A 72,089-nucleotide genomic window follows, 5' to 3' on the forward strand; every position below is an offset into this window, starting at 1 on the left:
TCGGGAATCCCGGTAATGCGCACGTTATTGCGGTGAGAACGCCCTTCCTGGTCATCCAGCCGGGCCGCCATACGTTTGTTCTCTGACTCTAACTGCGACACCCTCTGCAAGAGGCCTCTTGAGTCTTTCGCCAGAGTCTCCGTTACCTGCTCCACCTCCGCAACCCTGGCGAACATATTCTGGAAGTCCGCGCAGAGCAGGGACACGTCCGTAGAAATCGACCCCACCGTAGATTGTACCTGTGTTAAGGCCGCCATAATGTCCTCCAGTGTCACCTTCGGTGCGTCGTTGGTCTCCGCCATCTTCTCGGCGCGGCCGCCGCGGTCTGACACTGCGGAGTCTTTGGTGTAGGCGAATTTATCCAGCTTGCCTTGGTGGTGCCCCTTGGTTCCTTTCCCGCTCATGGCGCAGATGGGTGATGCCTCCCAAATGTCACTCCTGCAGATCCACGGGGAGTCGGTGCAGCAGGGCTCCCCAGTCAGGCCACGAACCCCTCAGGCAGCCCGGGGAATGTTCCCAGGTCGTCCCCCTGGGGGTGGCACGGATCAGCAGGGGCGGCCGCACGCCTCGGCGGGGCCCGGCGCAGGGCAGGGTCACAGTCTCCGGTTCACCCCACCGGTCCCCGCTAGTAGTGAAGGCCCGGGGAAGCCCCACCGGCGTCAGGCAGCAGCTCCCAGAAGCGCGGGTCAGGCCTCCCGGATAGTCAGCGGAGTTCGCGCCTCAGCCCTGGCGCCCCATGCAGGTTCCTCGTTGCGGGCCGATCGGGGTCGTCAGGTACGATTGTGCAGCCCTCTCCAGAGCACTCGCCTCATTTCTGCCCCGGCTTCCTCCGGTCGCGCTGTCGTCAGTTTTGCCAGCAGGCGCCCAACCTCCGCCTCCGCCTCAGGGCCGGGCCGGTCCGGTCGCGCCTCACCCGGGGTCCCTCTGCCACTCGAGGCCCCGGTTGCACGCGCCGAGGTAGGCCGCAAAGTTCCGGGTCACGCCGATTCCGTCCCAGGCGTCCGAGGGACCCGGGAGCTGGACCCGGCTGCGTCGCTTTGTGTCCGCTGTACGTTTCGGGACCTTTGGGATCGGATCACCGCTCGGATGAATTACGGATGTAAGGGGAGTCGATCTCGTCCCGGAGCCCAACTAGGCTGCGGCCATCTTGCTTGGCTGCAAGCCACGCCCCCCGTGAGAGTGTATTTTGCACTAAGAGTATAGCACTAAATGCTGGATAATGCTTCTTGCATAATCATGCACAATTATAAGTAATGTTGCTGAAATTATAAGTACGCTTGAGTGAATTACACTAGTTACGCCCACTCCTAGTCACCATGGCATCCTCTCCTCTCGATGATGACAAAACCAGGCAACGTTTCTCGGTCCTCACGGTGGTACCCTCTGATATATGGAGACCTGACCTTACTCCGCAGACAGGGGTGGCCCAATAGTCAGGACAGCAGCTTCCTTATCACTGTGGTGCTCCCAGCATACAGAGTCACTGACTTCACTCTTCACATGGGCTATGACCCGATTGGCATGGGAAACATGCAATCTTCATTGTATCCCCATCTGGCATATGGGGGTCGCTGACTTTTCTCAGCACGCGGGCGATGGCTCGATCGGAGCAACCAAGGTGAAATTCACTGCAGCCCCTTCTGGCATACGGAGCAGCAGACCTGAATCTTCACATGGGCTACAACCTGATTGGCGTAGCAGCTGTCTCCTCATACCTCATTACGGGAATCTCCTCCCCAGGATCCCCTACTGGACCTTACTCCATCCGAGCACTCTCTTCTGCCTCACAGGGTACATTGGTCTTGGTAAGCAGGCAGGCACTGATGCTCCAGGGGCAGGTGGTCTTGGATTTTCCTGGGTGATGTCCCTTCAACCAGCTGGGAGACTGGCTCGACTTAGCCCACAGTCCTTGTCACAGGCAGAAGAGTTGCAGCACTTCTTCACCCCAACGTATAGTCTGACTTGCTGCTTGACATATGACTGTTTTGGGACCTTGAGCGCGCCTTCTTATAGTCCATTGCCAGACACCAAATGTGATTTAGGGTCCGAGTCTTTAAAATGTGTGCTGGGGGTGTGCTTCTTTTTGAAGTGCCCACTCCTCTGATTTGACCTTCCTCCAGAATGCAGTCTTTCACATTTGGAGAGACTCCAAATCCAATAGCCCAATAAAATAGGCCATGGGTGTGAATGTCAGCCACAGTGATATGTGCATCAAAAGGTTACCTCAGGGCCCCATCCCTGCGCTCTATGATTATCTTATCAGCCCCATCTCTTTCCAAAGAGATGCCCAGGCCACTTTCCAGTTACCTCTCTATGAATCAAAGAGCATCCTTTGAAGTGTACTGAAGAACCTGGATCTCCTTCCTCCGCTGTGTGTCCCACCCATCTCTCAGGAATACAGAAATCCACAAGACTGTCTGTGGGAGATTCCTCTACCTCCTCATGCTCCTGCAGTCAGCCTGAATCCACTGTCTTCCATGCATTGTACCATTCACAGGCGCTCATACACACAGCTCACACATGACACCACATGTGTGCTGCACAGTGCTACATACTAACTTGATGTAGGCCAAGGGAGAGTGATCACACAGCAATGGAACTCTACATGAGTGAGCCTGTAGACCTCACTCCAGTTACACAGGTAAATGGCCTCTCCACTGATCACTACACAGTATGCTGTCACCACCACTGTTGTGCTGCTTGACTCTCAACAAAGGCAGTTGCCTTTCGCCACTATGAGGTTAGCTCTATGTGTGACAATTCTAGTCCAACTAGACCGTAATATATGAGAATGGCCTATGTCATGGCCCGCACACATGATCCGTGTTCTGTTATGACAATAAAAATCAGTACCAGGGATCCAGACATCGTTGCATCTGAGGTACTTAAGGCAGAGGTACACGTCTGTCAACCAGCGAGAAACCTTTCCAACCCAACACCCATGTTCATGATTCCATCCATGAGAAAGGCGGGAGTGATGTATTTTCTGAGAATGCATCCCCATCCTTAATGCAGAAATCCCCAACACCAAATGACGCATCGTTAGGAACCGCAGGCTTATAATGGAAAATTGAGACCACAAATAGTAGGCTATAAAAGCGTAGGAAGATAAAACTATCTCAGATTCCCACTTTAATAATTAGTTATCTTTCCACTTAGCTCTTTATTATTATTTTTTCATGAAGACAATAGAGAACAAAGGTAAACAATACCATGAAGTCTAATTATGACCTTTTATGTACACCCAGTCTTGCCTGTACTCCATATTTTTTTCTATTTGTCTGCAATCAGCTAAACTGGCAAGTCCAGAAGTAATAAAACAAAGAGTTTGACCTGCAAGGTCAAACACCATCAGCCTCAGAAGCAACATAGAAGCATGCAAGAACAAGGTATCAATCAAATACTAGCAAGGAAACCAACCTATCATGCACTTGCTGCACTGCCAGAGGCCCTGCTGCCACAGTGCAGAATGCTCTCCATGCCTCACAGCTGATGGCATCATACTCACAGCTTCTGCACCGCACAATCAACTGCACGGAGAGTTTAACATGCTACTATTAACTAAATTCATGTCTCTGCTACCACATAAAGCCTAAATGTGCCTCCCCCCACAGGTAATGGGAATTTCTTTCAAATACTTGGGTTTCTCCTTCAAAAAAACAAAAGAGTAAATAGATGTATTCTGGGAGAGCCCTCTACGCAGTGACTCGCTGAAAAAAAAGATTAGAAGGAAAAGTAGCTCCATAAGTAAAACAGGCACAGTAAAGAAACAAGCATTGGCAATGCCAATAGGTTTTGCGACATCCGCCAGCCTTTTGGCAATTGTTGTTTTGTATCATCATGGCCTTCACAAATCTTTGTTTGGGACACTGCCCAGCATTTTTCAATCTAAAAATCTAAAAAAACATTGACTAAATGCAAAAATGTTTTTGGGTCTAAAAAAAAGCACATATTACCATAGTACTTTCTGGCACTGAAGGGAACAACTTTGTGTGTGGATGTGCTCCTTGTGAAAGAGCAGCATGCCGTAACTCATAGTGACGTCAGCCAATGGTCCCTTGATGAATGCTCCAGTAGGTTGGAGACAAATGTGAATGACAACCACAGACAAATAAGGTAATGAGGTAACAAACAATCTTACTGATCTGCCCATCTCCCATTCACATTCTCACTAATGACTGCACACCGCTCCCAATCCCAGATACTCCTCAGTCATTCATTCTCACCTAGGCGCCTCCACACATTGAATATTGCTCACCATTATTTCCTAGCACCCTCTCATTGGTGCCTATGAAGACGTCCAGACTAAAAACAATACCCAGCCCTGGTAAAAAAAAAAAAAAAAAAGTCAAACTAGCCTCACGCTGTAGGAAGCTGCAACAAGAATGATGGTGCCACGAGGCATTGTAGGGTCATGGCCGTCCATCCTGCTCTAAAAGTAGCCCCCTTGCCTGGTGGTGTAACGCAAAAGGATATTCCCCCCACCGAGTTTCCAATATATCACAAATATTCATATGCTTTGGGCTGGATGGGGGCCCGCTGCAGGTTTGGGGCCCTTCAAAAGATTGCCACCCCCGTGCCGCAGGGGATGCAGGGGCCTGTGTTACACCCCTGCCCTTGCCTTCAGCCCACTGGGAAAATGCCAGAGTGCCACAATTGCCAAAATTACAAGTCCGCCATCTTCGCCAATCATTTGTGGTCCCTCTAAATTTGACGCAGTCTTTTCTCTCCTCTTCCCTATCGCCTTCCCTGGCTGGCGTTGATGCCTGTCAACATCTTTCCTGTAATGCAGCCACCATTCATGCTCTTCACTCTCCAGATAATTTAGTCCGGCTTATATTGTCACCAGCCCACAACATGCCTGCCTGTGCAGATTCAACAGCAGACCTCATCTTTGTTTCTATCACCTGTATTGAGATACGGTCCAAAGCAGCACAAATCACACAGGAACTGTGATGTTGAAACCGCACATCTAGTACAACACACGAGGTTTCATAAAGAAGCGATTCCGAAAGTGGGCTGAACCTAAGCCCCTATCGATGTACTTTTAGGTCTGGCGTTAGCCAAGAGCTTTTGACTTTACTCAACCATATAGATATAGTAAACTCAATCATAGGGGCTTTCAGCCAGCCCTCATCATCTATTGTTTTGTATCAGACAGTGGGCCAGCTCACTGCAGCTGGTGGCTAACTTCACTCTGAGAGCATTCTGCTCTTTCCCTAGAAGCACATTTACCCTCAGTAGTTTCCTTCAGAGTGAGGGACTACAATCACAAGGTGTGCTTTTAGACACTCAAAAAATATTTGCACTTTTATTCAGGTTTTTTTTATATATATTGGCCAGGCCCTGCCTGGCAGCTTCCCCACCAATAAATATTTGCTAAACCATGAGAAAATAAAACAAGCGCTGACAATTGCAAACGGCCAGGGGACAATACCAGGCCTATTTGCTTTGCCTGTACTTGGTTTCATTCATGAAACTAGCTCTCATAGGTTCCAAAAGCTTTCTTTAGCCAGACCTAAAAAACTCAGACCTTGAATCACCTTGAGCAGTCAGTTGTGAATGTAGTATGAACATACAAGTGAAGATTGTAGGAAATGTACTTGAACGATGCTCGAGGGTTAACAAAGTAATTGTGAAGAACTTGCAAAAGATCATCCCAGAAAGACACGTGCATGTGGCAAGAGAAAGCATTTAATGACAGTATACAAAAGGCAGTCGTCAATTGCTGTGATATTAAGTCATGTGACATGCCTTCCTGGAAAAATCAGGATATGGGGTCATATGATGTAATTTCCTGTGATGTCAATGATGTCAAAGGGTATATGATGCCGCTTCCGTTACGCCTAAAATTTTGTTGAATTGATACCCATGAGTAGGCCCTCTGAAAGTTACAGAACTTAATTCTGCCAGCCAGCGTTTCAGAATATAGACGTTAATTTGTTTGGCGGCTTTCTTCCCAGACATTGTATTTGCCTCAACAGTGGCAGTTGTGCGGAAACTCATTTGTAATGCTGGCTGTTACTGAAGTACAGGTCTGAAAGAGAGAAATAAAAAATACCCCAGCAGGCAGCGCCATCCCTCTGAAGCATGCTGGGATTCTCAGATACAGGGCAACCTGCTATTATTGCTGATCAAATCCATTCCCGCCACAGTAAGCTTTAATTAACCAGTATATTCAAGGCACTGGAGTGAAAACGCCATTTTAATTAAAGGGCACGTGGCCCAGCCTGGGCTGTTGCATGTGAACTTGTACGAAGCCAGGGACGGAGCGAAGAGAAGAGAACACAAGGTCAGAAATGCAATTGCAATATTTTCTGACAGCACCACTTGCCTGCTGGGAAATGCGTTTTTTATATAATGTTTTATCAATCATTCAGAACGAATCTTTAATAAAGTTTAAAATCATGGCGCGGGAGATATGGGAGCAGAAAGCAAAGCGGAGAATGCTGCCCAATCCTTCACGGGGCATTCGATCTCGCTCACATATTGTTGAGAAGCTGTTGTCCTTTGAAGTGGAAAGCTGGCACATATTGATTGCCCTGTTGTCTCGTGCATGACCTGCAGGCAGTGTCTGGGAGAGAAGGGAAGCGGAGTGGGCCTGGCTGGGCTGGTGCCAGTGCCCTCAGCCCCGAGCCCCTCTTCCCTCTGACGTCCACCCCACCAGGGCAATGGGTGCAGCCATAGACATCCTGTGTCTGCTTCCAGACCACCGGGTCCATGCAGGTACCTGCTTTTTCCATGAACATTTAGTAAGTCTGATATCACCCAACCTACATGGGCTACCAGTGGTGTACAGGGGCACATTCAAAGAGTTTCCATGTGGACATCCAGATTACATAGTCCACACAGACACCTCCGCCCTCATCGTTCAAAGCTTTCTTCCCATAAATGCTGAGATAGGTTGGTATTGCTCAGTCCGGAGAACTGTTGGAATGTTGGGCGCCTTCCTGTTCTTTTTCCACTAATCTCGTGAAAGATCTGCTCTTTGTTTAAGAGTAGGTTGCCCTCACTGTTTTAGCTTATTTCACACTCACAGCAATCAATTGTCAGGCAAAATCCTACCCAACTCCTATGAAGACCTCACATTACCCTCAAGCCGAATCCCATATTTTACATGAAAGTTTGGAGCTGGAAAGTCACATATGAATTTAAAATTTTACAAAACTATGTGCAGATTTCCACCTTGGCTGTGGTCCTTTTGACAACATCTTACACTGAATCAACAGCAGGCCACCAGTAACCTGTATGATGTGTACCTGTGGGTTTCCGGTTTTGTAATTACCGGAGCACTCGACTTCGGTTTAAATCTCTCGGTGGCACCTTCAGCACTTCAATACTGATCCTGGTTTGGGGTGTGAGTGATGGGCATAGGCCAGCCACTAGGCACCTCCATTTTCATCTGCCTTTGCAGACACACCCAGCCGTCCAGAGCTGCTTGACTGAGCTGGTGGTGGAGTGACAAACGGTGAGCCGCTGTTGCACACATTGGCGTAACGAAAATTGGACTAAATCAGCAGCTCTCCAGCCAGAGTGCAGTGCTGAGGGGGGCCCCTGGAGCTTGGGCCCCCCACGCACCGCGGGGGCTGCAGGGGCCTGTGTTAAGCCCCTGGTTGCACAGCCTGTAACCATTGACCGTGTAAATGCTTGTGGTAAGTATCATTTGTAATGCACCCAAGAAATACATAGGGCCTCATTTATGAGACTACTTGCGCCTCCGGAGTGTCACTTTTTGTGACGTTCCGTGGCGCAGAAGCCTGCGTGATATTTATCAGGCAGCACTAAGCCACTTTTTTTGGCTTAATTCTGCCTGATAAATATCAGTCCCTTTAAAGCAGTTTTCTGCGTTAAAGGGGCATGCAATGGGTGTTGCTGGGGGCATTTCCAGCAACATTCATGGCCTTTTGACACTGCCCCAGAATTAAGAGAAATCGTTAATCTGAGGCAGTGCCAAAAGCTTACGCCTCCCCAGGGGAGCCGTAAGGGAGGCACAACGAGGAGAAATATCTTTATTTCTCCTCGTTTTTCCTTTTTTCTAAATGTGCTGCATTCTGCAACACACATAGAAAGTGGAAAAAGCCTCATGTGATTATTTTTGTACAGAAAGTTTTCCCTTCCTGTAAAAAAATAATCATCCCCGCAACGCAGGCACCCTTGCACCATGGTGCAAAGGTGCCTGCATTGGAGCACGGCAGCCCATTGTGCGCGGGCGCAGGGGAAAAGGACAGGAATGCGCCATATCTTATAGATACAGCGCATTCCTGCCCTTTTCTTTTGCCACAGGTCAGTGCAGGAGGAAGGCCTGCTGCGCTGCCCTACGGCAAAACCTCATAAATGAGGCCCATAGGTTCTACTTCCACATCTGGCTACGGGACTAGCTGCACCAGTTCTTCCTTCTGCCTTGACTGATGCACCTTCAGTAAAGATGAGTGCCTTGCCATCTCTTGCCAGGGAGACAGATCCAGTGCACCTCAGCTCAGAAAGGGATCAAGCATAGCCTAGTGCATAGTCTGCAAAACAATCAATGCAGGAGACCAAAGCCGGAACCGCCAGATGCCAGGGCTGGTGAATACGAACAATGTCTAGTCTTTATTCCACCTCTTACTGCTTTATTCCACCACCCTACACTCCTTCTGTTAATCCCACTCTTCCATCTCTGCTCTCCTTTATCATTAATGTTTATTTTTATTGTTCGAACATCTTCTTGCTCCCTTTATGCCTTTTATTCTCTTGGGTCAAAGCTTGATGCTGAACAATAGGTAGGTCCTGGTCTCCAAACATGAATGTTGGTGCTGACCACCTGCAACCACTTAAGCAATCAGCACAATATTTTTCAAGGTAACTCATCAAAAAATATCATTTTTCATGTGTCAAAAGTGATCTTTGATAAATTAAAAACCTATCACTTAGCTCATAGGATTTGAAGGCATAGCTGGGGAGAGGATGTAGCCTTACGGCTAGGGCGGTCGACATCGAAGTTGGGGAACCAGGTTCGTGTCTCGGCAATGACGCTCAACATCCTGTCATTCTGGGCACATCACTTAATCTCCCTGTGCCTGCCTCTAATCGGAAAGGTGATGTTGCTATACTATTTCATAAATCGATCCACGTACAAATTCTATCTACGCAATGTGATAGTGATGGACGCTAGGGAATGGCTAAGGTTGTTATACAAAAGAAAGAACTTGTTTTATTGCATATTTACTGCCCTGTTAAACCAGACCTGGACTTTTGGAATAGTATTAAGATCTTACTCTCCTCTATTGATGGCCCAAATATTATTGTTGCTGGAGACTTTAACCAATGGTTAGGCCCATTTTCGGATAGACAATCCAAATGTCAATTTAATCCTGATAAAACTCATAAATCATTTCAATCTGCCATTGCCCCTCGTTCATTATACGATGTTTGGAAGACCTGCAATCCTGATATTCTTGAGTTTACTTTTTTTTCTAATGTTCATCATACTCGTTCTAGAATTGATTACATTTTGGTTAGTTAACCCTTACTCCCATTTATTCAATCCTCTGAGATTGGATCTATTTTTATTTCTGATCATGCCCCCGTTTTTTGTGCTCTTGATCTTTCCCTGAGTGCTCCAAAATTTGGGCGTTGGAAACTTAATAATTTTTTGTTGTCAGATAATGCTTTTGTAACTGAAGGTACTACTTTTATTAACACATTTTTTACTATTAACAACCCTTTGGACACCTCCATTGCTAATAATTGGGATGCCTTTAAGGCTTTCTTCCATGCTTTTGCTATTTCATACTCAGCAAAAAAGAAGAAAACCGCTAAAGCCAAGTATACAACCTTACTACAACAACTTAAACTGCTGGAACATATTTACTTTACTTCTAGATCTTCCTCTGTTCTCCATGAATTGATTAAGGCCAAATCTGCTCTTAACAAGCTTCCCACAATTGATGCATGTAATGTTCTTCTTAAACTTAAGTCTAAGTATCATGGGGGTCAAAATAAAGCTGGCAAGATGTTGGCTAATTACTTAAAAATTAAATCTGAACGTAAAAATATTGGTCCTATTCTAAATGAATCTACTAATATTTTAGCGTCTTCTGATGAAGATATTGCAACTGTATTCCATGATTATTATCTATCATTATATTCTGATGATACGAATCCCTCTAATTAAAATTTACACACCTTTTTTTCGGGCCTCTCTAATCCCCCTCCGCTTCCTGATAAATTTGAATTACTAGAAGGAGAGGTTACTATTCAAGAGATAACGGAAGCTATTAAATCCTTAAGAAAATCGAAAGCACCAAGTCCTGATGGTCTTTCTGTTGAATATTTTTCCACTTTTTCCTCTATTTTTCCTCCCAAACGTCTGGCCCTTTTTAACTCATTCATTGTTGATTCCAAAGCTTCTGGCTCCTTTATGGAGGCTTTGATTGTCCTTATTCCCAAACCTGATAAGGATCATTCTCTCTGTAAAAACTATCACCCCATTTCATTAATCAATTATGACTGTAAAATATTTGCCAAAATCCTCGCCTCTAGCCTTGAGAATATTATCCCACTATTAGGTCAGACAGATCAAACTGGTTTTGCTAAGGGCAGATTGGCTTCGGGCAATGCTTGCATATTTGCTAATGTTATCTCCTTCGGGAGGAAGTACAAATCCCCATTTGCAGCATTGTCATTAGATGCCGAAAAGGCTTTTGATCGCATAAACTGGCAATTCATGTTCAATACACTCCAGTGGTTTGGTTTTGGTCCAAATTTTATTCTTATGATAAATTGTTATATCCTTTTCCTCGCGCTAGTATTTTTGTTAATAACCATTTCTCTAAATCTTTTCCGTTATATAGAGGCACACGCCAAGGTTGTCCCCTTTCGCCCTTGGTATTTGTTTTATGTGTTGAACCTTTACTTGATCTTATTCAAGTTAATTCATGTATTTCTGGCTTTTCACATAATTCTATAGAAACCAAATTATCAGCATACGCTGATGATATTCTGGTATATAAGTCTGACCCTAATACCGCCCTCCTTCCCTTTTTGGATGAAGTTCGGTTATATTCCATTATCTCTGGATATAAGTTGAACTTTTCTAAGACAGAAGTCTTGCCCTCGAACTCTCTTTGCTATCAGTATATGTTTAATAATTCTAATTTTACCTGGTGTCCCACAAAAATTAAATACCTTGGTATTTGGTTTTCCTCTACCTTATCTACCACCATTAGTTATACGTTTAATATTCTAATTACCAAATTACAATCACTCCTCCTTTCATGGTCCCCTCTTCATTTGTCATGGTCGGGTAGATTAGATACTATTAAAATGATGATTGTGCTCCATGTCCTTTATACATTATCCGTGCTACCTTTTCGGATTCCTGCTTTGTATTTTTCACAGATCAATTCTATTCGTACAAAGTTTTTATGGAATAACAAGCACCCCCGCATTACTCTTATGAAACTCAAACGTGCCACAACAGAAGGTGGTGTGCGTTTTCCTGATTTTAAATCCTATCATTCTGCATTTTTAATTCGTCAATTTTTTGCTTTAATTTATGACTTTTCTGATATCCCTATCCCTCGTTGGATTGTTTTTGAGCGTTCCCTATTAAAAGATTTTTCTTTTCGAAATATAATATATATGTCTAATTGTACCTTCATAGCAGATAATCCTATTTTAAAATACTCCCGACAATTATTATATAACATTTTTTCCAATAGTCTAGATTCATTTCAATGTTTTTTGTCTTCTACTATTTGATATAATAAATTTATCAAATATAAACGTAAATCATTTTATTACACACAGTGGAAGGAGAAGGGAATTATTTTTATTCATCAATTAATCCAGCATAATTCTGTTATTCCCTTCAATGAATTACAAATACAGTATAATTTACCTGATTCATTTTTAATGAGTATCTTTTAATATCAACAGCTTTGCAGTCTTATTTATCTTCCAATAATTTCCCTTTAGCTTCTCCCTTACTCACATCACACTCACCGTTATATAGTGTTTCTCAGGAACATAGACCTAAAGCTGATTTTATTTATAAAATGTTGTTATCACCTGTTACTGAACGACCTAAATCCCATGTCGAGTTACTCTGGGAAGCAGACTTATCTTTGTCACTCCCTATCTCTTCTTGGGATAAATTATGGCTCAAGTTATTTAAAACTTCTATTGCCACACGTATTACTCAATCCCTTTACTTTACTTATAGTAGAGCTGTTATTACCCTTGTTTCTATATCCAAGTTTTCCCCTACTTCCTCAACCCTATGTTGGTCTTGTTCTGAATCCACTGGGACTTTAAATAATCAACTTTATGATTGTTCTAATGTGTTGAAGTTCTGGCAATGTATTTGGTCTAAATGTATGACAATATTTCAATGTAATATTTAATTAACAATACAAAATGTTTTTCTAGGTTCCTCTGCACCTGATTTTGATGTTTCTAATCATATTACTTTTCTGTTTGATTTATTTATTGCTCTAGCATTTAAAGTGATTTTGTCCTGTTGGAAAGATAACTCTAAATTATCATTATTAACTTGGGGGAACTATAATTGTGACGAACACAGAATTGCTACTGTTTCTTCTCTCACTCTTTCTCAGAAAATTAAATCTGACCTACTTTAGCTACCCTTTACTTCTTATCTTACTACACATGCACCTGCATCTTAATTTCTTATTTTCTCTTAATCTCTATCTCTCTTTTATTCCTTTTTTCTTTCTTTCATTCTTTTCTTCTTCTCCTCTATATCTCTTTCTTTCCTCTTGTTTTCTCCTATCTTTTTTTCACCTCTTTTTATCTTCTTCTCTTTTGAATTATTTGATTGTTTTCTTTTATATATTAATTGTTCTGTTTTAATCTTAATGTGTTCATTTGCTTAATCTTTTTCTGAAAACTTAATATAAAATTATTAAACCAAAAAAAACAGTCTCCCTGTGCCTAACAAAAATGAATGTGTCCTTCTGTAACAAAACTGGTGCTCATGTAAAGCGCTCTGATACCCAATTCGGGTCTAGTTCGCGCTATATAAAACTCTATAAAAAAAATATTTTAAAAAGCTACTGGTCGAAAGCATATAAGACCTGTGTTTGCTTTGCAAAACACCATGATCTTATGCAGTATCATGCCACAGGTCACAGTATCTACCATCTACCAAGAGAATGACATGAAATCCCTATAGTCACGAACGGGCCTAGTTACAGATCATGTTCTTGTTTTTGTTTTAAAGAAAATACAAGAACTTGTCACAAAACGGCAGAATCTTCCCGGTCTCTTTTATGTCCGCAGACCTTGAATCGTCCTCATGCCACCATGTTTTAAACTTCTGTATAAGGAAATGGACCACCTCAGGGTAAGAAAGAGCATCATTAAACATTGTATCTCTGCTGTGACCTCTTATTTCAAGAAACAGTGACATTATTTTGGCACAAGGGGATACAGTAACCAGAGCCTATTGGAAGCTCCAATTAAAACAATGTCATTCATTGATTGACTTGTGAGGCGAATGTTACAGATATACATCAGTGTTTACAAGGCAGTCACAGTGGGCTCTGGTGGGGAGATGGTCAAATAACTTGTGGTCAGTATAGATGCACCCCAAAATATCTAAAAATGTAAGGAAGGAGGGGGTGGCAGGGAGAGTTTAGGTATTTTCTACACAGTGATTCAGTCATTTTCCATACCTTCGAGGCAGGCCCATGGAAGACCTCTGATGGATTTATTATTAATTCTCCACTGGCGTGGGCTGGTGTCATATCGTGTTACACAAAGTTTATTTGAAATTTGAACAAAGTAGTATAGCATTTCCCATTGCATAAGAAAATAAGAATATGGAAAACAACATTAAGGAGGAAAATATGAATTTTTATGGATCAGTGTCATAAAGGCCTCTTCCTGCTACTTCCTTATTTTGATCCTTGTTTCCTTTTTATCAAGATTTTCGTTTTAGCAGGGATAAGGCCATGATAAAGGATTGTTTATTTTTCATGTTGATTATTTAAAATGTTCAGCACCATTTATATCGATAATCCACTTGCTGGCAGACACATCAAGCATACCATGGTGGATGGTTGACATTTTCATTACCAGAAAAGTAATACAGGCTGGCTCATCTAGAAGAGTATAGGGAGGCAGCATCTGGCAAACGAGAAAGATCTAACATGGATTTTGGATAAGGAAGACAATCTTTCTAACCTGGTATGGATGGGTTACATGGTACATACATGAGGTTGTCACAGGATGGGGATATTTTCAAGGATTTTTAATATCCTATTGGTGCAAATACAGACAGGGCGTGTGGTACTGGAATTCAGAAAAGCAAGATGATTTTGGTTTATCAGAGTTTAATTCTTGATGAAAACCTGAGATGCTTGAATGAAACCATGCTTTACTCAGAACATATGTTTTAGGCACTTTATGGGGCATATCAACAAGGGCTTTATCTCTGCTTTTTTGGCTTTAAAAGCCAAAAAAGGAGAGATAAAACTAGCGCCCTATCAACAACAGGGTGCTAACATGCAAATTCGCATGTTAGCACCCTTTTACTCTACGCTTCCCCTTGCATCTCTAATGAGATGCAAAGGGGGTGTTCCAGAGTAAATTAATAGGAGAAATGTCGCTAAGCGACATTTCTTCTATTATCAAGAATGTCGCTAACCCTGTTAGAGACAAAAAAAGCAGCGCTAACCGCGGTTAACGCTGCTTTTTTACGTCTGGTATTTTTCTGACTTAGCCATGATATCCTATGGAAGGAGGATATCATGGCTAAGTTTGCCTGTCCCTATCAACAAGGTAACGTGAGATTATCGCTGGGTTTCCAGCGATAATCTCATGTTAGCCACTTAGCGTGAGGATTTTTATCGCTATTGAGATAAGCGTTGCTAATAGCACGCTATCTCAGCGATAAAAATTCACGCTAGCCGGCGATAATTATCCTAGCGCTAAGTGCGCTTAGAGATAATTATCGCCGGTTGTTGTTGATATGCCCCTATGTTCTTTTTTGTCTTACAGTCACACAGATGACTCCAATAATCCCCTAACGTACTTACTAGAATATTTGTTTACAAAGTTACGAAAAGAAAAAGTAAATCTACCTCATTAAGTATACCATGGTTTGAACATAGCTAATCTCTTCCTTGTAATTTTGTGACATCATAGAAAAAATCTATGAAATTGTCACGCAGTGGACCTACTCTGTAAGGACATCAATGTGATGGAAGAGGAGAATGAAATGAGGTACAGCAAGACAAGGGCGAGAATAACAGTAATGATTTTGCAAGTCGTAGCACATTCACTGGAAAACAATTGGGACCCTCCTCTACATCCTAGCTCTCCAAGCGTTATCTGGTCACATTAGGCCCAGGCAAATACACCACCATTTTACATGTTCACATTTTAAAGCTGACACATTTCTTGAATGTTGACATTTGATGCACATCTGCTTGTGTGCCTGTGTGAATAATATTATCTGAAATGACTATAATTACATTTCTTAATAAGCATATAATCAGAGCTTTGAATATTCTGTACAAAAGTTAATGTTCACTTCGCAAAAATGTGATGTTTGCTATTGTCCGCAAGGCAACAGATTTGTCAGGATAGAATCAATAATGATGGCCTGACTAGGACTTTGGCATTGCAACATGGCTGAAGTTTATTGTATAAACTTCATCACTCCTTTTTTTAATTAGAGGAGCATTTTGCTGACACTATTGAGGTTGCCCCATGCTAGATTTCTAGCCCAGCCAAATCCTGTTTACCTCCTGAAAAGGATGATACCCAGCTCTACACCAAAACGGGCACCCAGATGAAACATACCCACAGTAACTGGGGAGTCAGACTACCCTACAGGGATTCTGGCAGATTCTCTCACCCTAGGCACACTAGGCTAGGGAGCGCTAGGTAGGAGCACAAATCCAATTGTACTTATATGCAAGCATATATTCTATGTAACAGCAAGATAGTGAAACTGTTCATTTTCTTTACCATTCTTGTGATGCTGATTACTCTGTTTTGTTTTCTTCTATTGATAATTGCAGTGCACATGTTTTACACTACAATCTTATTGCTTCAAATTAAATTTTAAATGTCAATTCGCCCTTTGGGCATGCAAGAGATACCAAACAAAAGGGTTTTTAGATCTGTTTCCACTATTTACTTGGGGAGTCAGGGTTGTCATGTTCTGAGTTTGCAAATACCACCTGTTACTTTGCTAGGCTAGGGGTACATATGGTGCACTACGAGATAGCCAGGACTAAGCCCAACGTATCCTGATGGTGTGCCTGCACAATTTTGAAGTTTATGTTGTCCAAAGAAACGCAGTTTCACTGAGAAAGTATGAACCGTTCACAGAACGTAATGCCTAAACAAACAGAAGCGAGGGTCAAATGGCTCAGGGTACTATTGTTTGTGGAATTCGGTTCTTCATAGATGGTAGAAGATTCTGACTGTTGTAGTCTGAGGAAAAACATGATCCCTTTCCACAGAAATGAGCTGCAGCATTTCACAACTGCTGTCTCCATAGCCTTTGATCAGCTGCACATCTTCCCTTTTTAACTTGAGGCCCCAGCTCAAAACAGGGAAGATACGTATCCTCTTATTCTGCAGTGTTCTCGTTTGTTGTATTCTCATGTGACAGCGTCCCTGATAAGCTGATCTCAAGTCACCGTTGAATGCTCCAGTCCTCAGTACCATCCTATGTATCTGCAACACTTTTGATAGGTTCTTGCACAACTGATCTCAAATTATCTCTCTTCGTCAAAGAGCATGGGGCTGTGGGTCCGCCATTATCAGCCATTAGCTCACTTCAGTTGGAGTGACTGAAAATTGTTGATGCACCTGTATCCATCCACTAAAAACATAGTTCACTTTACTCCCAGGGCTGGTGGGGTATTCTTTCCTAGAGTTTGGACAGCTTCTCTCCGAAAGGCAGGGTCTTCCCCAATTCTAAACACATTCAGTGGCAGCAACATGTTTGCGCTTCAGCATCAGCTCATGATGGGTATAGTGCTTAATTTGCAATGGAAATTTGTGAAGAGTGCATCTATTCATATCCCGCACCTCCCCCCGCCCCCAAGTGCCAGGCATCATTAGAGAACGTGCTGAGCAATTATCCAATTCTTTTCATGCACTTTAGCCATAAATTATTACTTGTGTTTCTTTTTTAGTCATTACAAGAAATGAAAGTAACTAATGCATCCGTTTTACACTCTAAGGCATCAGTTGTTCGAAATACTGCAGATAAAAGTGGAACACTGGTCTTTATTTCACAGTGGGCTGGTGTTAGGGCTACGGTCCAATTGTCTTTCTAATTCAGTATTGGTGCATTGAACTGACTCCTTGCATCAGAGAGTTAGATATCTGACCCCTGCGGTTCTGGGGACCCCATAGATTTCGTATCTATCATGATTAAATATTTGTATTTACCACTGAGTTAATTTTTTCAAAAGCCGTATCATGCAACATGATATTTTTACCAGTCTTCCACTTTGTGAGCATCATCTTGCTTTATTTTTCTTGAGAGCTCATAGGTTTTGATTTAGAATGAAAACTTAAGAGTGCACCTAATCACTGCTATCCACAGTGCGAGGAAGCTTCACGCGGTGCTCATTAAATTACTGATCCATTCTATGAATGTAGGGCATGCGTTATCACTTTTTTATTTGTGTCTCACTTTGTCACTATAAGAAATTAAAAAAGTAATTAAACCACTTTTGCAGAAAAAAACAATGAGGGAAGGTTAGTACAATCCTAAGGTGTCTGTCTTTTGTATTACTACAGACCGTTGTTTGATATTGCCCTCCTGTGATTGCATTTCATATCCTGTTTTGTCTGTCTTTATTTGATTCATTTCAAATTTTAAAGTATCTGTCTTAACTTAATTAAATGTACTATACCAAATCTGCGTCTTAACCTTGGTAGGCCTACATTATTTTTTAGGTTGAGCCTGGGCAGGGCATGTACTGCTCTACGAGGCATGCTGTATTGAGGTAGGGATATAAAGCTCTGCCCACTCTCGGTCCACATTTTTCATTGGCTTGTGTTATTGTCTACTGTAAACTGTGGCTGTTCATTGGTCAAAAGGCTTAGTGCTCTCTCCTTAGTACCGCTTTGTCTAATTTTGTAACCTCCCCTGGCAACATCCCCTGTTACGTGTGTTGTTGCTCGGTAGGCTTTAATTACAGCCTCCGAGCACTATTTTCTCAAATAGCTTTGTAGGACAAACTATCTTCTAACTCTATGTTTTATTTCTATAGCACGCATTTGCAATGCAATAGGTCTCGCATTTGTGAGAGTTTAAGCCATTGGCATTGTAAATGACAATGCCTTTTATTTATCTGTTTTGAAAACAACACATAAATAAAAGGCATTGTCATGTACAATGCCAATAGCTCAAACTCTCATAAATGCTAGACCTATTGCATTGCAAACGCTTGTATTTTATTTGTAGCCATCCACTTTCACTCCCAGCCCATGGCATCTGTTTTGTGAGAGCTTTGAGATATATATATATATATATATATATATATATATATATATATATATATATATATATATATATATATATATATATATATATATATATATATAGATATTCACTGAAAAAAACATAGGTTTCACACATGTTATAGTTAGCTGGACATTTTACTGATAAAAAACCAATGAAATTCCCCCGTTATAGTTACTGTAGGCAACTATAACGCACGCGACCGTAATCCTCTGCTGATGACATATGTGTCTTTATGAAAAAAAAATATTTGTAATATATGTATAGCTAAAATTTAATGGAAGAAGACATGGGCAAATAAGTGTCTAAATACAGTATTAGCATCAGCAGAGGATTACGGTCGCGTGAGTTATAGTTGCCTACAGTAACTATAACGGGGGAATTTCATTGGTTTTTTATCAGTAAAATGTCCAGATAACTATAACATGTGTGAAACCTATGGTTTTTTCAGTGAATTTGTACGGTTTTTTAAATGCTAAGTTACTTTACGCCATTTGTGGCGTGCGCGCCCACTTAACGCAGTTCGTTCCGTGCGCACAGATAGTTATAGTTAGGACCGTGTTTCCATAGGAAATCCGCAACATTCTATTTTGAATAACTTTGGCGCCGAATGACGAATCCTCGCGAAATTTTCAAAATAGGTGGGGCGCTCCGCTCCGCTCCTTCACTGAAAGTCTCGGGGGGATTCGTCAAGCGGGGGCTGAGAAAAAGGGGGGTCCCAAAACGCGTTTTCCCCATGCATTTTTCCATAGGACCTTTAGTCCAAGCTGCAGCCCGAACGGCTGAACAGAATTACTTGAAATTTGGCAGAGAGGTAGTCCTCAGGTCAGGGATGTGCCTTTTGCAGGTCTGGTGTAAATCTGTTCTGTATTTCCAGAGAAAATTTCATTTAAATCAATATATATATCTATAGGCGCGCTCCGAGCGTGCACCATCAGCTTACCGTACGCGCACGCTGCCGTGCGCGAGCGCGATTCTGATTGGTTGTTAGATCTTAGTAAACATTCGAATCGGTCGAAACCAGGAAGTGGCGGCCGCCATTTTATCTCTCGCAGTCTGAGGTGGTGAAAAACAAAGGTGGATAACGTGAAAAGAGGGCAGGCTGGACAGTTCCTGACCCCCTAGCCTTGGTCAGGGGGTCCCAGAAGGACCCCCAAGGGCAAAAATGTATTTTAATTTTTTTACAAAAAATCGCGGAGTGCGCGTAGCGTACGCGCACGGTAGAAACGGAAAAATTCCGCGAACTACGTAACATGTGTGCGCGGTGCACGAAGCGCACCGTGCGCCCACAGCGCATGTGCACGGTGCGCGAAGCGCACCGTGCGCGCACGGTACGCGCACGGTGAAAAAACTTTAAAAAAATGAATAAATAAATACATACATAAATTAGCATTTAAAAAACCGTTCAAATTCACTGAAAAAACCATAGGTTTCACACACGTTATAGTTAGGAATTAGCATTTAAAAAACCTTGCAAATTCACTTAAAAAACCATTGGTTTCACACATGTTATAGTTAGCTGGGCATTTCACTTGTGAAAAACCAATGAAATTCCCCCGTTATAGTTAGGTCAGATAACTATAACTCGCGCGACCACTGCTCTATCACAAGGATGATGTCATCGGTGATGTCATGAGTAATGCCACTGACCATGTCATGAGTGATGTAATATGTGACGTCATGAGCACTGGATTGCGGGCGCGCGAGTTATAGTTATCTGACCTAACTATAACGGGGGAATTTCATTGGTTTTTCACGAGTGAAATGCCCAGCTAACTATAACATGTGTGAAACCTATGGGGGCATATCAACAACAACCGGCGATAATTATCGCTCAGCGCTCTTAGCGTGAGGATAATTATCGCCGGCTAGCGTAAATTTTTATCGCTGAGATAGCGTGCTATTAGCAACGCTTATCTCAATAGCGATAAAAATCTACACACTAACAGGCTAACGTGAGATTATCGCTGGAAACCCAGCGATAATCACACGTTACCTTGTTGATAGGGACAGGCAAACTTAGCCATGATATCCTCCTTCCATAGGCTATCATGGCTAAGTCTGAAAATTAGCAGACGTAAAAAAGCAGCGTTAACCGCGGTTAGCGCTGCTTTTTTTGTCTCTAACAGGGTTAGCAACATTCTTGATAATAGGAGAAATGTCGCTTAGCGACATTTCTCCTATAATTTTACTCAGGAACGCCCCCTTTGCATCTCATTAGAGATGCAAGGGAAAGTGTAGAGTAAAAGGGTGCTAACATGCAAATTTGCGTGTTAGCACCCTGTTGTTGATAGGGCGCTAGTTTTATCTCTGCTTTTTTGGCTTTTAAAGCCAAAAAAGCAGAGATAAAGCCCTTGTTGATATGCCCCATGGGTTTTTAAGTGAATATATATATATATATTCACTTAAAAAACCATAGGTTTCACACATGTTATAGTTAGCTGGACATTTCACTCATAAAAAACCAATGAAATTCCCCCTTTATAGTTACTGCAGGCAACTATAACTCACGCGACCGCAATCCTCTGCTAATGCTAATACTGTATTTAGACACTTATTTGCCCATGTCTTCTTCCATTAAATTTTAGCTATACATATATTACAAATATTTTTTTTTCATAAAGACACATATGTCATCAGCAGAAGATTGCGGTCGCGTGAGTTATAGTTGCCTGCAGTAACTATAACGGGGGAATTTCATTGGTTTTTTATGAGTGAAATGTCCAGCTAACTATAACATGTATGAAACCTATGGTTTTTTAAGTGAATTTGCAAGGTTTTTTAAATGCTAATTCCTAACTATAACGTGTGTGAAACCTATGGTTTTTTCAGTGAATTTGTACGGTTTTTTAAATGCTAATTTATTTATGTATTATTTTTTTTATATATTTATTTTACAATAAACTACGTATTAAAAATATTTTTTTTTTTGGGGGGGGGGGTTTCACCCTGCGAATTATTATTTTTTTTTTGTAAAAAAAAATTTTTTTTTATGTTTTTCAGGGTGCGCGCACTGTGCGCGCACCCCCGCGATTTTTAAGAAAAAATAAAACAATTTTTTGCCTTCGGGGTCCTTCAGGGACCCCCTGACAAAGGCTAGGGGGTCAGGAACTCTCTACCCTGCCCCCTTTTCACGTTCGCCACCTTCCTTTTTCACTCTCGCACTGAAAACAAACAAAATGGCGGCCGACACTTCCTGATTTCGACCGATTCGAACGTTGACTAACATGTAACCACCAATCAGAATTACGCTCGCGCACGTTAGGGTGCTCGCACGGTGCGCGCACGGTGCGCGCACCCTGCGCGCATATAGATATATATATGCATTTAAATGCTATTTTCTCCGGAAATACTGAACAGATTTACACCAGACCTGCAAAAGGCACTTCCTTGACCTTATGCTACCTCTCTGCCAAATTTCAAGTCATTCTGTTCAGCCGTTCGGGCTGTAGCTGTGTTTAAAGGTCCTATGGAAAAATGCATGGGAAAAACGCGTTTTGGGACCCCCCTTTTATCTTAGCCCCCGCTTGACGAATCCCCCCGAGACTTTCAGGGTAGGAGCGGAGCGTAGCGCCCCACCGATTTTGAAAAATTCGCGAAGATTCGTCGACCGGCGCCAAAGTTATTCAAAATAGAATGTTGCGGATTTCCTATGGAAACGTGGTCCTAACTATAACTACCTACTGGCGACCGCCAGTAGGTAATATATATATATATATATAAATATATATAAATATATATATATATATATATATATATATATATATATATATATATATATATATATATATATATATATATATATATTATATATATATATATATGTATGTATATATGAATATTATTTTTATAGAGTTTTATATAGCGCAAACTAGACCCGAAAGTATTAGAGTGCTTTACATGAGCACCAGTTAAATTACAGAGGGACACATTCATTTCTGTTAGGCATGAGGAGATTACGTGATTTGTCCAGAATCACAGAATGTTGAGCATCCCTGCCGAGACTCGAACCCTGTTCCCCAGCTACGAAGTAGACCACCCTCGCCTTTAGGCCTCATTCTCTCCACGAGAGAATGTGGAGAATTTAAACTTGTTTACTTTTCCTTATACTTTAATATAGGTAGGGAGACTTATTTAATTATTAATATGTTTATAATTATTAATACGTTTATAATAATACTTATACTTATATCATTATAAACTTTGTAATAATTTAGTAAAAATATTTGTATGGTAAATAGTATTGCAAATTACTTTTATATATTTATTTCAAATATAGAACAAAACGAAATGCAGAGCACTATTAACTTGTTTTTGAATTCAATCTTTAATTAATTTAGATAGATTAAATTAAAATTATTTTTCTGAAATTTAAATTGAAAACAAAACCCTACCAAAAGAACAAAAGGTATTTCTTATAATGCATTAATAATGAATAAAAGTTATGTATAGAAATATTTGAATAAAACATAATGTTACACTAATTAATACATTCAAAAAAGGTTTTCAATTTTTTTTATATTTAGATATGAAGTATGATTTATTTTTATATTGTTCTGACCTTAGCTTAAATTATATGTATTTATAATTTAGGCTATTTTAAATAATATAATTTCATTTGACATTGTCCTGTGGGGTTTTATTTAAAGTTCATGTCTCCATTATTTTCAATTGGGAGGGATTTGCAGTATTATTCGTTGGACATGTATGGTGTTGGACGTACTACTGTTTCTTTTTGGCAGTAGTAGCTTACATTCATAAATTATGCTCCACCCCACTGTTTCCAAAATACCCTGCATTTTCAATATGTGAGACTTGCAATGAGAATCAATGCTCATTTTCTTGGATACAAAAAAACGGACACAAAGGTGCCGATCACGATCCGGCAAAAAATATCCCTGTGCGACTCGTATCGGGTCTTTTTACCGTACGAATCGTACAAGTGCCGTACGAACTGGCAATCACGATTCGCATGGTAAAAAGTCCATACGAACCGCACTGGGAATCATTCCCCACACGTCCTCGGGTCGGAAAATGTGTCCGACACGTCCTCGGACGATTAACCTTACAAACGTGAAAAGCCAAGTCCGACCGAGGAATCACGATCCATCCCGTGCGTCCGAGCGTACAACCGTATGGAAAAAAACACCGTCCGCACCGAACATCCATAGCAACCATGGAGACATGTGCCCGCATACGCGCCCAACACTCCCCCCAGCCCCCGTACGTCCGACACGTACCCCCCGTGTATGTATACCCCCACCCGTCTAGGTACACCCCAGTACGTTCCAGTCGTACCCCCACCCCAGTACGTGTCATACCCCCGTGTACCTACACCCCAGTACGTTCCAGTCGTACCCCCACCCCAGTACGTGTCGTACCACCGTCAATGTACACCCCCCCACCCCTGTACGTGTCGTACCACCGTGTACCTACACCCCAGTACGTTCCAGTCGTACCCCCACCCCAGTACGTGTCGTACCCCCCGTGTACCCCCACCCCAGTACGTTCCAGTCGTACCCCCACCCCAGTACGTGTCACAGCCCCGTCTACCTACACCCCAGTACATTCCAGTCGTACCCCCACCCCAGTACGTGTCATAGCCCCGTCTACCTACACCCCAGTACATTCCAGTCGTACCCCCACCCCAGTACGTGTCGTACCACCGTCAATGTACACCCCCCCACCCCTGTACGTGTCGTACCACCGTCAATGTACACCCCCCCACCCCTGTACGTGTCGTACCACCGTCAATGTACACCCCCCCACCCCAGTACATGTCGTACCACCGTCAATGTACACCCCCCCACCCCTGTACGTGTCGTACCACCGTCAATGTACACCCCCCCACCCCAGTACGTGTCGTACCACCGTCAATGTACACCCCCCCACCCCTGTACGTGTCGTACCACCGTCAATGTACACCCCCCCACCCCAGTACGTGTCGTACCACCGTCAATGTACACCCCCCCGCCCCTGTACGTGTCGTACCACCGTCAATGTACACCCCCCCACCCCAGTACGTGTCGTACCACCGTCAATGTACACCCCCCCACCCCTGTACGTGTCGTACCACCGTCAATGTACACCCCCCCACCCCAGTACGTGTCGTACCACCGTCAATGTACACCCCCCACCCCTGTACGTGTCGTACCACCGTCAATGTACACCCCCCACCCCAGTACGTGTCGTACCACCGTCAATGTACACCCCCCCACCCCTGTACGTGTCGTACCACCGTCAATGTACACCCCCCACCCCAGTACGTGTCGTACCACCGTCAATGTACACCCCCCCACCCCTGTACGTGTCGTACCACCGTGTACCTACACCCCAGTACGTTCCAGTCGTACCCCCACCCCAGCACGTGTCGTACCACCGTGAACCTACACCCCAGTACGTTCGAGCCCCACCCCCACCCCAGTACGTGTCGTACCACCGTGTACCTACACCCCAGTACGTTCCAGTCGTACCCCCACCCCAGTACGTGTCGTACCCCCCGTGTACCTACACCCCAGTAGTTCCTGGCGCACCCCCAACACAACCTCCTAAGTACGGAGCGCACCCCATGCCCCAACATCACAACCGCATGTACGAGTCGTACAAAGCCACACACAAGGACATCATCGTACAACCAAATGGCCCATGTACACACCGTACACACGCTCAAAACGCACGTACACAACCAGGACAAAACAAAACAACACAAGAATACACCATTCGAAAGGCACAAAGCCACTAAACATGGCCAACAACCACTAAAATAACACAATCACTGACCTGCAACTGCCAAAAACAAACAGAGGCCCAATACACCACCACTCCTTATAACACACCCACCCAAACTTCAAACACTGCCACACCCACCCATGGACCAATAAAAAGGGCCCACACACACAAACCATGAGCCTTTGCAACAGACTCACTGCTGCCAGACACCACAGAACCAGACTACAAGCTACACCACACCTTACACTTGCACACCTTTACACGACCACCCTCACAAACACCCTCTCATCACATTCACACACACACACAACCATCCACACACACCCCCAACATCCACACCCCCCCCACACCATCCCCACCCACACCCCTCACCATGCCCACTACCAAGAATCCAAAGTTCAGTCACCGAGAGTTGGAGGTCCTTGTTGATCAAATCCTCAGAGTCGAGCCACAGATCTTTGGAACATTGGTCAGAAGCACCAGCCTGGCAGCCAAAACAGCCATGTGGCAGACCATCGTCGATGCTGTGAATGCCGTTGCGGACACCAGGAGGACCAAGCAGGATTGCCAGAACAGGTGGTACGATCTGCGGAGGAGGGTCAGAGCCAAGAGGCAGGAGGAACACGACCAGGCCAACGCCACCGGAGGAGGGCCCTCCCGCAGACCCGTACAGTACCATCCCTGGGAGGAGAGGGTGATGGCCATACTGCCGGTGGAGGCAGTTGAAGGATTAGAAGGACTCCGAGACCCGGGTGAGTACACAAACAACGCACCTCACATGGGGGGAACTGCAACCACAACCAAAATTACTAACAGGCACGCAACCACCACAAGCCATCGCATGACTCAACCACACTCCATGAGCAGGCACATGCCACTGCTGCCACCATGCCCCATGCACCCAGCTGGACAATGTCAAGTCACAGGCCACAGAAGACAACAACACATGACACGGTAACCCGGATGGCGGGAGGCTGGGCACCAAAAATCACATAGTGCGACTCCAAAGCAGACAACAATGCCCTCTGCCCATATGGCCTAGGTCACAGCCAGACAAACAGTGTGTCCCAACACAGGAATGACTTGCCAGCAAATGGCGGACGCCTTGCATCAACACATGGGGGTGAAGGCACTGGTTTGCACATGACGGCAGCTAATGAACAGCCAACATTGTGAAAGAGTGGCAGCACACACCACCACAGCAGCAGCGCACAGACACACATCACACCAAATGGGTGCCTGGAGATCAGAAACAAACTCACATCAACAAGCCAAGGGCCACTCAAAGATCTGCTAACAGTCTGTGCCCAGGAAGCTGGGCCGAGGTGACAGAGGGGGACACACAGAGGGAGGGAAAGGGGGACAGAGAAGGAGGGAGAGGGGGACAGAGAGGGAGGGAGACGGACAGAGGGAGGAGGCTGACACACAGAGGGAGGGAGAGGGGGACAGAGAGGGAGGGAGAGGGGGACAGAGAGGGAGGGAGACACAGGAAGACGGACAGAGGGAGGAGGCTGACACACAGAGGGAGGGAGAGGGGGACAGAGAGGGAGGGAGAGGGGGACAGAGAGGGAGGGAGACACAGGAAGACGGACAGAGGGAGGAGGCTGACACACAGAGGGAGGGAGAGCGGGACAGAGAGGGAGGGAGAGGGGGACAGAGAGGGAGGGAGACACAGGAAGACGGACAGAGGGAGGAGGCTGACACACAGAGGGAGGGAGAGGGGGACACAGAGGGAGGGAGAGGGGGACAGAGAGGGAGGGAGACACAGGAAGACGGACAGAGGGAGGAGGCTGACACACAGAGGGAGGGAGAGGGGGACAGAGAGGGAGGGAGAGGGGGACAGAGAAGGAGGGAGACACAGGGAGAGCAAATCAGTCCTTTGGTGTGTGGGAATGTCTGCTCGTCAGCAGGTGGACCGCGTGCATGTAGACAAGGGTGGCCAGTGCCAGAACCCCCCCTCTTCATCATGGCAAAACGCAGGGCCATGTCACAACCTGTACACGAGCACAAGGACAGCTACCTGCATCATATAAGTGTGTGGATCCACTCCATGTGCACATGTACAGTGCTACAAGGAAGGCGCAAATGCATGGCTCGCCACACCTGCCCACTCCACTGCTGACTGCAGTCACACTTGACGCAGCAAGTAAGACTGTGCCACACATAGTTAAAGGGGCCAAAGTGGTGCCCAAGGGACACACCCATGCACAAGTGCACTGTGAGTGGAATGCAAGACAGATCCTAATTCCAAGAGGAAATGTGCCAACTTTGAAACGGATGAAACATGGATGTTGCATGGACCAAATTTAACATTGTCTCTCTCACACACAGGTCAACGTCGTGCTGCACCCCCCAACACTGGGGGGGAACACTCACAGGACCCGGATCTGCAGGAGACCGATCCCACCGGCAGCGACCACTCTCACCACTCTGCGGACGACCCCGACCGACCTGGCCCCTCTGGTGTCCAACCACCTGCAGCACCTGCGTCAGGTACAACCGTGCCAACCACCACCACCACCCCCACTCCTGCCACATCCCAGGAGACACCCAGGATCCCTGCCCCAACACCACAATGCAGCCAGGCTCGCCAGGAGGGACACGGTGTCCCGGGCACCCAGGAGGAGGCAGGCGACAACGCCAATGCCACCCCTCAGGGGTCCCGGAGACCCGATGTGCCCACAAGTGCAGGCCAGGCGCAAGTGGGCAGGGGTGGTGGGAGTGGAGGACGGCGGAGGCGCGAGCCTGACCAGTTGGCTGGGGATCCGGTATTTTCACATGTCCGTAACATCCTGGACTCATACCGGCAGGACACCACGGGCATGGCCCAGGTTGTGTCCGTCCTCGAGGGGATCAAGACCCAGCAGGCCCAGCAACATGCGGACCTAATAGCCTGTCTACTGGTACACCAACGGAGGATGGAGGACAGACAGGCTGAGCAAGTGACGTCGTTCCAGGGGATTCACGCTACACTCCGTCGGATGGCCGACACCATGGCCGACCCTCCCTGTGCCAGAAGGCGGAGAACATCACCACCCACAGGGAGGGATCAGGAGGAGGAGGAGGAAACATCCGACGGAGCATCCCAGACGTCGTCACGGCCTACTGGTGATGTTCCCCGCAGGAGGCCGGGTCGTCCACGGAAAGGACCGTGAGGGTGGCTGCTACATCACCATCTCCCAGGACACCTGGCCTGGCACCTGGCCCACTGGAGCAACAGCATCACAGCATCAAGAGACATTCTCTGCCACATGGCCCTGCTGGTCACTGGCTGACCAATGTTGACAAAGACTGTGGCATGGACTCTGAGGATTTCCAATGGCAAGGACACCAACTCCCCTACTGAACTTTGGATTCCCTAATCCCGGAAAGCACCTCACTTTGTCCCCCCCCCCCCCAATAATAAATCACACTATTAAGAGTAGATGCCTGCTGGTAGCATTATTACCTAACAGGTGTCTTGTAAAGTCTAAACATGCCTGAGTCATCTGTTCTCTTCAACCATCCACACCCTGGGGCCTGAGTCTGGCACAGGACACATGGGTCACAGTTTATTAGGCAAGACAGACATGGAGCACCATACACACCCGTGATGGGCACAACCAGCTGAGGGGGTGGCCGAACAACCGTGCTGACAGACACATTTAGTACAGCAACAGTCATGCGCAGAGGTCAGGGATCCTGGCCAGTGTCCTGGGGGGCACCCAGGTATGTGTAGACAGGTGGCAGAACCATGTCCTGCAAGCTTGAGTCCGGTGGATGCAGAGAATGGGGTCATGGACAACGTTGGATGCATGGGGATGGCACATGTCACAATACCCACACAGTCATGGACATCATGCCCAATACACAGTCTCAGCACACACACACAGCTTGCATCTTGCCACTCGACACATTGACACATAGCCACAATCAGGGAATACCATGCCAGACAAGCAGGATGCACCGTGGCATCACACCAGCATTGACTGAGAAGAGGCACCTTGGAGGCATAGGGACACCTTTATTAGTCATGTTTTTGGTATTGCAGAGGCAACTTGAAGTACACATGAACACTTCATGTGGAGTAACATGTGGGTCCAACACTGGCACCCCCCTTCTGCAGCACAAATGCGTGATAGCCATGGTACTGGCACACAAGCGTCGGCTAACAGCTAAATACCCACAGCTGCACACGGAGAGCCTGCCATACACCATAGATCCGCTGATGTGGAAGTCCCACGCCATGTCAAGCCAATGTTAACCGTATGTGTCCGAGGGCAGTGTCACACACATTGATGCCATCATCACAATCCACTATCCCATCACTGATGACTGACAACCAGGCAGCCCATCTATTCTGGTGTACCCAGCTGCATGTCGTGTCCCATGGGGATGCCACATGTCTGCAGAGGAACCAAACCCCGACCGGGGCAGTGTGCACACATCGTGAACAACTGCCACACCCAATACACCCCAGATGCATCCCTTACCCCATGGAGACTTCCAAACGTGTCCGTGCCTGTAACGCTGAGTCAGCCCACGATGCCATGTCCATGAGGAATAGCAGTGCCACAACAATGCAACCAGCAGATGGCATGCGCAGGTACCTGGGGAAGAGAGACACACAAGAAGTCAGCCACAAAAAGCACAGCCACTTGCATGTGCATTGACTCGACACATGTATGGATGACAACATGCTAGGTCACAATTATGAGTGGGGAAATACTACCATCACTGCCACCATCACTCCAGTGACACACCCACACACACCTCTGACTCACGTGCCATACATGCAGGTGGACACACACATCACAACACATGCCACACGGGGACCAAGGCGTGCACACTCAGACACTGGTACTCACCACTAAGCAAAGAAGTCGCGTATGAGCCGAGTCCGGATGTCCTCTTGCGGCTCCACATCCTCCACATCACTAGCCCCATTGCCAAGCCCTTCGTCCTCCACGGGTGGATGGTCCTCGTCATGTTGATTCAGGATGAGTGGCACAGCTCTTTCAACTGCCATGTTGTGCAGCATGCAGCAGACCATGAAGATCTTGCAAACCTTCGCCGGGGCATATGGGAGTGCGCCGCCGGTCTTGTGGAGGCACCGGAATCGGCTCTTCAGCATGCCAAATGTCCTCTCTATCACACGCCTTGTCCGGCCATGGGCGGTGTTGTAGCGGAGCTGGGCCGGCGTGATGGGGTTGCAGAGAGGTGTCAGCAGCCAAGGCATGTTGGGATAGCCAGCGTCCCCTACATGGAAAGCACATGGATATCGTTAGAACTGGCGAAGCGGTCGTGCTGCTCGGCTATACAGAATACAGGACAGACAGACTGTACCCACCAACAACACATGCCCGTTCGTTGCGCAGCTGCATCATCATATCAGGCATCCCGCTACGCCTCATGATGTAGGCATCGTGTGCTGATCCTGGAAAACGAGCACAGACATGTGAAATCACCATGTTGGACAGACACACCACAAGGGCATTGATGGAGTGGTAGTGCTTCCGATTTCGGTACGCCACCTCCCGTGCGTGTGGTGGTACCAAAGCTACATGTGTCCCATCTATGGACCCAATGACATGGGGCATCCCTCCCAGGGCATAGAATCCATGCTTGACCTCTGTCATCTGTTCAGGGGTTGGGAACTTGATGAAGTCATCCAGGTGAATCAACATGGCCTCTAAGATATCATGCAGCACACCGCTGAACATGCTCTGGGACATGCCACCAACATGAGCTATGGTATATTGAAAGGTACCCGTGGCAAGGAAATGTAGGGCAGCCATTACCTTCAGCTGGGGTGTCAGTGCCGTGGGATACCTGTGCAGCGGTTGCAGGTGTGGTGCCAGTCTCGCCGTCAACTCCAGAATCAACGGTTGGGTGAAGCGGTAGAGCCGGATGCTGTCATTCTCCTGCATGGCAGCCAAGTCTGGCATTATCCGGGCAAGAGGCGGTGCTCTGCAGTAATGAGGAAGTGACAAGGAAGAGTGAGTGCACTACGACAACAATTCATATGTATTGAGCACATGTTAATCTGTCAATACACATATGCAACATATGGAGTCAGGTCTGTGCTACATGCCCAGGACACGTATGGATGCAAGGTGACACTCCTTCCAAGACCCAGCTACACACGGTGATTGAGAACCTCCCCATGCCACGCCATGGGAATAGCTGTGTCCCAGTGCAAGTGAACAGCCCGACGCAAGACAGGAGTGACATACACCCACACATCAGCAGAAGTGGGATGCCGATTGCAGAGACTGGTAGCGGAACACTGGAGCCACAGGTCACATGACATTACACTAGTCCAGCCCACACACCTTGCCATGAAGGTGCACATGTCATGACTCACCACACATTCCTTGTGAGGATGCTGACATGGCCTTGTCACGCTACTCCGTGTCCCATGCATACATGTGCACCTCACATCCGATACCACATGTGGCATGGTGTGCGGAACAGTGTGCAATGACAATCTACACACAGACACATGTTGGTTGCTGCAACGGCTGCAGCTTTTGAGGGTGCTACAACATCAACCTGATGTAAATCCTGGACACATAAATGACATAGTCACATTGTGCACTGTGGGTAGTGACAAGTCATGTGTCATGACCCCTGTACCGGGCATCATGGGACACTTCCGTGTGTTGGTGTCCGTGCCATGCCAGTGACGCTCACCCCAAGTGCGCAGTACGACATGCACACATGTCAAAGGAGTCAAGGGCATGCCTGGCACACATTGCACCCTCACACAGTACACCTGTACACATCTCATCATACATCTGGTGCCTTCTCCACTCAGGAGGCATGTTCCACATCACAGCCTGTGACACCTGTGCCCCACACATGTAGTAATGCACAGACGATGCCTTGATGTCCATTCCTGGACAAGTATGTCCATCCATGGACAAGTATGTCCGCCCTATTCCTACCTGTGTGTCGCCTATCACCACAGTGATGTGTACAAACCGCCGTACTGCTGCTAAGAGGGCCTGTGTATGTTCCCAAATCACTGTGGGAGTGCTGCCGTATGTGTACCCATCGTGATGGCGAGCGTACAGGCATTTGTACGGTCCGTACCACTACGAGTACGCATACGCGTGCAGACCCATAGTGAGAGGGCCGTACACTCGCATGTACGCTCACTATCACTATGGGTCTGCACGCGTATGCGTACACGTAGTGGTACGGACCGTACACACGCATGTACGCTCACTATCACTATGGGTCTGCACGCGTATGCGTACACGTAGTGGTACGGACCGTACACTCGCATGTACGCTCACTATCACTACGTGTACGCATACGCGTGCAGACCCATAGTGATAGTGAGCGTACATGCGTGTGTACGGTCCGTACCACTACGTGTACGCATACGCGTGCAGACCCATAGTGATAGTGAGCGTACATGCGTGTGTACGGTCCGTACCACTACGTGTACGCATACGCGTGCAGACCCATAGTGATAGTGAGCGTACATGCGTGTGTACGGTCCGTACCACTACGTGTATGCATACGCGTGCAGACCCATAGTGATAGCGAGCGTACATGCGTGTGTACGGTCCGTACCACTACGTGTACGCATACGCGTGCAGACCCATAGTGATAGTGAACGTAGGCATGCATGTACTGGCCGTTGCCATGCATTTGGGGTGCCCTAGGGCCCCGAAACGCACCGTACCTGTGTGTGATTCTCCAAATTACATAGGGGACAAGTATTAAGGCCTACATGCATGCTGGTTGTCATGGAGACCAAGTTCAAATTTCGAAATTGTTCTGGAAGGTGCACAGCAGAAGTCAGTTGGAATTCTTCTACTTTGTTGCAATGTGTTTGTGGGGCTGACATCATGCAGGAGAATGAAACCGATAGAGAACCCACAGACTGCTAGGTTTGAAGGGATTGGTGGAAACATAGGATGCAAATGTGAGTGACCAATCACTCTGTACTCCTGTGCATGAGACTGGGCAGAAGGGCACATATAAGGCAGCCAGGTCCCATGAGGGAGTACTTGCCTGCACATCTTTGCATTTGTCGACCAAGCTGCTGCTACTGATTCCCTGGAACCATGTCAAGGGCTGTGGAGAGGTCACAGCCATTCACCCTGGAGGAGAACATGGCTCTGCTGGATGTGATCCTCCCACAGTACCCCATGCTGTATGGGCGACCAGGGTATCAGGTGAGTGCATAGGCCACTGCCACAGACTGTCCCTATGTTGTGACTGTGACTTCCGGCATTGTGTCCTGGTGTGACACACATGCCATGTACTGTCGGGGGGGTACCAGGGGGGGGGGTGCCTGATGTCTCCCAGCAGTGCCCTGAGACAGGAGGGGTGGGTGTGGAGTCCTCCCAGCAGTGCCCTGAGACAGGAGGGGTGTGTGCAGATTCCTCCCAGCAGTGCCCTGAGACAGGAGGGGTGGGTGTGGAGTCCTCCCAGCAGTGCCCTGAGACAGGAGGGGTGGGTGCAGATTCCTCCCAGCAGTGCCCTGAGACAGGAGGGGTGGGTGCAGATTCCTCCCAGCAGTGCCCTGAGACAGGAGGGGTGGGTGCAGATTCCTCCCAGCAGTGCCCTGAGACAGGAGGGGTGTGTGCAGATTCCTCCCAGCAGTGCCCTGAGACAGGAGGGGTGGGTGTGGAGTCCTCCCAGCAGTGCCCTGAGACAGGAGGGGTGTGTGCAGATTCCTCCCAGCAGTGCCCTGAGACAGGAGGGGTGGGTGTGATGCACAGTGTGAGCCTTGATCATTGATTGTGACATTGCCATCATTCCACCTGTGTACCCACTATGGCACGTACTGCCTTTTCCCTCACCAGAGGATGATGTCCCTATGACAGAGGTGCAATGCGTTGGCTGCATGACATGCCTTGTTGTAACCAGCTAATTTGTTCTCATATGTCTCTCTGTGACATGTGGCTGGTGTATTGATGTGGTGTCACTTGTTCTTCCTCACAGGTAGGCGCCACTGCCAAGGAGCAGATCTGGCTGACCGCCGTCAGTGCCGTGAGGCGTGTGGATGGTCGGAGGCGGAGCCTGTCCCAGGTGAGGAAACGCTGGCAGGATATCCGGTGCTGGACGCGGAGGATTGCACGGCTCCTGCTGGGGGACTCACCTGACAGCCACAAGAACCGCGGCCGCCGCCGTCTGAGCCACCTCCACAGGCGGGTGCTGCCGGTGGTCTTTCCAGACCTGGAGAGGCGCTTACAGGCGATGCAGCAGCCGGAAGGGGGTAGGTACATGTGTGTTTGTTGTGTGTCACCGGCATTTGTAAGGGCACAGTGGCATGAATTCACTGGCAGGGTTTAAAGGTGCTGTGCAGATCCAGTTTGCCCCAGTATAGCGCTGCGCCCCTGCCACCCTTCCCCTCCTTGCAATGTGTTCCCTGGTCTGTGTGTAGTCACTCCTTCACAAAGTAATGTAGGCTGGCGCTTTGTCCACGAGAACAATGACAGTAGCATCATGTGTGGTGGTGGTGTGTAACAGGTTGTGGGACCTTGCCTGTGAACTGTCAAGTTCACTGCATGTGGGTTCCATGTCAGTTGGCACTGATGCTGACTCCAGACATGGGAGTTGGTCTCTCATGTGTCATGCCTCATAGCGCATGTCCTATGTAGTGGCCTGTGACATGATGTGCATGAGTGTGCGATACGCATAGTGCAGGGATGGTGACGTGTGTAGCAGTCATTACCATTCAGTAGCATGTAGTTGCGTGCCCACTACTGTCCCCTGGGGCACCTTATCCTCAGTATTGTATGTGTCATCATCAACGTGGACACTCTCACTGTCTACAGCGTAGGTTGTGCTCTGTGCCATTGTCCCCTGTCACCATGTATATAGACGTGCTATTATGTACAGGTGTCCACTGTGCAGCCTGACCTGATTGTCCTTCTTCATACTCACAGTTGCCAGTGCCTGTGTGTCTTGTTATACTCATCTGAGGATGGGCACTGGTACCTCATTATTTGTACAGGCGCACCTTGGCTGTTTGGCGTCCAATCTTGCTTTTTGCCTGCCCCTGTGTTTATCACCCAGACTATGAGATGTTGGTGCCACTTGTGTCTCAACAATTTGCATCGTGTGGGGGTTTTTTGGGGCGGGCAATGCCTATGTGTCAAATCCTGATTTCTACTTGCTGGGTCTGGCCAGTGTGTGATGTTACTGGACACATACGCAAGGTGCAGTGACCGAGTCATGTTGGGCATGTTTGCAGCATTACCTATGCAGCATGTGTCTCTAGTTCATGGATATGGTCCCTGGTCATCGGTATTTTCGCCAACGCTGTGTGGTGCAGATGCAGTGCTGGATTGTCCCCAGGGCCTGGGTGCTATGTCAGACTCCGTTTCCTGTCTTTAGCTATTGTCTCATGCTCTCCATGGTATTTCAGTGGCATGGTGGCTCAACCAACTGTGTGTTTCATGCCCTACATCGGTACCTTGTTTTGAAGATGTTAGGGATCTTCCTTTTCAGGCTATGCAATGTTACCTATGTCGATTGGACTCATGTGACTGATGTGTACAGCTGTCTGATTAATTTATGTCTCTCCACCCTGCCCACAGCATCGTCGGGGGACACAGAGGGAGACATGGACACAGGCAAGGCGGAGGGACCGAGCACCAGTGCCAGCCGTGACATCGGGGCTGGTACATCGAGTGGGACAGAGGTGGAGGATAGTGCTGCCGAGGACCTGTCGACTGGCACGTCAGAATACGAAGCTGACAGGTCCGAGGAGGAGTTCTCCGAGTGGGCGGTGGCTGCACCAGCAGCTGACAGCGGAACAACACCTTGCACCGCCCCCTCAGTTCCCATCAGCCGCCTCCCACTTGCTCGTGTCCCTTCCCAGCGTGCCCGGTCACCGCATGTCTCCTTCCTGCCAGGCACCGCACCCCCTGCCCCTGTCTCCACTGCTGCCGCCAATGCTGAGTCTAGGGACATCCAGCGGCAAATGCAGGTTGGTCAGGCTGCGATCCTTAATGTCCTCCATGCCCACGGGAAAACCCTCAGCAACATCGAGGCATTCTTGGAGGGCATTCATTCTTCGCAGGCTGACCAACGCAACTTGCTGAGGTCCATAGACTCCACACTGACTGCAGCAGTGGGTCTCCTGCAGCGCGACCTCCCCCCACCTACCCCTGCCCCATCCACACTTCCCACTTCCATGCCTGTCCCACGTACACCCAGACGTCGGCATGCACCCACCACAACAGACACAGGCACCACACCAGCAGGGAAGGTCCACCGCACTCCTCCTGACACGCACACACAGGGTGAGATAGGCACACCCACTGGGTCGGGGGGCAAACGTGTGACACGCAGCCAGAGTGGGAGTCCGCATTCCACACAATCCACTCCCTCCAAATCCCCTCCCCTCAGCTCTCCTGGCCACATCTCCCCCAAGGACTCCTTCATGGCCGCTCTGTCCCTGAGCCCCACAGTTCCACCACCACGCAAGCGGTCAAGGAAGTCCTCGGTCAGGGTGGTTGAGTCTCCCCCCCTGTCTCCACCCTCCCCCGGTGGCGCTGCAACCCATCCCTCTGACCCCCCCCCCTCCTTGGGGCCTGAGGTCACTTCGGGTGCAGGGGACTCCCTGGAGGACCTTGCTAAGGTGTGTAGTGCCATCCTGGCCTCCGCCTTTGGCCATGACACACCCCCTGTGGTTGAGTCCTCCATCCCTGCACCCACAACGCCGCCCCTTTGCCCTGATGTCCCTGCGGTGCCTGTTGCTTCCCCCCCCCCTGATGCCCTCACCAGTATGGAAGACGATGCCATTTGACAGCGCAGGCAAGGTAGGGGACACACATCCCACTGTGTCCCCCATCCAGCTGAGAATCATTGACTGCCCTATGGCCGTTGTTAAAATTGAACTGCCTGCGAACCACGGACATTGTGCTCATGCTGAATAAAGCTTAATTTTGTTTTCCTTATCACACTCCTGCTATGGTGGTATTGGTGTTGGTGGGGCTGCTACATTGTTTTGGGTGGTGTTTAAGGCTTTGGGTGTGTGGGATTTGTAGTACTGTTCTGCTCATTGGGGCGACCCTGGGATCTGTGTGCCATCACAAGGTGTTGGCTAACTTCCTTAGGTCATGTCAGCAGTTACTGCATGGTTCAATTGTCCCAGGGTATATTCCTTCCTCTGTGTACCCAGATTTCTTCCCTGCAGGGTGTTCACAATGTTTAGCGCAGAGCTGTGTCTACATGAGCTGTGTGTGTGACGGAGCCCTTCTACTTTGGCCATGCATGCATGGCCATGTCTCCACCTGCAACAATCGTGGCATCCTTGGTGATCACTGTACTTGTGTGTGGAGTCTGTTGACATGAGTTCATGGGGACATGTTCCCTTGTAGGCAGTATGGATGTGGGTAATTCCGGCCTCACACACATGTGTTACACCCCTCCTGTCTCTGGGCATTGCTGGGAGGACTCCACACCCACCCCTCCTGTCTCAGGGCACTGCTGGGAGGAATCTGCACACACCCCTCCTGTCTCAGGGCACTGCTGGGAGGACTCCACACCCACCCCTCCTGTCTCAGGGCACTGCTGGGAGGAATCTGCACACACCCCTCCTGTCTCAGGGCACTGCTGGGAGGAATCTGCACACACCCCTCCTGTCTCAGGGCACTGCTGGGAGGACTCCACACCCACCCCTCCTGTCTCAGGGCACTGCTGGGAGGACTCCACACCCACCCCTCCTGTCTCAGGGCACTGCTGTGAGGACTCTGCACACACCCCTCCTGTGTCTGGGCACTGCTGGGTGGACTCTGCACACACACCTCCAATTTCTGGATATGTACGCTTGGGACATACACGGTGTGGGTGCGCTCCATGCATTCGAGGTGAGGGTACGGGTCTAGTTACACTGGTGTGGTGGGGGTACGGTGCGTGAGTCCGCGGTTGGGGGTATGGGTCGTACTTACACTGTTGGGGTGGGGGGTACGCTCCTTGCATACGCGGGTGAGGGTTCGAGTCGTACTTACACTGGTGTGGTGGGGGTACGGTCCGTGAGTCCAGGAGTCGTACTTACACTGGTGGGGGTGGGGGTACGGTCCGTACGTCCGCGGGTGAGGGTTCGAGTCGTACTTACACTGGTGTGGTGGTGGTACGGTCCGTGAGTCCGCGGGTGGGGGTAGGAGTCGTACTTACACTGTTGGCATGGGGGGTACGCTCCATGCATACGCGGGTGGGGGTACGGGTCGTACTTACACTGGTGGGGGTGGGGGTACGGTCCGTACGTCCGCGGGTGAGGGTTCGAGTCGTACTTACACTGTTGGCATGGGGGGTACGCTCCATGCATACGCGGGTGGGGGTACGGGTCGTACTTACACTGTTGGGGTGGGGGTACGCTCCATGCATACGCGGGTGGGGGTACGGGTCGTACTTACACTGTTGGGGTGGGGGTACGCTCCATGCATACGCGGGTGGGGGTACGGGTCGTACTTTCACTGTTGGGGTGGGGGGTATGCTCCTTGCATACGGGGTGGGGGTAGGGTCCGTACATATCCGTCCCCACGCTATGTGATGCTTGTGCGGGCCGTACCCAGGCCTTTGCCACGTGGGTACGATCCGTCCCGCCATTGTTGGGGTGACGTGTGTGTGGGCGTGGTACGACTCGTACCCACGCTCTTCAGGCGTGGGTACGGGACGTACCTGTCTGGTTGTGTTGCCGGTTCGTGTGGTGACGGACTTCCGTTGTGGCGGTCGCTGGCTTATCAGGACACGCCCCCACCCCCTCGTGGTGACCAGGGCATGGGAGTCAGGTATGTCCAGGCCATGTGTGACTTATGTGGTTGTTTTGTGGCCCGCCCTGGTCGTGCCACCCCCACCCCACCCCACTTTCCCCCCTCCCTTAGTTATTCTGACCTTCTGCGGCGTCTGCGTCGGTGCCTGTAGAGCAGGTGGACTGCTATGAGGGCAGGGATGACTCGTAGGTTCGGGTCCATGTCTGTCCGTCGCGTACTGGTACTCCTTGATCGCGTCGTCCTGTCGCGTACGGGTCCTCCTTGATCGCGTCGTCCTGTCGCGTACGGGTCCTCCTTGGTCGCGTCGTCCTGTGTGTCCGTCGCGTACTGGTCCTCCTTGTTCGCGTCGTCGTCTGTCCGTCGCGTACTGTTGGTCCTTGTTCGCGTCGTCCTGATTTCCCGGCAGTTTTTGGCTGCCGCAAAATCTTCACCGTGCGGGGTGACGTCGGTGCGAATCGTGATTCCTGGTTCGTGAATGGCTGGCTGCGAGCGTCCCGACGTCAGGTCGGCGCTTTCCCGGATCGCATTGGTAGGTGTTTTTTTGTTCGGTCGGGCTTTTTTACGATTCGTACGGTAATGGTGTACCCGTGCGAATCGTAATTCCTTGTTTGTGAAAATTGACGACCGGGTACGCGTCGGGCGGAGATTGTGCTCCGTCCGACGGTTCGTACCCGGTTTTTGCCGGATCGTGATCGGCACCTAAGGGTGTGATGAATAGGTTGAGAAAGCAGCTCTCCATTTCACCAACAACTCCGGATTGGCCTAATTGTAAAGTCTGTGTCTTACATCGGCTCTTGCTGATTAAGGTTGTCCTGCTGCTTCCTAGCAAGTCGCGGCTGTCCCATCTGCTTGCTCCAAGAGGCCCCCAGCTTCATTATATGAGATTTGACACACAGAGTGGTGCTCCTTTAACCCCTTCGACGCTTATGACGGAACGGTTCCGTCATGCACGTCGGTTGGGCTGTGCTTATGACGGAACCGTTCCGTCATGGCCCCGCCCGCGCTCAGAACCTTCAGCACTGCGCGGAAATCCGCGCAGCGCTGAAGGGGTTAAAAGGACAGTACTAGCAGGCACAAAATGTGTTGATCATGTGGCTCACCCTCCACAAAGTAATCCAGTCTGTTGCTGCAAGAGACACATCACTTGTAATGTATAGTATATACACCGTGTTGTGGTACTCCAGTCCAGGGGCATTATAAGTTGGCCTGGGCAAAATTTTAATTAGGACAAAGTAATTGGAGTAATTTCACTTTTACACATTACTCTTGTGATGCAAGATTACCTCAGGAGCAGAGAGACAACGAACTACGATAGAGCGAGTGGCTGTTGGCTTCTGCTGTTTGTGTCCTGTAGCATTTAGTGCTATTTTCTTAGTGCAAAAGGCATCCTAGAGTGCATTTTGGAAGCAAGGTTGCATTTGCACTAAGAAAATAGCACTAAATGGTAGATTGCGGGGGGTGTGGCCAAACCGGCAGCAAAGATGGCCGCCAGCTAGAGAGGCTCGTACCATCAGCCTGGCCCAGCAGCGATTTTCTCCGGAACCAGCGACTTAATCTGCACCGAAACCACCACCGCAGACAGCGGAGGCGGTGCTGGCGCTGTGGCCCTGATTGCAGCACTCCTGTCCCAGATTAACCGGAGTATCGCCGTGGGACGTGTGGACCGGGCCTGCCGGTGCAGCTATATTGAGCGCCTGGGCTGGACCGCACTGTGCAGCAACCCGCGGTCGCTCAACAGGCCTGAAGCCGACACCAGCGAGACGCCGGGTGAGTCGGGTGGTGCGCCTGTGCCCCCCTTTCCCCCCGCTGCCGGTGCTCGTTCTGCGCCCGAACTGGTTGCCCCGCCCCGCGCCTACAGAGTATTGGAGTCCGGCGCTGCGCGGACAGGGCCTGCGCACCAGTGACATCGGGGGCTGGGCCTGGTGGGGGGGCAGTGGTGCGCCTGCCTGCTGGCTTTACCAACACCGCACCACTGCGCAGGGCAGGAGATACGCTACGGGGGAACTACAGGACTCCCCATGCCGGTGCCGCCCAGACCATGAGACAGATCACACTCTAATCCAGATGTGGATTCAGGGGCAGCTTTCAGCCGTGGAGCCCATAAGTCTGCTTTGCCTGGCCATCTGCTATCTTCCATTGCTGGGAACACTGTTTAATTGATCTGCGCGGCAGGAGCCCCTCGCCCCGGTGCGCTCACGCAATTTACAAGAGCACCACACGGGTCTCCTTGGACCACACATCACCTGGAGCTCACTGACGCATCAGGACCCACTGCACACACGGCGCAACCCCGGAGGAATGGGTCGTAGGGAACCAAAACAGAGCACTCTGCCATTTGGGAAAGCGACCGAGAGTACTGCATCTCTCCCCCCTGTGATGGCGGAGAAGGCGCCCGCTGGGGAGGCGCCGGAACCTTCTGAGGCCTCGGTTGCGTCACTGCCACTTGAGATGCGGACTGGCTTTAAGGCGCTGGACTCCCGTTTCGACCATCGCATCATTGGGCGCCAAAGTCCAGGCCCACGACCGTCTGTTGGATGTAGTGGAAGCATGGGTGTCGGACTTGGAGGATGGGACTGCTCAATCTCTGAAAAGGTTAGAACGGACAGAACGCCTGCTAAAGGAGGTAGCCATCAAGAACGAGGACTTGGAGGCACTTGGGCGACGCAACAATGTTCGCATCATGGGAGTCCCGGAAGACAACGTCGACTGGCCGCATGGATCTCTTGTGGAGAAGCTACTCACGGACCTGTTTGGCAGTGAATCCTTCACTCCTGGTTTTGTTGTAGAGAGAGCGCACTGGTCACTTGGCCCCAGACCGAACCCGGGCCACCCTCCGAGACTTATCATCACGAGACTCTTGAACTTCCGAGATCGCGACACAGCGCTGAGGATGGCTAGAGAGCGTGGAGTGATTGAGTGGCAGGGATCCAAGCTGTTCTTCTATCCAGATTTCACTCCGATGGTCCAGGAGGCTAGAAGGAAATTTCAAGGGGTGAAGGCCACACTGCACGATCTTGGGCTGAAATATGGGATGCTATATACAGCGAGACTGAAAGTTGACTTCGACGGTAGTTCCAGAATCTTTGACACTCCTACAGAGGCCCAAGAATTCTGCTGCACATATAAGACGCAGATTACGCGAAAACACTGTGGGGGGCGCGCTCGCCTCCCCGCCACACAGCGGATCTGATGCTAGTGTGGACCTTTTTTCGAATTCCGGAACTGGATGATGGTCTGCCTATGTTAGATTGCAATCATAATTTGTTCTGGGGGTTTCGTAATGTTTACCGTTTCTATCTGATATGACACTAGGCCAAGCTGATCGCGAGCTGCCACCCCCCGGGTATATCCCTGGTGTTTGGGTTTACTGCATTGTGGGGATCACTTCTTGGTCCTCGATGGTTGGCCTGACAGTCCCTATGACCTTCGGGAGGGGATACTTAATGTGGGTTGGCCACCTCTGGGATGGAAGGCGGATGGGTGGGGGAGGGGGTTGAGGGACAGATCTACATGTTGTTTTTGTTACCATTCACAATTTGTGTTTACATTGCACATCACATCGCCATGACGCACATGTCCTGACAGACGACGATTTACACACTGGTTGAATGTCACGTTTAGGTAACGTACAGGGGCATTCGGCTATCTCCTTCATGTTCTGGAATGTCAGAGAACTTAAAAACACTCGAAAGAGGAGACAGGTGATCCATTATATTATTAGACATAAGGTCGATATAGCGTACCCACCTCTCCACCACAGATTCGGCCCGGTTTGGCGCCAGCTGGGGGGTGGTCAGATTTTTTTCCAACTACAGCAATTACGCTAGGGGCACAGCCATTTTGGTCCACAAGAGAATCCCTTTTACACTCATAGACACGACCCGGGACCCTGAGGGCAGATATGTCATAGTTACGGGGAATCTCTACGGCTGTAAAGTCACCTTAGTAAATGTCTACGCCCCCAATGAAGACGACCCGGAATTTTTCCACAACCTGAACGCACGGGCCATAACACATGACCTCCAGGCCCTGCTTCTGGGAGGGGACCTCAATTTGTCAATACACCCTGTCCTGGACAGCACTTCTAAAGCACCGGATGCCAAGCCGCGTGCTCGGCGTGCCTTGAAGGACCTCTGTGAGCAACATACATTAATCGACATTGAACGACGACACAACCCCACCCTCACCAAATACACTCATCACTCTGGTCCACACGGGTCCTGGTCCAGGATAGATTATTGGCTGATCTCTCCCATAGTTGCGGACTGGTTTCACTCCCACACCACGCTCCCTTGCACATACTCCGACCACTCACCAATAGTATTGCATTTACTACTCCCACGACCGGAAGGGTACGAAAGGCAGTGGCGTTTTCCTGGTGGAGCCCTCCATGACGAACTGTTTAAGGCTGAAATTCGGGAGGCGATAGAAGATTAATTTGAACTTAACACTGGCTCAGTGGACACCGCAGCAGTACTGTGGGAGGGGTTTAAGGCAGTTATAAGGGGGGGGTGCATCTCCAAACAGAGGGGGGGTACTTAAAGATCTCAGACCAACGATGAGCCGCATCGAGCGTGAAATAGCTGTATTTGACTCCCAAATGACAAGACTGCCTGATACAGCGACTCAGACTGCGCGACTAGCATTACTGACGGAATATAGGGATACAGCGGATCGGGAGATTCTGTACATGGGGAAGTACCACATGGCAAGGAGATATGGGGAGGGTGAGCGACCAGGCAGAGTATTGGCGCACATGCTTAGACCACCTTACAGTAAAAATCACATTACCGAGCTTCAATCGACCACCGGCATCCCTCTCACTTCCACAGCAGCCATCCGGGACGAATTCCTAGAGTATTACACTGCACTTTACACGTCTAGGGCAGACCCTGACGGAACAGCCCAGACCACCTACCTGGACGAGATCGCTTTGGTGTTTTTGGAAAATACATGTTAGATTTTATGGCAGAGCCAATATCCGTCGATGATGTTATACTAGCTATCGACACTCTGCAGGGTGCCACTGCCCCGGAATTAGATGGTTTTACCGGGGACTTTTATAAGGAGTTCAAGGACATTTTGGCCCCCCAGTTAACTGAAGTATATGCGGAGGCACTTGAGAAGCAGAGCCTCCTCCCCACAATGCGGGAGGCTGTGATTATCCTGCTTCTGAAGCCGGGCAAGGATCCCAAACAATGTGGCTCTTACCGGCCGCTGTCCTTATTGAATTTGGACTTCAAGATTTTGGCGAAAGTGCTTTCCAACAAGCTATCACAACTGATGGAGTATATCATTTCCCCAGTACAGTCTGGCTTTGTCCCCAAACACTTGACATCCTAGAACCTCCGGACGCTGTTTACCGTGCTGCACAGAATACAACCTGAGGTGCCGGCCGCGGCGGTGCTACTTGACATAGAAAAAGCGTTTGGTTCCTTGGAGTGGCCATTTCTCGTGGAGGTGATGCAGCGAATGGGCCTACCCTATGGCTTGATCGCTACTGTCTTCTTACTATATAGCGGTCCATCGGTATGGCTTCGTCTGAATGGCACGCTGTCCACGCCATTTGTTTACATCGAGGGACCAGACAGGGATGCCCTATGTCTCCCATACTGTTCATTCTGGCAATGGACCCGCTAGTCAGACGCTTCCAAGAGCGCCATCTGCATAGAGGCTTACAGTTAAACACGGGCCCACTATTAGCATCCCTGTATGTGGAAGATACCATCCCGTATGTCCGGGAGCCACACTTAAACCTGACTCCCCTGATTCGGGAAATTATCCGATTTGGCTGGTTTTCGGTGCTGGGCATCAACTGGCACAAATCAATCATATTCCCGCTAACAGAGAGCACAGTACCATGGGATTGCGAATTCCCGCTAGAATGGTGTCATGACTCGGTGAAATATCTAGGAGTTCATATCCACTTGGACACTGCTCAGATGATACGCTTGAACTATGGTCGGACTTTTCAAAAACTTGAGGCACAAGTGGACAGCTGGCTGAAATTACCATTATCACTGGCCGGCAGGGTGGTTATCTTAAAAATGGTGGTTCTCCCCAAATTTTTATATCTTTTTAATAATATCCCTGTGCCCCTGTCGGACGCTTTTGTTCGCACTCTATGTTCACTCATGATCCGACTGGTATGGGGTGTTGTGAGAAGTTGGCCTGGCATATGCTGGTCACTAGTTAAAGTGGCCACCTTGCACCAGTCCACTTCGACTCTTAAGGTGATAGGTTTAAAAGACAACCTTTAAAGAAAGCTATCCTAGTGGTAGCTGTGGAGAGCAGCCTTCAGGCTAAGTCTTGAAGGAGTGTTAAGCTTATGTTTTACCATAGATAACCTCTTGAATGACCAAATGAAAGAGTAGTCCACACAGGTATATATATAAAATATATGTATTCATTCTAAACAGAATCCCACAAGTCTCTTTATGAGGCCAGAGGTAAAGTTACAATTCAAACAAGCATTTATAGATACAATAAATAGCACTGGAATCACAGGGCCCCGGGGGGGACCAAACCATATATTAAAAAAGTGGTATACGAACCACGACAATTCTACAGACAATGCCTAGGGCATTTAGAATCGCTGGCCCCTTAAGAATCCACCCCAGGTTATGAGGAAGGGGACCCACGGGAGGCGCGTGCAGTGGAAAAAGCTGCTAACGGGATCTCTATTACAGCCTATGGAGAATGTCGCGGTTTGATTTAAACAGATTAAAGACACTTCTAGCAGGAGTTCAAAGTTAAAAACTTAGCGTTAAGCTTTTGAGGAGCCCACTACCACGGGAGTGCCGAGGTACCACTGTTACCTGCCCCAGGGAAGCCGGGTGCATAGGTCGTTTTCAATGTCGGGTCGCGGGCTGATTTTCAATGGGAAAATGTACAAAACTGCTGCTAGCCTAAAGCGTCGATGAAGCCGTGAAGATTGAAGTTGTAAATCTTGTAGAGGAGAACCTGAAAGCAGAGGGGACAGAGTCTGGGTCACGGCACAGTGACCAGGGAGCTCAAGGAAAAGAGCCCTTCAATGTCGGGTGCTTCAAGTGGAAAAGGTGTAGCTTGGATCTGCAGCCACGGGCTCCGGGAGGCTTCAAGGAAGGCCAGCTTCTGGAGGGCGACTGTCCCACGAAGGATGAGGGTCGCTGCAGTGATAGTGTCCGGATTGGATCCACTAAGCCTTGGCAATTGCAACCCATGCAAGATGAACAAATCAGCTACTGGTGCAGACCCACGAGGTCTGTGAGAGGTCTCCTTTAAGGAGACTGTAGAACAGACCTGGAGCAACCAGGGGAACTCTTAAAAGTAAGGATTTTCCTCCGCCAGGGCCCACAAGTTGAGAGACAATGGACCGCAGAAGGCAGCAATTTGGAGTGCGTAAAAGGGTGCCCATGGGCCACCGGAGTGAGCTAGGGCGCTGATCTTTGGCACAGTTGCTGCTGAGAGGTTGGCTCAATATTGGGCCAAAGCACAACTTCCCCACTGGTCAGGGTCGTGTGCTCATACTTGCTGGGCACGCTCACTAGCCTCTGGGATGCTAGAAAACCAACCTCAAGGTTGAGAGGAGTCGTCGATGTCCGAAGGAGCAGCGAAGTTCCAACCGGGTCACTTGCAGTGTTTTAGGTGCCTGCCAAGCATGGGTGTAACTCCTTTACCCCAAGGGAGATTTCTTCAGTCAGCTGGGCAGCAGCTCGTCGAAGGTCAAGTCTGTGAAGTCCAAGATTAATCTGATTCTCCGGGGACAAGTTATTCACCTTTATCCACAAGATTAGGGGAGTGTCCAGATCAGTGTCCACCAATGGAAGTTGAGGCGGGAAAGGGTGGCTACACCCTCTCCCCTTTGTGTGTTTCCCGCCTGGGCGAGGGGCAGGTTGCCCCTGAACCGGTTCCAGGCGGTGTATGCAGAATGTAGGCGCTGTGACAGCCTACGTGCAACTCTGAAAGGCATCCTATGGTGCACCCACCCAGTTACAATCCACATAGCCTGTCTGGGAAGGTGCTGGCACCTCCCTGCAACAGGATCCCTATTGTCCAGCTGCTGAGGCTGGGGTTTTGCCCAGCAACAGGCAGCCAGAGTCGTGTGGGTGGCGAGTAGCATCCATTTTGTGATACGTGTGCACTTTTAAATTGGTGTCTAAATTCTGCCGCTTTTCCCATATCGCCCCTCCAGCAGGGGGGAATCATGCCCTCATGCCCATGACTGGACTGGGGGTATGATTTCTACATGTTTGACACCAAACACGATATGGTTCTGTGTAGCCATTCTCAAGATATCACGCTATTGCGATATACTTATAATGCGGTTAAGAGTATAGGGTATGGCTACACTACAAACAACCCAGCAATAGTTTTACAAGGGTTGCAGAGGGGCCCTACTCAGGTAGGGGTCCCCCTCACACATATCTCAGCACCCTGCCTTGTAGGATGAGCAAGGCCTGCTTGAGGGGTGACCAATGAGAATACATGTGTTGTACATAGGTGGGATACAGGGTACCTGTATCCCTGTAAGGGGGTGCAAGCACCACCTTACCCAGACTACAGTAGTGGTCTGGTGGTGTCATTTGGTATGGCTGTCCCAGGGGTGGCACAATAAGTGCTGCAGCCCCTGGTAGGCCTCTGAGGGACCCATGCCCTGGGTACCTAGGGTACCATCTACAAGGGTCTGGTAGGGTGTCCTCAGTATCCAATTGGAATGTACCTAGGGTACTCACATCAGTTTTAGGGAGGAACAGGCTGGGGTCCTGGATAGCAGGATCCCAGCCAGACTAGTCAAAAACCATCCAAATACCAGGCAAAAAGTTGGGGGCAACCATATAGTCAGATTCCACCTTCCTACAGGTGGAAAAAGGCCCCGCGTTTGCTGGTCCATTCTTACCCTGCCAAATGATAGAGGGGGCTTTAACGTTACAGATTTTCAATTGTACTATTTGGTGGCGCAGTGCCGCTATGCACACACTTGGTTCCACCCTGACGCCTGTATCCCATTTTTGAAACCGGAGGCTGACCTAGTTCTCCCTGACAAACTGCGTGAGGTACTGCCGGGTGGTTTTCCGTGGGACAGACGTGACATTCAAATGGTGTCCATGACTACTTGGGCATGGGAAAAGCTGAGGAAGGGTACGGGTGCTACACTTCTGTACTCCTCTGCATTACCATTACCCAATGCTAGATGGTTTCCGATTACGGGAGAGGGCACAGTACGGCATACATTAGCTGCCGCGGACATAGTGAAGGTAGGCGACCTGTTCCCTGAGGGTCATATTCTCTCCATAGACGAAGACGACATATTCTCTGACTGCAACTTCCTGACCCACTTCAACATGTCCAGAATGATGTCCGCATTGCGCGCGACGTTTCCCACGTATCCGGTGGACCCGGATTCATTCCCCCCACTTACTTTGATCCCGGAAAACACAAGCGGCGCATGTCTAATTTCCACATTGTACTAGACCTGCGCTCAGATGCTCCCTGTAGATGACACTCCAAGCTTAGACTGGAATGGGAAACAGACACGGGAGGGGCAATTTCAGATAAACAATGGGTGAAGTGTTGTGAAGCTACCAGGGACATCTCATTCAACAGCCGACATAAGTTATTACATTTTAAATTCCTTCGCCGTGCCTATTTTACACCTGCCATGGCCCATAAGATTGATGCTTCCAAGCCACACAATTGTTTAAAATGAGCTTCTCCACATGCTGACTTTCTGCATCTGGCCTGGTCATGTCCTCGCCTACAGACCTATTGGACAGCAGTGCATGAGTCACTGGGGAAGATAATTGGTATACCACTTGTCCCCCTCCCCGAAATTTCCCTCTTGGGTTATACAGTCCAGATTCCCAAGAAAGTTAGGAAGTTGACCTCCCTTGGGCTACTGATGGCAAAGAGGGAAGTGGCCATTCACTGGGGCAGAAAGACGGCCCCCAAACGACAGGATTGGCTGACTAGCCTGACATGCTGCAACACCAATGTGGAGATATATGCCGGTCTCCTGCCATCGACATCACGCGCCAGAGACATCTGGGGTCCACTGCGGGCACATCTAGACGCAGCCAAACAGATTTCCAACTCACAGGCAGGCAGTGGCATTGTGCCGGAGGGAGTAGGCTGAAGGTGGGTCCCAAGGTCGCACAGCTACATGACGTAGCGTTGCGAGACCACGGGGTGAGGTAGTGGCACAGTGCAATTGCAATACATGGACAGCCTTCAGTGCATCAACTTGGATTGGGGTCGCGGGAGAGGGTGGCCGGGGAGGGCCGGGGACCAGTGTTGGCTGAGTGTTACCATTCTACTGGTTGATATGATGTCCACTATTGCTCTACAACTGTCAGGAACGTTTTGGTTTGATTGTGACGACTTTATATGCAATGTGATGTGAATTTTCTCCTTTATTTGAAAATAAAGTGTTTATTAAAAAAAGAAATGCTAGATCGCTTCTCACTTAATTACACATAATCACAAGTAATATTGTGGTAACTACGAGCAAATACACCAGAGTGAATTGCATCATATATGCCATCCCCTAATTATAAGCAAGCACAAAGGGGTCACAGCTGTGCACGAGTCAGTGGCATAGCTAGGGTGCAGGTAAGAGCGGGGGGCTGGCTGCTGATGGCCGACTTGTTACGGGGGTGGTAGGGACATGGTGGTAGATGGACGACTTGTTCTCGGGGGTGCTGGTAGTCAACAGACGACTCCCACTGCCCCCAAAAACAGTGCAGGTTGGGGCAGACCGCCCCCATCCTAGATCTGCCACTGGCATGGGTCTCCCATTGCCCAACAAGACCATGCAGCCCAATTTCATATTTTAAATAGGTACTTTTAAAATGTTCATAGTGGATTTGGCTTTGCAGGTTGTATGTTTGCCGGGGAAGCACTTTCTGTATGGAAATGAACTGGAATCACACATGGTCTGTCCATTGAACTCCTGAATATGGCAATCATACAATTTCTGAGGTAGAACAATCCATTTGGGGTTACCAAAGGTAAGGAAACAGTCTCACCTGTGATTATATGACAGTAGTCTTACAAACGATTCTATAGTAGTAGTCTCAGTAGAGGTCATATTCCAGAATCCTCATAAGAGACTGTGCACCAACAATGTCAATAATCATTGTGCACCAATAGTCTAGGGTTGTTCATACAGCAGAAGCCTAATAAGACCTAATGCACTTGTTGTCTCATGAAGATCTGTGCATCTCTCACCATAGCTCCTTTCTATGAGTTTGCAGCCTCACTACAGAGTTCTGTTGCAGTCAGCCTTTTATGCTTGTTCTCCAAGTAAGATGTGGGTCTATAATTGTATGTCTCTAAGTAAATCCTTGTGCTTGGGTTAAAAGTATGCCAAGCACTTACTCTTATGAAAATACCAGACCTACTGGCTGAACCAGAGATGTCCACCCCCTAATCGTTAACAGCCTGGCCATCATTATTCATAGAGTTAATAAACAAATAGAAAATAAGCAATGTGCTTAATGTGCATACAGGTGTGAGACTTGTTGTTTTTCTCTTCTTAGAACAACATACTGCTCTTGTTGAAGAAGAGAAGGATGAAGCCTCAGAGCCCGCAGCTGCGGTTACAAAAGATTAAGGCCATGTGGTTGCAGACTTCCGCTGGCTGGGCCAGCTGCCTCATCTGCACTGAAAACCCGTTCAGAAAATATACTGGCAACAGGACATGCTAAATCTATTACTACCAGCCCGCAGAGGTCTGGCCACCATTCTATTTTTCCGATTCCAATGATCAATGGTTCTTGATCTACTGGGAATATTTTTTGGGCAGGCATCCATGCACCCGTATAACATCCTTTCTAATTACACAATAGACATTTGCTCCTCCTCTGTATCATGCATGTGTGCTTGATGTAAGTTTCCTGGAACCCATAAAAGAACACTCTTGGGCAGAACATGTTTCTAGTGATACTGATTTTTAGCAGAAGGTATGATTTGGAAAGATGAATATATTACCTGTGAGGGACAGGGGGAGTTGTTGTTGTGACATTATCTACAGACACCACTGTGATCTGTAGAGGTTTGGTGAATAGAACACTTGAGTTCTCATTGGCCTTAGATGCCACCATCTATTATATTAAATCTTAAATACTTTCTTGAGGATACAACTTGTATAAGTAGAGACGTGCATTGCTACATAGGGAATGCAAGTATCCAGCATAGTGCCATAAACATTCTCTTGAGAGGACATACTCTGTTTTCAGTGTGTGTTTATCTCTAGATGAATAATTAAGCTGTTTACTAAACCAACGGCTTCATCAATAACATCATTAAATGTTTCTTCCTTTTCACTCAAATGCTTCTACAGCAGGTGCAACAATGAGATTGCTCGGCTTATGGTACAATCTTTCTTGCTGACACCCCATTTTAAAATCTCAAAGGCTTCAAGCATTATTTTGGACACACTCTATTAGCCCCCATTTTACAACCTCTATCAATATAAATGTAGTAGTGTCATACCCTCTCCTTTGTAACACATAACCAGTTGTACACTTGTACTGCTCAAACAGGCACTGCAGCATGTACAGGGTGTAGTTTCAGTGGGTCAGAACCTCCTGTACAAGGACTTTAATGGGAATCTTTTTAGTTCAACAAATGGAAAACCTTTCCCTGGCTTCAAATGAATAAATAAAATGTTTATCTGGACAGATGGCTAGTGTTTTGTAAACTATTTCTTCCTTTTTTGAGGAAGCGCAGCACAATCAGGTTGGTGCAACTGGCTAATCGGAGCACTCAGATGTATCTTCCATTTATGATGTGGGGGAAACAAATCTGGTCCTGAGACCCCTGGGTTCAAGACATGTGTAGACTTTGGGATTTAATTCTCTGATGTCGGCAGCTTTGTGCTCTTTCTCTGTCAAAAATAGGTCTTGCGGACAAATTCATTGAAAAACAGCAGCACCAGTGGTGCTGAGTGATATTCTTTTCTATGCTCCCTTTAAAAGAAAACCCTGTGTACTGTAATGGGCATATTGTCTGAAGCTTGACATCTGATCCACATGTCTATAGTGAACTGGATGAACTGCACAGCACTCTTCTTTCTGGCATCAGCAGCCAATCCCAGTGACAGTTGAGAAACAGGTCCAGATGGACAAAAAGTCTCTCCAAATTCTTGCATGTCCCCATGTGGCTTGGTAAATCTGGAGTAATGCAAGGCAGCACAAGCCACTGCCTATCGGTATTCTGCCCCATGGAGGCGTTCCAAGGGTGGAGCATTGACATTGCCTCGCATCCACTCATAACTACTGAAGCAATCCCAGATTTACAGATACTGATAGACCTGGGAAAGTGTCAGAATGCTGCGCATTTCCATGGGGGGCATAACAAGGAGAAATATCTCTATTTCTCTTGCTTTGTGCATCTTTCTACACCTGGAAAGAGGAAAAAACCTTAGCGGATTGCTTATGTGCAGGAAGGTATCCCTTCCAGCACAGAAACAATCCTGCCTGTAAGGCAGGCACGTTAGCACCATGGTACAAAGGTGCCTTGTTGGCGATGGGCAGCAGTTTGTGTGACTGCGCTGGCAGAGAGCGGAAATCTTGATAGATATGGCACCGTCCTGTCCTCCGCCTTTCATGTAGTGCAGCGCAGCAAGGTGTCTTGCTGTGTTGCGTTGCGTTGCATGATATAATGAATAATATAGCCCCAAGTGCCTATGACTCATTGCAGCAAAAACTACCAACCCACCTCATAAAAACCTCCCCTACTGCTCCAGTAACACAGGGAATGACAGCCCCATCACCCTGAAAGTGGTGGCTGAATGTCTTGTGCGCCAGTGCTCCTGGTTGTTTGAGTTGCGATTGTGTCTTCTTTGCACATACTGCTGGATATCTTCAGGAGAAAGAGTGCACACACAGCCCCTGGAGAGATTCTGACTACAGCACCCACTAAGTAAGTTCTATCAGTTAGAGAAATCCTAGAGCAGCCATCAGAAGCATCACAGAGCATTCTATGTAAGCATAGTTAGGTATAGAATTCTGATCAGTTAATAAAATGTAAGTAAACTGTTTGCTGTAGAGCTGCTCTTAAATAAAGTGCAATACCATATAACAGGCACCGCAACTGGCATGGATCACTCTGTTATCATGGGGCGCAAACACCAAATTATTACAAATGTATTTTAATACAACAAAAGTGAATTGCAACAAATAAAGTTACCAAATGCTTTATCATATATCAAGAGTGAAATGGGAATACGCATCCCTACTGCGTGGATTTCAACAACAAATACATTAATGATGAATTGCTGGAAAACATTGAGCTGACAGGAGAAAACCAGGTGCTGCCCATCTGGGGGACAGACCCGATGAGAGGGGTGGGTCTATCCCCAATACATAGTTGAGCATTGTCTCATAAGGGTTCTTCTTACCATGGAAGCCTAAATGGATTGTGAAGATGTTCGAAGATTCAGAGCCACACATTAAGATCAGACTGTTCTCCATGTATGGCACTTGCATATTCGTAGTCCTTTTACCACTTGCACTTACTTTCTTGGGGACTACCGAGGTCGTTCCTTCTCCTACCTAGCCGCCAGATCCTGGAAGGACCTCCGCCTACACCTGCAAACTGCCCCTTTACTGTTAGACGTCCGGTAAAAGCTCAAGACATGGCTTTTCGACCAAGGTTCATAGAATCCCAGAACCTGGAGACCCACTGGGGTGACAAGTCGCGCTGTTCAAGACTGATTGATCGATTGATTACCTTCAGATGTGAAGTATGCATATGCGTAGATATAACAATAAAGTACCTTGGTTTAAAGAGTGGTATATTGTTTTATCTGCAATGCATAGGTTTGTCTGCTTTTGCCGTACATCCTGAAGGTCAATCGTTGAGTACACTGTCCACTGACTTCCAAGGTGTTGTTTGTCCACTTGTGCTGAAAGCCCCAGGTGGAGAAGGGGGTAGTGCAATGAGTCAAGGGGGTGGGTGCATTGCAGGTCAGAGGGGCAAAGGTGTGGGTAGGCAGTAGGGGAGAAATGCACAGGGACAGAGAAATGGGTTTGAAAGTGGGGGACAGTAGTGGAGGCTGCAGGGGCAGGGAAGTGAGTGGAGTGGCAAGAGGCTGGTGTACAGTATCAACATCAGTCAGCCATGAAGAGGAAAATGAGTGAATGCGAGCAGGTGTGGATCTCTCATTTGATATGAGCTGCTAGTAAATGAGATACTTCGAGGGTTCACACCAAAAGGGGCCCTGTCAATCAAGTCCGCAATTGAATATACAACTCATTCAGTCAAAATACTGTGGAAACTAAATGCTTCTGGTGGGACAAACACTAGAAGAAGGAGAGCAAAAGGCTGACTTAAAGCCCACTCTAAGTACATATTAGGTTTCGGAAACAATTGGTCTGCCAACAAACTGCTAAAGCTGCCTTTAACTGAGACCTAAACATGAGCGAACATATAAGTGGCCACACAGCTTAACTAGGAAGTAGAATGCATGAGAATAAAGAGAAATTGGCTAGCTAACACACATATGTAACACACACACACACACAGTTTTTACACAGGATGTTGGATGAGCAGACGGCAGGGAAGGAAAAGGCATGTAGAAGAACAAAAATGTCTGCCTTCCTTCTACTCCTTCCTCTCCCCTCCAAACCCAGCAAACCATACAACACCACACGGCAAACATTGCACAAATATATATGCAATATATATGCAAAACATAGTGTCTGCACAGTCATGGGCTCCTACACTACCAGCATAGAAGCACTGATAAATCGAAATATAATTTTTTTTAAATATCAATAGGAGCCAAGAGGACCCCGTAAATCTTGCAGGGTATAACAGAAAAGTGGAAACTAACAAACACAAACAACAGTAGCCAATACAATGCAATTATTAATGTCAATTAAACATATCCACCTCCAGTAATCACTGTCAGCATTATTATTTTGCTAAAACATTTTAAAATGAACATAACGGTGTTTGTGTGCTTTTTATATACCTTCAAGGCACATAATGTTCATCCATAAAAACAGTCCCTAAAGGGCACCACTTCGGAAACGCAGGGCTTCACCATATTTACAACAATATGGTGCAGCCCTGCGTTTCCCGCTGCACAGGTGCTACATTTAGTAGCCTAGCGCCTACGCAGTTACCCTTGCACCATAGTGCAAGGGTATCTGCGTTTAGGGGAAGATAGTTAATATGCAGGAAGGTCTCCCTTCCTGCACATAAACAATCTTTAAACTGCGTTTTGGAACTTTTATGTGTGCTGCCTAATGCAGTACACATAGAAGTTGCAAAATGTAATTTTTTTGTTTCTTGATTGTGTATGTGCAGGAACGGTAACCTTCCTGCACATAAACAATTAATGGACTTTTGCTCTTTCTATGTGTGCTGCCTTAATTTTGGCGCTGCCTCCTATTTACGCCACCCTTGTAAATAGGGGACAGCATCAAAATCAATGGGTGGTGCGGTGAAACAGCCATCGCAACACCCATTGCCCTCCTTTTTCACGATAAGTACAGCTTGTAAGAGTAAGCATTAAGCCATGTTAAGTGCCTTAAAGCTGCCTTATGAATAAGGGGAAGCCCCTATGTGACATAGTGGTGGCTATAAGGGCTTGTAAATAGGCCCCCATGTGTCTTCTTTGTACATCTTCAGGCTACGTAACATGCAGTCATAAAAGCAGTACCTAGAGTGCGCTGCACTCCTAGCTGTAAAGGAAAAGCGCTAACCATGAGATTGCTTTTAAGAAATTATGTGAAAATCCCAGAGGGTCATTGATTTCTTGCCCCCACAAAGTACAGTCAGGTATTAAAAATCCACCATGAACACTTCCAGCGGACCTCCTCTCTTTCAAGGTGGTGTATTCTGCATAGAGCTGGTTCCCCTGGCTCCCTGAACTACTATTATTCTTTTACTTCTATATTTTTCTCCAAAAGATATTTTTTCTCCTTATGGTCAACGGGTCTTCAATTACTCTTTCACCAACGGGCTCTTACTACTTTTGTTTCATTCAAATCTATATTTCTTTATTTCTATTGTTATTCTTCAGCTCTCCACGTATTCTAGCAACTCAGAAGTACTATGTGCTCGCTAATATATTTTTTCTCGTATTTGATAATGGATAACCTCGTTATCTCTTTCTCCACAGACTTTTTTGACGAGGCATAAGAGCCAATTCATGCTAGCTATTTCTTTATTTGTTGGTTTATTGTAGTACATTGTATCAAGTCTTTCCGCCTTTGAAATACCAATACTGCCCTGAGGAAGGAAGACTCCGAAACGCGCGTCGGCGTAATTGTGTATTTATTGGCGCAAATGTATGTTTATATGGTTTTTGTATTGTATTATTGACATTTGTATGTGATTATTCTCTATATTGCACTATTGTCACTGTCTACATGTTTTTCGTCAATTGTATTGCTTCGTCTACTCTAGCCTGAATTATAGCTAGCGATGTGTGAATATTTATGTACAAAAAAATGAAATGATTTATTCCAAAAAAAAGAAATTGATCTACAACTATATATATTTTTATAAATAAAACAAAAGCAGATAATAATTCACTGTCCTCACTCTGTGGTTTTTGAGAGGTTATCCTGCAAATAGGGGTTGTTTTTCCTTGTATTTTGAATCCCCTGGCTCCCTGCACAAGCTTTTCTCCTGGTCTTTGTCTCTGGACGCAGAAGTCCAGATCTTTCCCCCAAACTGGTCCTCAAGGGGTGTAAGGGGGCCAGCCTCTCTGTCACCTGAAGAGCCCCACTCATCCTGGGGTCGCCTGGGGGCAAAGTCTTTAGTCCTGGTGGGCATCAGGGGTTCCTCCTTTCAGTTGTCCATGGCTGTGGCAGTCTCAAGGCCTAGCAGCAAAAAGCACAAACAGAGCCAATAGCTTTTTCTCTCCCTTGTGCAGGAGTTTTTAAAAGGGGGTGCAGGGTTCTAGAAGCCAGGCACCAATGGCCAATACTAGGGTGCCACAGCACTCCTTCGACCCTGTCCCAACCCTCCTGCACAGCATGCTGGGACGGTTCAAGCCTGCACCATACAGAAGTCATTGGTCACATCTGCACTTGGGGTCTCAGCTCTGGCCTTGGGGTCTCAGCCAGTACTGTCAGGGTATTTCCCACCAAAACTTCAAAGAAGATCAGGTAGTTAACCAATGCAGATTTTCATCCCACCCCTTCCTCCTCAGGAGCTGAGGGAAGCACTGGTAATTACTTATTTCGCTTAGGAGGGCCTTGTCCCCTCTGCCATGGAGAAATGTAATTAACTTGGCCCAGCAAGGTGATACAAGGGCTGGGCTCTGATCCTGAGCTGAGCCAGACAAATATGACAATTCTGGACAATCCAAAAAATGTACATGTATGGTTTTGGGATCTGCGAATATGACCTGGGCACACCATTTGCACCCCAGGTTCATAACTAACGGGAGTTGTAGGCCTAAGGGAAGCGAAGCTGCCTCTAAAGCAGATTCCCCCACGTATATTATAAAATGTCACTGAAGATAAAACAATAAATCACACTGACTTTACCTTATGAGTGGTCACTAATATTATCAGGCCTTTACCAGGTCAACATCTAACCCTGCAGAGCCCCATCTGCCCCAGGCTAACTGTACACAGTTACCTGGCTGTAAATGACACACACAGCCTGCACATGTGAGCACATGGGTGTGCACATGTGTTCATGTGTAACTAGCCAAGTGACCCTTACCATGGCTGTGTTGCAGTTGCCTTATCTTAAAAGCTGATCACTGGTGGCAAAGACGCACCGTCCAATTGTCATGTGATTACTGAGGGTGAGACACATGTAGTGAGACTCACCCACAGTGAAAAGTCCAAAACCAGGTGATCCATAAGCAAAAATTCTGGGCGTAACCCATTGTGCAACAGTAAACATCAGTGGTAAGTTTCTTGACTAAAGCTTGAATTATTTTACAAAAGCCATCAGTCATCATTTTTAGTAAATACATGTTTGGTATCATTCACCCATAAAAACATTAAAGTATGGGTGGATCTCCATTTTAATGCACTTTTTATTTCTTTTTTATTTTGCAAGCATTCCCAGCAGTACGTGAGAGAGCCGAACCAGGTGCAGGTTTCCAGGCATACTACTGAGAATATCGTATGTCATTTACCACAGGTTCATATTCCCACTGTGCAGATTTCTACATAGCGTGCTATTTCATACAGGGGGAACAGAGGTTCCTGTGCAGATGCATGTTCTGTTCTTTTTTTTTTCACCACAATATCATTTATCCCCATGGAGAAAGCTCTTCCACAACACCCCCAGCAATCCGTTTGGATACGCCATTCTCTTTTCCATCATGGAGGGCGAATTAGTTCAGCCATTGGCTGAAGTAAATCCCTAATCATTTTCAGGGTCAGAAAAGGGTTGGATTGAATTCTAGGGATGTCAAAAAACATGAATGGTGTGGGTGTTCTTGAAGTTCCAAGGCATACTACACTTTTCTCCCCTGGAGTGGGATTTACTACTATGAATTATTCTGCACCCGTGGCAGAAAATTCAGCAGTAGCAAATGCATTTTTGCCCACTAGGAATCCCTTTGTGAATTCCCTCCAGCGGTAAATGAATAACTTTTGGCCATAAACCCATGTTTATGACCGACAATACCCCATTGTATCCTCAAACATAAGTTTCTCCTTTTCCTCAAATATTTGCATGTGCTATGGACACACGAAGCACAATTCATCTTAAGATTGATAGCCGTACGGAGGAGCCGAGAGTCTGATTGAGGCACTGTTGCTGTAACTTACAGCTCGTCGTGGGTTATTTTGAATATAGTAACCTTCTTTTGACATGAGCTAATTTCATCTCATGCGACCTGGATATATGTGAATCAATTTTGATCATCTGTGAGATTTCTTGCTATGCCCGGCCACAATTAGGCTGGGACGGAACTATAACCAGTCTTAAGCCCTGAGGAAGTCGCGGGTGTCTTGTCCCGGGCGACGAAACACGTGTTGGCTGGAGTCTCAACAAGAAATGCATTAAAATTACCCATGTTTGCTTGTGATATTCAAGTTATTTACTTGTTACATTAATTGTGAATGTGTGCCGGGGCATGAATCTACACAATTCATCTTAAGATGCTCATCTATCACCATAGCATGCCATGGATTTCCACCATTATGCACCATGGGTGTTCATAAGTTTGTGAAAAATAGTTACACACAATGTGTCATGAATAAATACCGTTGTGCAGACCCAGCATTATTTCAGCGCCATCACCATCGTTCTCAGAATTAGCATCATCATTATAGAGGTGGATGCATTGATAAAGAGGGGGGCGCAACTTGCCTAGAATTCTCACAATACATCAAGAATTACCACCATTATTTCAGTGCAGTAATCCCATGACAGATGGTCCTGATACTGCATAGGATAGCCACCATACCACAGGGATTGCCATCAATATGCAAGCTTTACATGATGGGTGAACACCAGTTTTGAAGACTATGCCGAGAATCCTCAAAGTGCATTACCGAAGGTCCACACATGTCTGGAGGGACACTGGATGCTGTAGGTCAGGTAGATGGCCACTGTAGACACTCATTGTAACACAGAAAGACACCCACTGACACAAAGGTCAAACGCGCACACACTACAGCTCCACAGCAAATCACTCACCTAGTCAAAAGGCTTCTGGGGCACTCTCATGATGTGCATCTGAGCCTTGCATTGGGAGTCATCTGCTGTGCTTGTCGCGCTTCATAGCCTCCTTCTCTCCTACCTGCAGCTCACTGAAAGGTCTACTTGCGAGGTGCAAGACGAACAGGGGACAGGCAGAGAAAGAAATACCCCGCCTATATGTGCTGGGAGCAGAGGCAGCACAGGTTGCCAGAGCGGTGCCCATGCACTCAGCCCTGGAGAAAGAGAAGGAGGAACAGTGAGGGTGAAGTGAGATGACATGTGTGGACCTCAGAAGTAATAAAACAGGAGCTTGGCACTTCCATCATGATTATGCTCAGCTGGTACATTTTATCATGGGCATCCGGACACCATAGCCAATGAAAAACTGGCAAGTGTTGCCTGAGCCTATCCGAAGACATGGTGAAGTTGAAGTTGAAGTTGAAAGTGCTTATAAAGCGCACTGTGACCAAGCGGTTTCCTGGCGCTGGTAGATTACATGAGTCAGACGGAGGGGCAGGAGGGATCAGTGAGAGAGGAACGCTAGGGTAAACAGGTGAGTCTTGAGTGCCTTCCTAAAGTGTGAATAGGAGGTGATGGACCTGATAGAAAATGGAAGGTCGTTCCAGAAGCGGGGGGGCAAGGTCAGAGAACCTGGTGCCGCCTGCTCTCGACTTGCGAAAACGGGGAATGATGAGGAGAGCCTGGCTGGAGGAGCGGAGAGTACGGCTGGGGATGTAAGGAGTGACCAGCGAGTTGATGAAGAGAGGGGCAGTGTGAGCCCGGGCCATGAAGACTATGCATCCCATTTTGAAAAGGGTGCGGTGCATAATGGGGAGCCAGTGAAGGGATTTAAGAAAGGGAAAGGCGTGGTGAAATTTAGGGAGCTGGTAGATAAGGCGAGCTGCCTGATTCTGGATGGTCTGAAGGCGTTGCAGCTCGTAGGCGGGGACACCCGCATAAAGGCAGTTGCCATAATCTAAGCGAGAGAGGACCATGGCTAAGACGATTATTTTGAGGGCATCCAGAGAAAAGAAACGAGAAATCTTACGGATAATCCGTAAAGAGAGAAAACAAGAAGAGACAACGGAGCTGATCTGAGGGCGCATGGAGAGGTCCTGACTGATTTTGATACCAAGGGTTCTCACTGAGGCAGAGGGGGCCGGGGTGGAGCCAAGGCTGGGGGGCCAGAAGGCGGAGGACCAAGGGCTAGAGGTCCCACCAGTCAGGATCAGCTCCGTTTTATCCGGATTGAGTTTAAGATGATTTAAACTCATCCAGTCAGAGATAAAGACGAGTGTGCTTTGGAATTTGGGGAGGGGGTTAGAAGAGGAGGAAAGATCAAATATTAACTGGAGGTCATCCGCATAGTTATAGACGGAGACCTCCAATTTGAGCAAAGAGGCAATGAGGGGGTAGATGTAGAGGTTAAAGAGGAGAGGGGAAAGAGAAGAGCTGGACAGCCTGCGACCGGCCTTGGAGAAATGACGCGAGCCAAGAGAGGGCGGTGCCCTGAATGCCCGCCGCCCTGACGCGTTCGAGAAGGAAGGCGGCGGAAAGATCAAGAAGCACCAAGGCTTGAGGGCTGTTGGAATCCGCCTTGTTCTTGAGCTCGTACAGGACAGAGAGAACCACTGTTTCGGTCGAGTGAACCGGGCGGAAACCAGCTTGGTGGGAAGCCAAAAGATGGTTATCCTCAATGTATGTAGACAGGCAAGAGGTAATGTAACTCTCAAGGACCTTGCCTAAATACGGGAGCAGAGAGATAGGCCTGAAATTAGAGGGGAGGGTAGGGTCGGAACCGGGTTTTTTTAAGGTGGGGATGACCGTGGCTGATTTGAATTGAGACGGCACGGTTCCCTGAGAAATAGATGAATTTAAGAGGGCCAAGGGGGGGTCAGGACAGCCAGCGAGCAGCTCTCTAAGGATGTGAGCTGGTCCGCAGTCGGCTGGAGAGCCCGATTTGACCTTCGTGAGCAGGGTCAGAAAGCATTCTTTTGAGATGGGGGAAATGGGTGAGAGAAGAGATCAGAGGGGGAGGAGAAAAAGAGTGGGATTGAGAAGAGGGTGGTAGAATATTTGATTTGATAGTAGTGATCTTGTCAAAGAAATAATCATTGAGAGACAGACAGAGAGTGTGTGAAGGAATAGGGTTGGGATTGACTCTGTCCGATGCGGCCAGGTTGTGGACGATGGAGAAAATCTCCTTGGGTTTGTTGGCTGCTAGTAAAATTTTGCCGGAGAAATAGTCAGATTTAGCTGATAGGATCGCTCTCTTATAGTTGGCTAGGCGGGACCGATATTGGTCCCTCAGGACGGGACAGTAGTTACGCCTCCACTGGCGCTCTGACTGGCGAAGAGCCAGTTTGAGGATTTTAAGGTCGTTAGAGAACCATTTGTTAGCATCGTGGAGGTGACAAGCTTTGGCCGTCCTGAGCGGGGCGATCCGATCACATGAAGTGGAAAGCCAGGTGTTGATGGAGTCTACTTGAAGGTCAAGGGAAAGGGCTGACAGGTCCGGAGCGGATATAGTCAGAGAAGAGTGGAGGGAGTTGAAGTTGAGCGGATTCCAATTACGGGCAAGGACGTTCTTGGGCAGGGGAGGTTTACAGGTGACTGTTAAATCAATAGAAAAGGAAATAACGAATGATCGGACCAGGTGCAAGGGAGAATGGTGGTCGAGGAGAGAACCCGATTGGCTGACCAGATCTGGTCAAGAATATGGCCATGAACGTGAGTGGGAGCGTGGATATGGGGGATGAAGTTGAGACAACAGAGAGTATCAGAGAAGTCCTTGGAAGCATGGTCTTCCCTGGGGTCACCGGGCCAATAATTGAAATCGCCCAACAAGAGGACTGACGAATTATTGACCACGAGGGTAGCTAGAAGTTCCTGTAAGTCGGATAAGAAATGGGGCGTTGTGTAAGATGGACGGTAAACAAGGACTATGGTGAGAGGAGAGGACAGATTGACCGAGCGAGCCACAACTAAGTCAATTTTGGGTATGGGAGGAAAGGGCCGGGGCTGAAACTGAAAAGCGGACCTAATAATCAATGCCACGCCCCCACCGACTTTCTCGTCAGGGCGATCAGCCCGAAGTATGTAATACGAGTCGGGGAGAGCAGATAGAACATCAGGCTGGGAGTCTGCGGAGAACCAGGTTTCCGTCAGACAAAGGAAATCAGGGTGTTCAGTGTCCAGGAGGTTGTAGAGCTCCAGCAGATGTCTGCCTGCTGAACGGGTATTGAGAAGGTAGGCAGAGGCCGCCAACGAAGGACAAGGGTAAGGAGAGGGAGAATGTGTAGGGGAAACAGTAGCTTGCTGACAGAGTGAAGCGACGACAGGAGAGGAAACAGAGGGGGCAACAATGTTCACCGCCTGAATGCGATTGAGAGTGATTGAGCTAAGAGGCCCAGAACCCTGACAAGAGTGGAGCTGGTCAGAGTTGTAGACAAAGGCAGAGACAGGATTTGTGGCCCCGGGTCCCACCGGGCGCAGACGGGCTTGCCTTTGGCTTGCCTTCGGCGCGCCACCGGCGCGCCTGCTGCGCCGTCGGGGAGCAATGAGCATTTTATAGGAGGAGAGGAGGGTGGGAGGCAGCTGTGACTAGAGCGCTACCCCTGCCTTCTCCCAAGATGGCGATCCTCGTCTCTACTCGGCGCCGGATCTACCGGGCGTGGACAAGAGCAGAGGTAGGAGCGGACAATGGGCAATGGCGAGTTGCAGAGAAGGAGCGCTTCTAAGAGGTAGGCAAGCGCGCGTTGAATAAAACCAAAATTGAGCTTTAGAGTGGCACACAGCATCAATTTAGTGCAAACAGCAGTTTAAAACGATAAAAAAACACACACACTCACTCGCTGCCCCCAGCTTCCGCCTCAGGGGTAACACACAAGTAATCTGCTCTATAAGGTTCAGCAGAGGTCAGGGAGATTGACACTTGACTGTTGCAACATGTTAGATCCTGATTATTTCTGTTCAATGTAATGATAGTGAGTTACCTTCAATTGTCGAAAAAATTATTTAACTATGCGTTGCTGAGTTAGTTAGGTCAGATACACTTTTCACTTAGAGGAGATGCTTCCCATACGCTCTTTAGAGTTGCGGCCCTTTTCCCTTGCCTGAGAGTTGGACTCCTAGGGAGATCCCTTTCCCAGGTTCTTGACTGAATCATATTTAATTCTGCCTTTAGAGGCTTTTTTTGCCAACACCTCCTGCCTGCCTTCTCTCCAATTTCCACACCTTCTCTAGCTGAGCAAGTATGGGATTCTCCCTTCATAAACTGTGTCTGCTTTGATTTACTTTATGACAACTTCAACAGTTTGTCTTTGCATTTGCGATTTTGAATCGACTTGTATCATATTGACTAATGCATGCATGTACTGATTTACTTCTAATCTGAACGATTTGAGTTTGTAACTTTGCTAATCTGATAATAAACCTTCATGATTTGCAAATCTACCACTCTTTATTTTCTTGTGGGGCTAAATGTGCTTCACACGTTCTACATTTATTGTACTTGTTGTGCCACGCCTCAGTCTAGAACCAAAGGTTCACCCGCTTCAGTGCAGTTTACACTTAATTTAGCACCAGCAATCTGCACGGTGCAAATCTGCTGCAACAGCATGAAGTGTATCAGATGTCAGGAATGACCTGCAATCATTTTTAGGATATCTCTTCACTATCAAGTTTGTGCTGAAGGGGAAACAAAGATAATTATTTAACCAGGGCAGAAGGACACAAAAGCGAATCCTACCAGGCGATGAACAATTGCTCGGTGCTCTGTTTTCCTCAATGTCCTTTTCTCTCTTAACAGCTCTTCAATTAGAACGTTCATATGGTATTTTTCACTTTCTTCCACACAATTAAACTGAGAAAATACCTCTTTGCTCTTTCTATGGAGAGAGCAATCATGCCGACTGTTGTTTCTTGTGCTATCTTGTGATATCCACATGTCATGGTGTTGACAGGGTCAGGTTTCATCCAGCTGTTGCCTTCCAGGCCGCCTGTCCTTTCTAAAGGCTGCTCACCCGCAGGAGGGATGCAGCACTGTCTGCAATGCTCCTGGCATGAAAACTGGTCCTTCCATCCTCACAATAGATCTATACCCATACATGTTATAATATGTCTAGCCCCTCTAACCATCTAAATGTGCATGGGCACATATTGTCAGTGCTTAATTTGTAACGAAATAAGTGCCAGGGCCCTGACAGTGCTGCCAATGAAAGTACTGGTTCACTGACAGAATATTGAGATAAAAATATAGAATGCAAAAATATCGACTCCCTATACTTAAACAGGTAAGTAGAAAAATATCAGAAAACAATATTGATGTAAAAAATATAGTTGTACAAATATATATTACACATCCCCTGCTCCCAAAGGAAAAGAGCACGCACACAGGATTAAAGGAATATGGCTTATAAGGTGTTATAAATAAACTCCCATTCCATCCTATGGGACAGATAGCCTTTCCATAGTGGAAAATTAAATACATTGTATTTCACTATTAGGACATGTCATACACACCTGTACATGTCCTACCTTTCACGTACACTGCACCCTGTCCACAGGGGTACCTTGGGCCTAACTTAGGGGTGACTCACATGTAATAATAGAGAAGGTTAGTGCCTGGCAAGTGGGTGCACTTGCCAGATCGACATAACAATAGAAAATACGAGCAGACACTGCAGCGGCAGGTCTGAGACCCTTTTAAAAGGCTGCTTACATAGGTGGCCCACTAGCAGCATTTGATTTACAGGCCCTGGGCACAAACAGTGCACTGTAGTAGGGACTTAGTAGTAAATCAAATAAGCCAATCATGGAAACACCAATTAATTATAACAATTTACACAGAGAGTAATGCACTTTAGCACTGATCAGCAGTAGTAAAGTGCCCAGAGTCCTAAATGCAACAAAAACAGGGTCAAAAACAGGAGGCCCAACAGAAAAATGTCTGAGGATAAACCCTTTGGAAAAGCCAGGTCTAACAGGGATGCTTCAGAAGTTGGATCTTGCTGTTCTTGTCTCAGCTCTGGATCTAGGGAACTGGGGATCTAGAAGAACAGGGGAGGGCCATAATCAACGTCTGCAATGCCCAGAAGCATTGGTGTAGGGAACCCCAAAGGGTGGATTGGGGCACTTTTTACAGCCCTTGTCTATGGTGATCTGCCTAGTCTTAATGCGTCCCATACAACAGAATATGATTTCTCAGGCAAGGTCGCAATGCCTGACTAACTCAAGTCAGTGTTTCATAACCGTCAAGTTTCTTTGTGGCTCAATATGGTTGTCACTGATGCTGAAAGATAATTTTTAATAGATCCTATGGAGGTAGTATGTAAACATGAAATCTTTGGCAAACACGAAGCGGTGCAGAAGTAGAGCCATAGTGGATCTCCTAAGACCTGATCCCAAACTAGACTGGCAACTCACAGTACAGGCATACAGAAAACAGCAGCACAGGTGCGACCAAGGAAGAACAACAAGACTGGAGAGGGTTTAGGAAGGCCTTCAGGCCTGCAAGGGGTCAGAGTATATCCAGTTTCCAGTAGCAAAGTTCAACGTTTTGGGTGCCAGCCTTTCAGGGCATTGAGCTATTTCAAAGGCTTCACTGAACTCTGGTAACCTGCTTGCTGAGCAGGGTTTTGATTCCAGTTCCAAGCCAGACATGAAGAAAACAACATTTTATATGGAGTTCTGGTTTAGTACCTTTGCTGGCTACCCATGCTTTTTGCAAATTCCTGATGCGATGAGAGGTTATGTGGACTTTACCCCACCAAAACATACAGCAAAGACGAGACGAAAAGACCGGATACTGCCAGTCACATCCACAGCACAATAACATTTATGTCAGACCACTATTTTGCACTTCTCACTTGGGGGGTTATTTATGAGAGCCTTGCATCGCTTTTGCACCATGTAAAGTGGTACATATGTGACGGAGGGCTCTAAATCAGATTTCTGAAGCCAACCAAAACCACCCTTTGTGGCTTTGAGTGGCCTAATAAATCTTGAGTAAGGTGACGCAGCGCAAATCGCTGTGTTGCCTTACTTTGTGCTCGGTAGGCATTCCATGGGTGTTATGGTGGTTGTTTCCATGCACCACCAATGGATTTTGATGCTGTCCCAGATTTACAAAATCATGTACACCTGGGGAAGCACCAAATCCTTACGCCTCATAAGCTGCAGCGTAATTAGGAGAAATACTTTATTACTCCTCACTTTCTTCTCTTTCTATGTGCGCTGCTGCATTTTGCGAACAAGGAAAAAGTCTCGCCGGGATGTCATTTTGCTTGCTCGCGGTCGCCAACTTGACGTTGAGGACCGCGAGCAAGCAAAATATGACCACTGCACTAGGCGTGTTTGCACTGTGCTACGTGCAATTCGCGTAGTGCGAAGTAGCGCAAACTTCGCAAACTACGCGAGCGTAGCGTAGTGCTTTGCCCAGGCTTAATTTTTACCCCTCCACTATCCAACACTTTCCCTACTGTTATACTTATTGGAGTGGGAAATGTAAGTTTAAAGATTTTTAAATAGTTTAATGTTTTAATTTAAAATAGATTTATTTTTTTTAATTAGTTTTCATGTTATTGGTATATATATATATATATATATATATAATTTACACCAAACCTACAAAAGGCACTTCCTTGACCTAGGGACTACCTCTCTGCCAAATTTTGAGTAATTCTGTTCAGCCGTTCGGGCTGTAGCTCGTTCTAAAGGTCCTATGGAAAAATGCATGGGAAAAACGCGTTTTGGGACCCCCCTTTTATCTCAGCCCCCGCTTGACAGATCCCCCCGAGACTTTCAGGGTAGGAGCGGAGCGTAGCGCCCCACCTATTTTGAGAAATTCGCGAGGATTCGTCGACCGGCGCCAAAGTTATTCAAAATAGAATGTTGAGGTTTTCCTATGGAAACGTGGTCCTAACTATAACTACCTACTGGCGACCGCCAGTAGGTAATATATATATATATATATATATATATATATATATATATATATACACATGTGTGTTATATTTGTTAAAATCCATATTAAATCTACTTTATTTTTCCAAATAAATTTTTATTACTTCATGAAACATATACCGACAGCCTATTTGCCAAATTACTGCTAACCGAGGTGGTGTGCGCGAATTCTTTTAACTACAAAACAGACGTGGTTTTAATAGTAGTAATAATAGTAACATAGTTTATTATATGAAACTTGATTTCTGTACTCCATGCTGGATGTGTAATGTGTTGGAATTACTATACGATATGACATTTGTATTGGTAATACAATTAACTATTGGCGCCGTTGTTTGAAATGATCCAATTAGCCATACTATGTTTCGAAATAAATTATTAGGTATCAGTTCGCACAGTGCAAATTATATTGATGCATTAGGCAGTGTATATAATGTTGTATTAGCATGTAGTATTTTTACAGTATCTATGAAGGTGTAATACTATATATAGAAAGAAAAAAATGGTGCTCACCAGATTGACAAAGGCTGTCCTTACGCCCGAAACGCGTCTCTCATAGTAGCTGGGTCTTGAGAGGCCCATTGTAATAAAGAAGTATAACTTCCCATTGGGAAAAGACTGAAAGATGGAGTTTAGTGTGCTTGAACTCAGAATATAAAAATGCATCTTTTAGTAAAGATGATTTTTATATTGTGGTTTTGAAAATACCACTTTTAGAAAGTAGGCATTTTCTTGCTTAGCCATCCTGTGCGCCTCAGCTAATTTGTCGATTGACTGTCTGGCTTTGGAGTGACAGGGACTGGGTAAGTGCATTCTCTCAGGCAGCCACTGGGGGGGGGGGGGGTGATGTGTGTCCTGCCTTTCCTGAATGAGTCAGGGCTGGGGTGATTAGACCTAGGCTGCAGTCAGATTAGGGGAGGAAATTTCCTTTCACTGGAATGGGCCTAGTCTGCCTTACAAAATGCTGTCTCCACCTCCTGCCAGTAAGCTAGACCAAAGAGGACACAACTGGTTTCGACTGAGCACAGGGCCCCATCACTTGCACCGAGCTATGGAGTCCGAGGTCACCGCACCGATTCTGACGTAGGCCCTGCTGTGCGGCTCCAAGAACCAACACATCGTGGGACCGCGTTGGAGAGACCAACGCAATGATGTTGCTGCAGCATCAAGAACCGACCCATCCCCGACCCCATGCATCTCACCGGGGCACCAAATCTACAAGGATACCGAAGCCGCAGTAAGAAACCAATGCATCACCTCCCCACACAGTAAGAAACCGACGCATCACCTTCCTTCCAGTAAGGAACCGAAGCATCACCTCCCCTGCGTGGCAGTAAGGAACCGACGTACCACATCTCCTTCCCTGAGGCTGGTTTTGTTTATGATTTTGACACATGCAAGGTACTTTGTGTTGAAAGTGTCGCCTCTATAATTCGCTATGGACAGAACTGTTTTACCTTCTAAGAAGTAAATTTTGATTACAGTAGTGTGGATTTTTATCGTTTTGGTCTTGTTTGATTTAGATAAAGATTACGTATTTTTCTAAACTGGTGTGGTGTCTATTTGTAGTGTTTTCACTGTATTACTGTATGTGTGCACAGATGCTTTACACAATGCCTCTGAGATAAGCCTGTCTGCTCATGCCACGCTACCAGGGGGGTGAGAAGGGATTATTTTAGAAGTGTTTCCCCAATACCCTGACTGCGAAGAAGTGTCCCTACTTGGACAAAGGTGCAAACCATTGCCAATGAGAGACCCCCATTTCTAACATTGGTGGCAGCGGTGGGATCTGGACTTGCAATTGTGCCTAACATACATACAGTGATTGGTGTACACTACTAATATAGTGCAGACTACTACACAACCAGATACAATTTTTGTCCTGTTTCCCTTCGGAATGTGGTTGTTGGAACTCTGGTTAGTTGTTGCATCTGTGGGGCATTGTGAAAAAGGAAATCAAATTCTGTCACCTGCACATCTACAAGAAGAGGGAACTAAAAGTGTTTTTCAAGGAGAAGGGGCTACCTGTGAATAGGAGATCCACCATGCAGGATATTGGGGCAACCCTGCATAGCTATGAGGTGCTACGCTGGGAAGCATCACTAAAAGATGACTCTGAGGAGGAATCTGAGGGGGAGGATCCCCAGCCAGAATACCAGGAGGGCAGTGACACTGAGGAAGAAACATTATGGGAAAGATTGACATGTGAGGAGAGGAATCAGATTCGCACTTGTGACGGAGGCTGAGGCAGCTAGACTGGGAGTGTGAGGAGATAGAGCAAGCCTTAGCTGAAAAAGAAATGTGTGTAGCTCAGGAAGGGAGCTTGGCTGGACAGGAGATGGAGTCCAGCAAAGATGGTGGCAGCAAAAAGGTGTTATCTAGTGCTGAGGGAGAAGTACATACACCCAGAGAGGTGGCACCTGACTTGAAGGAGGAGGTTAACATACACCAGGGGGTTCAGGTTTATGAGGTGGCTCCAGTGGTGCACAGTGTCCCTAAGCTGGATTGGGGAACTGGCACAGAGGATCATATTCCTAGTGGTGAGAGGGACACTCTACTGACTCTAGATGAGCAGTGCAGCGAGAGGGGTTCCTCGATGATAGGAGTCTTGGTATGTGAGTGTGCCGACTGCCGAGAATAGTGTGGGTTCAGTGACAGAAACAGTCAAGCACTGTGTTGCCAGTCTCAGGAGGGTGATGTGGGGTACTTGTGCGAGGTTCTTTATGGTGAGGCAAAGGGTAGCTTGGTTAACACCTGTGTGGGGCTGTGTAATACAATTGTTGGAGAGCATATTTTAAGTCCCCGTTTTCCAGAGCTTTGCTAACACCTGATGGAGTGGGAGTTTAGTGACCCCAGGGAGCTCGCACAGGAGGCAGACCTTTTGGTTGATTCTAGAGGGTCTGAAGAAACATCTGGGGGTGATCTTGAAGAGGGTGGCTTGGGTTTTCCCCCATCAAGTGAGGCGGGGGGAGGGTTGTGGTAGCCCACATAGGACCCAGAGTAGTGGGAGAGATGTCGGGTCCCATGTCCTGTCTCAGAGGAGAAGTAGCGGGAGTGGGCTGTGCCCCGAGGTGCCCAAAACCCAGTCTCAAGGCCTGGTTGATTTCGTGAGGGAACCTTAGGAGTGGGGCCTGGTCTGTAATGGGAGACCATCCCCTGAGAGGGATCCCAGGGTGTCAGGTGAGCTGGGGGAGCTACTGTAACAAGTGTCCCGCCAGTTCTAGTGTCTGGCAACCTCTCCAGTTGGGAGAGTGCATGAGTCCAGAGAGAGGGCTGCGGAGGTGCAGTCCGCAGTGGAAGGACCAGTGTGTCAATGGTTGCCAGCTCTGAGGTCAGAGCACCCCAGGACTGACCCTAGTGAGGTCACATCTAGCCTGGGGGGGTCCTCATGGTCTGTCAGGTAGACAGAGGCTGGAGATCCGTGCCAGACAGACTTACACAAATCCTGAGGAGTGTGTTTCCCTTGGGGGGGTTGGTCCAGCCTAAGGGTGCAGACCCTGGGTTGAAAGTCCAGGTTCGGGGTATCCCCCCTGACCTGGAGGAAGGGGTGATTGCTAACAGTGTCCCTAACGGTTTGTTTGGGGGCACCACGCCAGGAGGGAGGGTGCAGAGCTCCAGGAAGGAGAACAGGGTATGGGAGAGCCCACCCCAGTCCCTTGTTCAGCCTCAGGATACAGACCCTAGGCTGGTATACCAGTTGCAGGATAGCACTCCTCAACTGGTGGGAGAATTGTACAGGACACCTGCCACAGGTGCCCTGACAATTCAGGAGTATGGGGGTGCCATAACAGTTGGGAGGGTACAGAGCCCCAGGGAGGAGGACAGGGTGTGGGAGAGCCCACCCCTGTCCACTATCAAGCCTCAGGGCCTAGGCTGGTGGGTCAGTGTCAGGATGTCATCCCTGACCTGACAGGAGGGGGAGTGGACAAAGGGTGCCAGGCAACTGGGGCTACCGGCCCTCACTCGCTGACGCCACAGCAGTTAGAGAGCCCTGCGAGACCCCCATTTTTAACAATCCCCATAAACTTTGCTCATTGCACTTATGAGGCTATCAACCATCGACTATCCCAGCTGGGGCAGTGAGTTTGAGTGGGGCAATGCGTAGGCAAGAGCTGTGGGCATGTGGAGGCACACACACCGTAGGCCCCACTGAGCAAAAGCCAACCTCTGGCCCAAAGTCCAGCACTATTAGCAGCGGCCCCCACAGAAAGCCGGATACCAACAGCCACCATTGTATAGGAGGAGCAAAGAGCGACTCACCGCTGTGGCCCGGTCACAAGTAGCTGTAGTAATAAGGAGGGCACTCCCCCGGCCGGTCACAGAGGCTCGAAACCATGCCCAGCATGGCAAGGCTGCAGAAGAATCCCCGACATCAATTGTGGAGCAGCTGCTGAGCGTGACCGCATCCCTGCCCTCAGGCTCGTCTGAGACCCCTGTCATCGTGGGGCCTCCGAGGGCCATGTCAGGCCGCAAACGTCGCAGGCCACCACAAGGTACGTTGGGTCATCAGAGGGACACAGATCAGTTGGGTAGCTGCAGGGGGCTGAGCA

The sequence above is a fragment of the Triturus cristatus genome, chromosome 2_2 (assembly GCF_964204655.1).
Source record: "Triturus cristatus chromosome 2_2, aTriCri1.1, whole genome shotgun sequence".
In the NCBI taxonomy this organism is placed as follows: domain Eukaryota; kingdom Metazoa; phylum Chordata; class Amphibia; order Caudata; family Salamandridae; genus Triturus; species Triturus cristatus.